The 72,089-nt window shown below is 38.2% G+C and overlaps 1 protein-coding gene and 2 pseudogenes across 1 annotated transcript; 2 read left to right on the top strand and 1 right to left on the bottom strand.

The window, feature by feature from the left end:
- Nucleotides 1-36,567: 36,567 nt before the first annotated feature.
- LOC149209166 (uncharacterized) lies at nucleotides 36,568-40,078 on the bottom strand (annotated as a pseudogene).
- Nucleotides 40,079-41,138: 1,060 nt separating this feature from the next.
- Nucleotides 41,139-41,681, top strand: LOC149209165 (uncharacterized). Its single transcript, XM_089398530.1, has one exon. It carries the CDS (start codon nucleotides 41,139-41,141, stop codon nucleotides 41,679-41,681), a length of 543 nt encoding a protein of 180 aa, XP_089254656.1.
- A 2,392-nt stretch (nucleotides 41,682-44,073) lies between these two features.
- LOC149209164 (uncharacterized) lies at nucleotides 44,074-44,511 on the top strand (annotated as a pseudogene).
- Nucleotides 44,512-72,089: the final 27,578 nt, after the last annotated feature.

The raw sequence follows: 72,089 nt of genomic DNA, 5'->3' as shown, positions 1-72,089 counted from the left end.
ATGGATAGATTTGAATATTTCCTTACCAAATCACTATGTCCAAAAATGAAGTTAAAGTTCAAACCTTGCTTAGAATACTTCGGTAATGGAGCTGCGCAATCACAAATAAACACAGTTGCCGTCACAAGTGACTGTCTGCCATCCTCTCATCAAACAACTCCACCCCCTAGAGTGATGTGGGAGAACATGCATACACTTTTTTTCAACTGCCACATCTTCCCACTGTCACCACTCTTAATTTTTGCACAGATTTGGTTGGGAAGCCCATGGGTTGTCACATGCACTTGTTACCTCAACCTCTGTCTTCACGTTCTGATAATTATCTAGATTGCATTATCTTGTGTTCTTCCGTTCCAGAGTCTACACCTGTTGTGAATGAGGATCAAGCCATCTACGGAGTTGATGTTTCACAACCAACCTGTGCTATCATTTACGATGAGTATGACTAGGAATCTAAACATTAACCTATAGTGAGGGATGTCCTCCTTTTGTCTGCACCTCCTCCGCTTTTTCCTGTCATCTTCAGTGATTCTGTTATCTCTGATTTTCCTTATGTAAATCCTTCCATAGATGCATCTACTGCCGATCATTTACAAAACACACCCGATGTTAGTCCATCATTTGACAACAAAGAGGACAAATTCTTCATTGAAAATCCACTTGATTTTCCATCTGCCTTTTCCAAAAATGCAGAGGGTGAGAATTCTTGCTTCTTATCTACCGCTGTATTTGATTATGTGATCATGAGGATGTTGATGAACTCATTGCTTTTTCTAATCGTAGTTTTCATGATATTTTTACTCTTGTATTCGATCATGATGTTTTTCCTATCATTGTTGATCTTCCAAAGCCACCTATTTATGATGATCTATCTGTCGATGAAGTTGAAACCCCGCAAGTTGTCAAGGCACTTCAACCCGAGTTGATGGTTATGTCAGGTCCTCGCTGTCTTGAGGTTGGTTTCACTTCCCTCCAGGAAATTGTTAAAACACCCAAGGATCCTCATCACTCATCTGTATTCATTGAAGATCAATCCAACACACATATTTCTCTTCATCCACTTGAATCACATGATCCCATCGCTCATGCATTGGAGGAATCTTACATAGCAAGCACACTTGCATGACATAAGTTGTTTATGTTTCTCACATTTTCTTGCATGTCACAGTCAAGAGAGTGCATATGCTTAACATCTGCACGCAGTGTATCATAGCACCATGGTAAGTCCATAGAGTGTTTAGCTTGCGCTTTCACTTTTTTCTTTTCCGTGGAGGCATTTAAACTTGGGGTGTGTTTGTCTTCATCATTTATTTTTCATGTTTGCTAGTTCGCTTAACTGTGATGTTCACGAACCATGCCTTCACCAACATCGGTCAACGAATGCACCAGTGGCTGCATTGGAAATATCACTTCACGTGAGTAGGCCTGCACCGTTAGCTTAGGAGTAGGAGTAGGGTTTGACACATGTTTCGTTTGCTTGCATGCATGTTTGTTATCTTACTTTGTTTTTTTGTTTACTCTCTTGCCTGCTTTTCTTACTTGATTTTCTTTCACATTTTTCTTCTGATCTTTTCTTGTTTGTTTGTTTGTTTATTTTCACATGAAGCCATGTGCAACTCTTGAAACAAGCAAGGTAAAGTACAAGAAGACTTGTACAACTATCAATACTTGGTTATTTGTTGTCCTCTCTCTGTACGCAAAGATTTTTGTCTTCAGTCGATGATACACCGATGGAAAATACGTTCTGTTCGAAGTGAATCTTGGAGAAAACACAACGCTTGCACTCTAACTAGTACCACCTACTCTAGTTGGTTGCTTTTGGGCTAACCCTTGTCAGCTTAGTCAAGTAGAGTAAGGTAAGGGGGAAACCTTAACAAGTATGTCAGAGGTATACATAAAATACTTCTATGAACGAAACACCTCTTCTACAGTCAATAACTCGGGATCCCTCTTCCACCTTTGAAATAAATAAGTGCTTATGTACAGTTCTTGAAGATGAAAATGAAAAAATGAAAATGTGAAAAATTTTGAATAAAAAATGAATAAGGTGAAAGAAGGGAAGGGCTTCCTACACAGAGAGGTAATGCAAGTAACTTCATCGGGGTACTGACTAGGTTCGCTGGTAGCAGAGCAATGCTTGTGTTCCTGCATGACTCCGTTAGGGTACTATCTAGGCCTGCTAGTAGTGGAGCAACACCAAAGATGACACTGAAACTCTAACAGTCATATTGCTTGTGTACCAATATACCCTTCATCCCCAATTTAAACAACTGTGCTGAATTTCCTTGGAATGTGTGCTAACCGATCAAGAGCATGATAGGTGCTACATCTTTCAATCAAGCTATTGTGTAAACCATGATGACCTAAGAATCGAACAATACTTCTGGAGGAGTTAAACTTGATTTTCGCGAAACAATATCAATTAAGAGAGCTAGAGTTCTACCATTGTGTCGCCAAGTGTTGTAGAGGCTACAGACACCCTCCAAAATTTTTCCTAAGCTTCGTTTTGGAGTCTCCCTACCAACCATCCTTAGCAACATGTCTTGCACTGACAAGTACTTATGATTTAGTCGAGTTTCAGTGGATTATTAGCTTATGTTTGCCAGCTTGTTTTTCTCCCACCCACAAGCTGACATTCAAGATCTTGGTCATTTTATGGTTGTTATGATCACTTGGAAAATTGCGCAAATCTGGAGGGGAACCAACCTTCCTCTCCATAATTGCGCAAAGCAACCAAACAACCTTCCCTCTGGAAATTGCATAGAGCAACCAGACAACCTTCCCTTTGGAAATTGCGCAGAGTGGCCCATCACAGGGCTTGCTCTAAAAAATTGCGAAGTTATGGCTAATAGCCAGAGTTTCAACTAAGAAATTGCACAAAGCTTGATGGACAACCAAACTAGCTCAGCCTAGAAACTGCGCAAAATTCACTATGAGGTTTGCACGTTATTGCATGTGCTCCCAAGTTGACCGGTTCCCTCCAAGACTGAGAAATATTAATTTGCATGCATGGGATGCTTTTCCTTAAAAAGAAAAAAGAAAAAAAGAAGCAAAAAGAATCCCTAGATTTTAGGGATCCATTTTTAGCAGTTGAAGGTTACATGAAAAATCCATTTTAGAAACCTCCTGCCAGGTATCGCTTTTTCCTAGATTTGTGGCATGTGCATCATAAGCCTCGATCTTATCAAAACTATTTATTCGATGCTTCATAGATCATTCCTCACATCGATCTTGGAGCTTTGACATTCCACAACGCATCTAGGAGCATTCAACACATTCAAATCAACTCTTTCTGGGTAAGTCTGCTTTTCATGTCTTTTGTTGCTTTTCCGTCTCTTTCTGTATTTCAATTTGTGTGAGTGTTGTTTGCTTGGTTTTGTTGAATGCCTACTGTCATTTTAATGCATGTTAGCTTGTAGATGTATTGTTTCATGTTTTTCATTGCATCTCACTAATGTCGCATAAATGACATTGTTTCTGCACTAACGGTCATTGTTGCAGTGACTCGCTTCACACACTTACTTGTTTTCCCGTTTTCTGAATCTTGCACTCACTGTTTACATACATGATCATTAACGCTTTTCTGCACTCAAATTCGCCATGCATTCAACCTTTACATGTTTTCAGTCACCTACAGGTCTGGGCTGCCTTAGCATGGACCTTGCCCATCTCGACTTGCATTGCGAATTTCTGAGAGTGAAGGCTCAACGTTCCTTCTATAAATTGCATAGAGCTTGCCCAACACTAGCCTCCAAGATTTCTCTGTGCAATTCTAAGACACAATTCCCGCTGGCCCTAGGAATTGCGTAGATGCAATCTTTCGGGTTGCAATCATTGCTGATTGAAACTGTGCATTGCATAGTTTTAGTGCTCAGCAGGCCAAGATGGACTGTGCTCTGTGCAATTTCATTAGTTAGTCAACCCACTAATAGTCCGTACTTTGTTCTGCCTAGTTCTGGTAGTCAGTCTCCCAGCCTCCTGGTGAAAATTGTGCAATCTTTCTAGTCAGTCACCCAGGTGTGTTGCAAGTGGTTTTCAATTGACATTGTGATTGCCATGAGTGTGGCTCTATCTCCAAGTATCACAGGTGTTTGTCCGTCTTGTAATAGTATAGGTACAATGGCTTCTAAGAGAGCATGGTCAAAGGACACGATTGAGACAGCAACTGGAGATGTAGTTGAGCAAGTGTATATGAGATTTCCCATCTATGAAGACACTAAGTTTTTCATAGACAAGGAGATCAAGATGAAATGGCAGGACATCAATGACACTTTTTTAGGCACATTTGAGGAAAACCTGGAAGACCGCAGGGCCTATGTCAACATACACAAGTTTGGCTTGTACTAGATTGCATGCATGTATCCCATGTTTCAATTCGCAGACATGATCCACTAGATTGTCTCACATACTGATCCAGAGACAATGGTGTTGAGCAGTGTTAGTGTAACACAACTATCTACCTTCAGGGAAAAGGAATTTCAAGAGATGTATCACTTTCTGCAGCCAGTGATCACCATGGATACACCCTTCAGCAGACCCAACAGCAGTGCGAACTTAAGAGACATCTTGAAGAGTTAGGTGAAAGAGCCATCCAAGTTCAGGACAACACCCAACCAGGTCTACAAGACAATGATACTGTGGAAGGAATATCAACTCTTGGTCATCTTCGCATGTTGCCTATATAGCCAAGAGAGCACTGAGACCTTCCCGCAGAGTTGGGTGATTTTGTTGGATCAACTGGCGAGCGAAGGAAGAATTTTCAACTGTTCCAACATCTTGGCTCTCAGGTTGAAGGAACAAGTGACAGAAGCTCGTGATCTGGATTTAAACAGGAATGCAAAAAATTATAGAGATAACCATAAACATAGAGATGCAGTGGAAATAATACTTCATTTCATTAATGTAATATACTGAAATATGCTTACAAACAACAATGGAAATAAACCAGCTAGGGTGATGGTAGCTTATCTCTAAGAAGAGATGTGGCAGCTACATGCCTCTGAACTATGTTACAATGAGGCTCGAAAGCCTATTTATTGTTGAGAAACAATGGAAAACCCTAAACATCCGAAAACCTAACCCTAGAAGATGAAACGCCACACTATGGGCCCCGTTTGGGTAAATTGGTACATCAACTTCCCGGGGTCGTAACTTGGGCATACGATCTTCGTTTGATGCGCACAATATCTCGTTAGAAATATCTATTTGAGAAATACAACTTTGGGAAGAGCAACATCGATCCATGGACCCATGTTGCTCCCAGGTTTCCCAAAAAACGTCGTTTAGGGCCTCAAAACGGCTTTGGAAGTTCAGGACCCAAAAAACTGCTAAAACTAGTAAATTATGCTATAATTAAGGAAACTAAAAAGCTAAAAGAAAAAATGGCGGGGGTCCAAGAAAACTTGGTAGGTGGCCACCAATATCCACCTCGATCATTCCTCCGCCCTTATGAAGAAATGGTCCCCATTGCGTTGAGTTCCTCCATGAGATGAGGAAATCTCTGTTGAACTTGGTCCCTGGTGAGCCACTTGCCCTGGTGAAGGAGTTGGCTTGCTTTGACAACTTGATACAATTGGATATTTTTTTGGTGAGTGTGCTTGATCTATGTATCCATGATCCAATCAGTTGCGGGTTATTCCATGCAATCTGGATTTAACTCTGTGGGTGTGAGCTATTCTGCAATGTCGGATGTGTCTAGTAATGGTGGAAAGTATGGCCGAAAGTGGTCCAAATTGAAAACTAGGTGCAGGCCAAGGAATGGGGGAATGCTGAGCTCAAATTCATTGTCTCCCATAGCCTTGGTAATGGTGTAAGGACCATATTGGAGTGGTTTGAGTTTCTGATAGGCTTCGGTAAGGTGTTCCTTTTGCAAATGCAACCAGACTTTGTTGCCCACCTGAAACTTGTGTGGCACCTCATGTCGATCATGTTGCTACTTTTACTTGGCATTTTATTTCTCTAGAATGTCATGGACCTGCTGGTGAATATGTTGGATGTGTTCAATGAATTTGTTTGCCTTATCTGTTTCAGACTGGACATGAGTCGAATTTGCATGAGTAGTTGCAAATGGCATGGCCACATCAATGGGACATAGTGGCTGGAATCCCAAGCCCACCTAAAAAGGGTTATGGCCAGTCAAGCTGTGGAGATCCTGGTTGTAGCTATGCTGAACATAGGGGAGGCTATCATCCCATGTGCATGAATGCTTTGAGTTGTACATGCGCAAAATGCGTACGATAATCCTATTGGAAACCTCTGTCTGGCCATCAGTTTGAGGGTGGAAGGCTAAGGACTTAGTGAGTTCGGTGTCCATCATCGACCAGAGACTGGACCAAAATGTACTAAGGAACCTGCTATCCCAATCTGAGACGATAGACTGTGGTATCCCAAAGTGTACCCACACTCGGTCAAAGAAGAGTTTAGTAGTGGCTTCTGCTGTGATATTCTTCTTTCCAAGCTGCCATAATGGCCATCTTCGAGAACCTGTCGACGACCACAAAAACACAGTCATTTCCATGCCTAGTGGAAGGAAGGCCTAACATGTAATCCATGGAGATGGATTCCCAAGATTAACTAGGGGTAGGTAGCGGGGTATAGAGGCCTTTCTTCTTGATGGTCAGTTTGGCAATGGCGCAAGCAGTGCATGATCTGATGTACTTACCGACATCCTGTTGAAGATTCAGCCAATAGAAATACTTCTGCAGTACAGCGACCATTTTTTTGACCCCAAAATACCCAGCAGCTCGACTGTAGTGTGCTTCCCAAATCATCTTGGCACACTCACTTGAAGGAACACAAAGGTGACCTAGGTGGCATAACAGGGCATCCTAGAGGTGAAAATCTAGACCATGCTAACCCTCCAAGAGTGTCTGGCATGTGTGGAAAAATTCTGGGTCTCTTTTGAAGAGAAGTGGCCAACCAGAAGTCTTGTTCCCACAAGAGTTGAGCACGGTGGTTAACGCCACGATCGGTGGTTGACTGAGGCAATCTGCAACATTATTGATGATGCCCTTCTTATAATTGATATTCAAATGGAACTGTTGTAGGTATGTGGACCGCTTCTGATGGCGATCGTTCTATCATTTCCCTTGGGTCTATATGAACTGCAAGGGTCGGTGGTCTATGTGGATGACCTTTTCCTTCCCAAAAATGTAATGCTTCCATTGTCGGCAGGCCTGCATAATGGCATACATCTCTTTGTCATAAGTGGGATACTTTCGGACTGTGTCTGAAAGTGTCTCACTGTGATATGCCACTGGATGCCTGTGTTGAGTAAGGACTACCCCAATAGCATAGTTAGAGGCATTTGTCTCGACCTCAAATGGTTGTTGCAAGTCTGGTAATGCGAGCACTGGTGCCATGCAGAGGTAATCTTTCAACTCTGTGAATGCCTTCTGTTGAGATTCAGACCAAAAGAATTTTGCTTTCACTCCTCCGTTGGAGACTTGACTCAAGGGCCAAGTATGAGAAAGTCCAAACATGAACCTGTGGTAGAAGTTGGAGGGACCTAGAAAGCTGCAAAGTTCTGTCAGAGTGGTTGGAGGTGGCCAATATCGAATGACCTGGATCTTGGCTGGATCCACATGCACCCCATGTTCATCAATAATGTATCCCAGATACTGAACCTGGGTCATGCCAAAAGTGCATTTCTCCAAATTAGCACATACCTTGTGTTGTTGCAGTGTTTGGAGAACCTATCGAATGTGGTAGAGGTGCTCTTCCCAACTCTTGCTGAAGATAAGGATGTCATCCAAGTATACCACTACGAACAAGTTGGTGAATGGCCGTAAGTTGTCATCCATTAGCCTCATGAATGTTGCAGGAGCATTCATCAATCCAAAAGGCATAACCAACCATTCAAGAAGGCCCTCCTTGGCTTTGAAGGCAGTCTTATAAACATCGGAGGGTTCAATTTGTACCTAGTGATATCCTGACTTCAAATCGATGTTGCTGAAATATTTTTCCCCCTTCAGTTGGTCCAGGAGATCATCAATCAGTGGGATCGGGTACCTATTACAGACAGTGATCTTTTTCAGCACTCGATAGTCAATACATAGTCTCCAAGTCCCATCCTTCTTCTATACCAACATGACTGGGCTCCCACAGGGTGATGAACTCGGACGGATGTGACCTTTCTGCAATAGCTCCTAAATCTGCCTCTTGATTTCATCGTTCTCCAGAATGGAGCGTCGATATATTAGTCCATTGGGCAGCGACGCACTTGAGGGAGGTGAAGATGTCCTCATACTCCTCCACGACTTTGTCCATCTATAGTTGTCATGTGGAGGGGCCCTGTCTGGAGGTTGTGGCCACTGTCTTCTTCTTTCCTTGAGGGTGTATCATTAGGAAAACAAATTTCTCGGTTTTGGAAATGAGCTTACTAAATTGTTTTGCAGTAACCAAAGAGATGGCGATAGGCGGTGCTACCTCTGTTATCCTGTACAACTTATTTCCCAAAGTAACAATAACAACACGGGGCCTTGATTCATACACAGCATGTTGCTTCCACAAGTATGGTCGTCATAATAATACATCACAAAATTCAAGGGTAGCAATGTCATACAATACCTCATTTGTGAAGGGCATGATGCTGTATGGAAGGCGACACTGCTGGCTCACGTGAAGATCACGTCCTTGGTGAAGCTATCCAATGGTGTACGATTGTGGCTGTGTTGTGGTCGGTAAGCCCAGCTGCTTCATGACCTCTTCTGAAATGAGGTTCTTTTAGCTCCCGCTATCAACAATGAACAGTAGTGGGGAGCCTTTTACCCACATTTGGGAGTGGAAGAGAAGCTCCTCCTCCTCTAGATCTTTGGGTTCCTCCTTCTGGATCTTCATGGTGGCAACAATGGCATTGGGCTTCACATCAATAATCTGCTTACCTTTGTCATTCCCCTTGTCAGGTTCTAACTTAGAGTCAAAACATGCATCTGATTCTGAAACCTTTAGCTCGGCCACTAGTGACTGCTTGGCCCGACACTCACTTTTGTTGTGAGTGGAGCTCTTATGGAACTCACACCACTTTCCCGTGTCCTTTTTTGGCTTCACGGCGCTATTCTTTGCTTGCAGCTTTGGCGAGTTGTCTTGGGCCGCCCTGCCTTGGCTTTGTCCTTTGTTCTGTGGTTTGGGGCACCTTTCCATTGCTTCGGATTCACAGATCCAAAGTCTCACTTATTCTATTTAAACTTTTGCTCGACCTTGACAGCATATCGATATGTAGTGCCGAGAGAGGGGATGTTTAGGAATTCTATTTCTTCTTGGATGTACTTGTGCATGTAACTGTGGTATTTGAGTACCAAATTTTGCTTTGAATCCTTGATACCCAACTTTGTGTGAAGGGTATGGAAAATATTGGTAAACTGTGGCACATCTTAGTCCCTTCCCTACCGCAGTGTGGTCCAATTTATGTATTGATCTTCATAGCTTCCAGCAGGGTAGTACTGCTCCTTGATGGCATCCAAGAATGAATCCCAAGTGGGTGCAGCTGAAAATAGTGAGCTTGTACTTTCATCCTTCTACTCGCAATAGGTTTCTCACCAGTCCTTGATGTGGGGGACTACTTTGAGAAGAGCGAAAATAATTTTTTCCCGACTGGAAAAATCATGAACATAAAAATAACCCTCTAGCATATTTAACCATTTATCAAAAACATCTGCGTCTATCTGACCCTTGAATATGGGGATTTCAAAATTAAATTGTACCTTAAATGGTGTGTCATTTCCAGAGTAGCTGTTGGAAGACGATGCATCGCCCCTGGGTAGCTGCTGAAGGATCTGGGCAAAGCTGTCCATCATCACATTCTTTTGTCATTTGAGGGCTTCTTCGAGCAAGATTTTGATAGGATCTCCTGCCCCCTCATCTTTCTTTTCATTCGCCATGGGAGACCGTCAGATTTGCGAGGCTGGTCTTGCAAAGGTTCGACCAGTTCAAGCCCTAACTCCTTATATCCCGACCTCGTTGGGGACATGCAAAGAAAAACAGAGAAAAAGCAGACCACTCTAATACCACTGATCCAGAATTAAACAAGAATGCAAAAAATTATAGAGATAACCATAAACATAGAGATGCAATGGAAATAATACTTCATTTCATTAATGTAAAATACTAAAATATGCTTACAAACAACAATGGAAATAAACCAGCTAGGGCGATGGTAGCTTATCTCTAAGAAGAGATGTGGCTACTACATGCCTATGAATTGTGTTACAATGAGGCTCAAAGGCCTATTTATTGTTGAGAAATAATGGAAAACCCTAAACATCCAAAAACCTAACTGTAGAAGATGAAACACCACAATGTGGGCCCCGTTTGGGTAAATTGGTACATCAACTTCCTGGGGTCGTAACTTTGGCATACGATCTCTGTTTGATGCGCATAATATATCCTTAGAAAGAGCTATCTGAGAACTACAGGTTTGGGAAGAGTAATGTTAGTACAAGGACCCATGTTGCTCCCAGTTTTCCCAAAAAACGTCGTTTAGGACCTCAAAACGGCTTTGGAAGTTCAGGACCTGAAAAACTGCTAAAAATAGTAAACTATGCTACAATTAAGGAAACTGAAAAGCTGAAAGAAACAATGGTGGGGGTCCAAGTGGACTTGGCAGGTGGCCACCAATATCCTCCCTCATTAGGAAGAAATGGTCCCCATTACATTGAGTTTCTCCATGAGATGAGGAAACTTCTGCTGAACTTGGTCCCTGGTGAGCTACTTTCCCTAGTGAAGGAGTTGGCCTGATTTGACAACTCGATACAGTTGGATATTATGTTGGTGAGTATGCTTGATTTGTGTTTCCATGATCTGATCAGTTGCAGCTTGTTCCATGCAATCTGGATTTAACTCTGTGGGTGTGATCTATTCTGTAATGTTGGATGTGTCTAGTAATATGGTGAAAAGTATGGCTGAAGGCGGTCCACATTGAACACTGGGTGCAGGCCAAGGAATGTGGGAATGCTGAGCTCAAATGCATTGTCTCCCACAACCTTGGTAATGGTGTAAGGACCATATCGAAGTGGTCTGAGTTTCTGATAGGCTCCGGTAAGGCGTTCCTTTTGCAAATGCAACCAGACTTTGTCGCCCACCTGAAACTTGTGTGGCACCCGATGTTGATCATGTCGCTGCTTATACTTGGCATTTGATTTCTCCAGAATATCATGGACCTACTGGAAAATATGTTGGATCTGCCCAATGAAGTTCTTTTCCTTATCTGTTTCAGACTGGACATGAGCCAAATCTGTGTGAGTAGCTGCAAACGACATGGCCACATCAATGGGACATAGTGGCCGGAATCCCAAGCCCACCTGAAAAGGGTTGTGGCCAGTCGAGCTATGGAGAGCCTGGTTGTAGCTGTGCTAAACATAGGGGAGGCTCTCATCCCATGTGCGTGGATGCTTTTAGTTGTACATGTGCAGAATGTGTACGATCATCCTATTGACAACCTCTATCTGGCCATCAGTTTGAAGATGGAAGGCTGTGGACTTAGTGAGTTTGGTGTCCAGCATCAACCAAAGACTGGAAAAAAATGTACTCAGGAACCTGCTGTCCTTATCTAAGAAGATAAACTGTGGGATCCCAAAGTGTACCCACACTCATTCAAAGAAGAGTTTAGCAATGGCTTCTGCTGTGATATTCTTCTTGCAGGCCGCGATAATGGCCATCTTCGAGAACCTGTCGATGACCACAAAAACACAGTTGTTTCCATGCTTAGTTGAAGGAAGGTCTTACATGTAATCCATGGAGATGGATTCCCAAGGTCAACTAGGGGTAGGCAGTGGGGTATAGAGGCCTTGCTTCTTGATGGTCGGTTTGGCAATGGCATAGGCAATGCATGATCTGTTGTACTTCCTGACATCCTATCGAAGATTCGGCCAATAGAAATACTTCTACAGTACTGCCACAATTTTCTCAACCCCAAAATGCCCAGTAGCCCGACTGCAGTGTGCTTCCCAAATCATCTTGGCATGCTCGCTTTAAGGAACACAAAGGTGACCTAGGTGGCATAACACGACATCCTAGAGGTGAAAATATGGAACATGCTGACCCTATAAGAGTGTCTCGCATGTGTGGCCAATTTCTGGGTCTCTTTTGTAGATAAGTGGCTAATCAGAAGTCTCGTGCCCACAAGAGTTGAGCACGGTGGTTAACACCATGATCGGTGGTTGACTGAGGAAATCTACAACATTATTGGTGTTGCCCTTCTTATACTTGATATTCAAATGGAACTATTGCAGTTATGTGGACCACTTCTGATGGAGATCATTATGCAATTTCCCTTGGGTCTGTATGAACTACAGGGGTCAGTGGTCTATGTGGCTGACCGTTTCCTTCCCCAAAATGTAATTCTTCCATTGCCGGCCGGCCTGCACAATGAAATACATCTCTTTGTCATAAGTGGGATACTTCCAGACTATGTCTGAAAGTGTCTCACTGTGATATGCCATTGGATGCTCATGTTGAGTAAGGACTGCCCCAATGCATAATCAGAGGCATCTGTCTCGACCTCAAATGGTTGTTGCAAGTCTGGTAATGCAAGCACTAGTGCCATGTGGAGGCGATATTTCAACTCTATGGATGCCTTTTGTTGAGATTCAGACCAAAAGAATTTTGCTTTCACTCCTCCCTTGGTGACTTGACTCAAGGGCCAAGTGATATGAGAAAATCCCAGCATGAACCTCGAGTAGAAGTTGGCAAGACCTAGAAAGCTGCGGAGTTCTGTTAGAGTGGTTAGAGATGGCCAATCCCGAATGACTTGGATCTTGGCTGGATCCACATGCACCCCCTGTTCATCAATAATGTATCCTAGATACTGAACCTGGGTCATGCCAAAAGTGCATTTCTCCAAATTGGCACATAACTTGTGTTGCCGCAATGTTTGGAGAACCTGTCGGATGTGGTAGTGGTGCTCTTCCCAACTCTGGCTAAAGATCAGGATGTCATCCAAGTATACCACTACAAATGAGTTGGTGAATGGTCATAAGATGTCATCCATTAGCCTCATGAAGGTTGCAGGAGCATTCTTCAATCCGAAAGCCATAACCAACCATTCAAAAAGGCCCTCCTTGGCTTTGAAGGTAGTCTTCCACACATCAGAGGGTTCGATTGGTACCTGGTGATATCCTGACTTCAAATCAATCTTGTTGAAATATTTTTCCCCCTTCAGTTGGTCCAAGAGGTCATCAATCCGTGGGATCAGGTACCTATTATGGACAGTGATCTTGTTCATCGCGTGATAGTCAATACAGAGTCTCCAAGTCCCATCCTTGTATACCAACACGACCGGGCTCCCACAGGGCGATAAACTTGGACGGATGTGACCTTTCTGCAACAACTCCTAAATCTGCCTCTTGATTTCATCGTTCTCCAGAATGCAGCACTGATAGATTGGTCCATTGGGTAGTAGCGCACCTGGGGTCAGATCGATGGAGTGCTTGACCTAACAGTGCAAAGGAACCCCTGCGAGGGAGGTGAAGACGTGCTCGTACTCCTCCATGACCTTGTCCATCTATAGTTGTCATGCGTAGGGGCCCTGTCTAGAGGTCGTGGCCACCATATTCTTCTTTCCTTGAGTGCGTATCATCAAGAAAACAAATTTCCTAGTTTTGGAAATGAGCTTACTGCATTGTTTTGTAGTAACCAAAGAGATGGCAGTAGGTGGTGCTACCTCTGGTATCTTGTACAACTTATTTCCCAAAGTAACAATAACAGCACGGGGCCTTGATTCATACACAACATGTCTCTTCCACAAGTATGGTTGTCCTAATAATACATCACAAACTTCAAGGGGAGAAATGTCACACAATACCTCATCTGTGAAGGGCTTGATGTTGTATGGAAGGTGACATTGCTGGCTCACGCGAAGATCCCTTCCTTGGTGAAGCCACCCGATGGTGTACGGTTGTGGATGTGTTGTGGTCGATAAGCCCAGCCGCTTCACAGCCTCTACCAAAATGATGTTCTTTTGGCTCCCGCTGTCGACAATGAACTGTAGTGGGGATCCCTTTACCCACATTTGGGAGTGGAAGAGACGTTCCTCCTCCTCTAGATCTTCAGGTTCCTCCTTCTGGATCTTCGTGGTGGCAATGGTGGCGTTGGGCACCGCATTGATAATCTGCTTCCCTTTGTCATTCCCCTTTTCGGGTTCTGACTCAGACTCGAAACATGCATCTGATTCTAAAACCTTTAGCTCTGCCACTAGTGACTGCTTGGCCCGACGCTCACTTTTGTTGTGAGTGGAGCTCTTATGGAACTCACACCACTTTCCCGTGTCCTTTTATAGCTTCACGACATTGTTCTTTTCTTGTGGCTTTGGCGGGTTGTCTTGGGTCGCCCACCTTGGCTTTTTCCTTTGTTCTGCAGTTTAGGGGCACCTTTCCCCTAGTTCGGATTCACAGATCCAAAGTCTCGCTTCTTCTATTTAAACTTTTGCTTGACCTTGACGGCATATCGGTATGTTGTGCTGAGCGAGGGGATGTGAGGGAATTCTATTTCTTCCTGGATGTACTTGTGCAGGTAGCCGCGGTATTTGAGTACCAAATGTTGCTCTGAATCCTTGATACCCAACTTTGTGCGAAGGGTATGGAAAATATTGGTAAACCCCGACACGTCTTGGTCCCTTCCCTGCCACAGCATGGTCCACTTTATGTATTGATCCTCATAACTTCCAACAGGGTAGTACTGCTCCTTGATGGCATCCTAGAATGAATCCCAAGTGGGTACGCCTAAAAATAGTGGGCATGTACTTTCACCCTTCTGCTCGCAATAGGTTTCCCACCAATCCTTGACATGGGGGACTGCTTTGAGAAGAGCGAAAATAATATTTTCCCGATTGGAAAAATCATGAACAGAAAAATAACCCTCTAGCAGATTTAACCATTTATCAACGACATCTGCATATATGTGACCCTCGAATATGGGGATTTCAAAATTAACTTGTACCTTAAATGGTGTGACATTTCCAGAGTAGTTGTTGGATGAAGATGCGTTGCCCCTGGGTAGCCGCTGAAAGATCTGGGCAAAGCTGTCCATCATCGCATTCCTTTGTCACTCGAGGGCTTCTTCGAGTAAAATTTTGATAGGATCTCCCACCATCTTGTCTTTCTTTTCATCCACCATGGGAGGCCGTCGGGATTTGCGAGGCTAGTCTTGCAAAGGTTCGACCAATTCAAGCCCTAACTCCTTATATCCCGACCTCATTGGGGACATGCAAAGAAAAACAGAGAAAAAGCAGACTGCTCTAATACCACTGATCCAGACTTAAATAGGAATGCAAAAAATTATAGAGATAACCATAAACACAGAGATGCAGCGGAAATAATACTTCATTTCATTAATGTAAAATATTGAAATATGCTTATAAACAACAATGGAAATAAACCAGCAAGGGCGATGGTATCTTATCTCCGAGAAGAGATGTGGCAGCTATATGCCTCTGAACTGTGTTACACTGAGGCTCAAAGGCCTATTGATTATTGAGAAATAATGGAAAACCCTAAACATCCAAAAGCCTAACCCTAGAAGATGAAATGCCACAATGTGGGCCCCGTTTGGGTAAATTGGTACATCATCTTCTCGGGGTCGTAACTTTGGCATACAATCTCTGTTTGATGTGCACAATATCTCGTTAGAAATATCTATCTGAGAACTACAACTTTAGGAAGAGCAACACCGTTCCATGGACCCATGTTGCTCCCTGTTTTCCTAAAAAACGTCATTTAGGGCCTCAAAATGGCTCTAGAAGTTCAGGACCCGAAAAACTGCTAAAAATATTAAATTGTGCTACAATTCAGGAAACTGAAATGTTGAAAGAACCAATGGTGGGGGTCCATGTGGACTTGGTAGCTGGCCACCGATATCCACCTGGATCAGCTCGACATCCACCGAAGGGATAACAAGTAAAGCTATTCATGTTCGCTTACACACTTGATGCAGTCTGTGCCCGTCAATAATTCCCAGGCTTGGGTTGGGCATGGGCACCTTCAGAAATGTTTGTGCACACTTATTGTAAGTTGTTCTCCAAATGCAACTTCTATGGAGTTATCATACAACTATCATACCACTTCATCACCCTAGTATACAAGATGATCTTTGAGAATAATCCACCTTGCGTGTCGCAAGCAGTGATGGAGGCATTGATCGACATAGCTGATTGGTATTCCTCAACCCTTGTCACCTTCATCTGGATGTACAATGTACAGAAGGCTCCGCATGTTTTCCAAAGTTTTCCATGGATAAGCTCATTATGAAAGAAGTGTCATATCACATCTCGACAGGGTTGTCAGTGATACTTCACAGGAAGAAGAAGGCACCTTGGCCTGCTCTTCCTTTATGGATCGGGTTGTATGAGATCCAGAATCTTAAGCATGCTGAGGTTGAGATGAAGGAATTCAAGAGGTTCACCTTTGGCACTAGAAGTTTCAATTCGGATTACCCGCATTGCTTAGTGAAGGACCACTATGCGAGAGTGCATCATCCTTGGATCCACGAGGCGTGTCATTGGCCCAAGGAAGACCCATGGAGATATTGCTATCACTTCTCCAGAGTCATTGAACTGGTTAACATGGCTATAGAGTGGTTAAAAAATCAGAAGGTAACAACATCCCAGAGAGCAACAGCATCAACAACAGCAGAGGGAAACAAACATGCACTTGACAAAGGAAAGAGGAAGGTTGTAGACATCACAGAGGTGAAGAAAAGCTGTAAGTTCAAAGAAGATCCACTTGTGTTGAGAGAAACTTTGGATATTGAGGTTAAGAGGCAAAAACATGACAGGAGGATCACACAAAGGCATCAGGAGAAACAAAAGATGGAGGAAGCAGAAAAGGAGTTGCAACAGTTGAAGCAACAACTTAGGGAAGAGCAAGAGCTGCACAGAAGAGAGAAGGAAGCGCAGTGAGAACATGAACAATAGGAGGCACAACATGCACATATTGATGAAACATGCCCATACAGGTTATTGACTCATCCGAGCAGCTATCACACAATAGACAAGGTGAGCAGTCGCATTCACAAGACTTTACTCAAGAGATTGAACAAATGCTAGAGCAAATGGACATGGATATGGTTCAACTTGAGTTAGATTAGGACATTGAACTCATGCCTCAGAACCAAGAGGTCACTCCACCAGCTTCACGAGATCCGGAAGTAGAGAAAGTCCCAAACAGTCAAGGAGACACTGAAATCCTTGAAGACAATTCGGAAACAGAAATGCACAACATATCTTTCGATGAGTCAACACAGAGTTGTGCAATTGCGTAGAGTGCCTACTTCGGATGTCCATGTATCCTCTGTGTATATGGAAGAACAAGTGATCGTGTCTGATGTGCATAGACATTCAGCTGCATTAGCCAATGCTACTAAAGCATATGGCGAAGCCACTAGCTTGAGTGCTAGATTTTGGATAGATGAGAACGAGCCCATGGCTAAGGAGTTACAAGAAGCCAAGCAGGGAGGAGAGCAGGTTATAGCATTCGCCAAGGTATAGTTGATAAGAGAGATACTAGATGAAGTATTTTCTCTTGAGATAGTCACACAGAAGCTGTACTTCAGATTCATCACTGTGCATAAGTCAGTTGTACATCTCAATTGTTGGCAGCAATGTTGTGCTAGGATAGCACACATCTTGTTAGATATACACATTGTTGTCGATCACATGAAAATATGGACAATGAGGTACAAGGGAACCCCACTGCACTTGCCAAATATGATGAAGCCAAAGGTAGTGGAGTTGAAGGCACACTTCCAAAGTTAGGTTTAGAACTATGAGGAAATCATGCAGCTCATCACCAGTTTGCAGGCTTCAGATGCACAAGTGTTCAAGAGCATGGATGTCATTGTGCATACGCATTCGATCTCATCCATTGGCACACTCACCAAGGCGAAGTCAAAGAATCAAGTCCGACTAGAGCTGGACATGTACTTCAATAAGTTAATGTGCGTAGCCATGAGCACAAACTTGCTGATGAGCAGAGACACTATGCACTAGTATGTTCTTGGTCTGGATGCATTTGTGACTATGATGCACATGTTATATGATGAGTTGGACATAGGTGCCAAATCAGTGTACCCGGATGCAATGGAGGCAAGAGTTTACTTTTAGAAGGATGTCACCACAGAACATGTGGACACCATAACAGACTACAAAGCTTGGCATTAGTTCACTACCATCGATCATCGAGAGGATGTCGAAAAGTTAGTCTTCCCACAATTTTCCGAGTCTTAGTGATGTCTTGCATGGCTTACTCAAGCCTATTTTTGTCTCACATGGGTAAATGTACAGATTGTAATGTAAACATGTTGTAAAATTGAAAGACCAAGTGTCAATAGTAGAATGTAACAGTCATGTAGTAGTTGAAGAGTCATGAGGGTAGGTGAAAAGTCACAAAGGGGAATGTCAAGGGTCACCCCACCCTTTTCTATTTTATAGAACCCCATAACTCTTTGTATAGGATTTTTGGGTGCCAAGCTTCCTATAGGATAACTTATAGAAAGCTTGGAGTGTATTGTAACGACCTTGGCTTCTCTTTGGAGGATGAGGCAGTGGTGACTGTAATGTTCCGCTATCGGGGCTAGTGGAAGTGATGGTTGTATGTATGATTGGATCTTTCACTCTTTAAATATAACAAAGCCAACATGTTTCATGCATATGTTTTTATTGTAGTTCAACTATCCTCATTACTTTAATGATGTATGTAGATGTAATTTATGCATGTATGTATGGACTATTCCGTATGTGTTTGTATGAATCTTATCGAAGTGTGTTGTTGGTATAACCCATCACTTTGGATCGTAGGATATCTTGCTTTCCATCTCGTGATGTATTTCTGCTTGTGTGTTCCCTTTCAAGCTACGTGCTATCACAGGTTTATAAGGGGCGCACTCATCCCCCTTTCCATGTGTTAGAGCCTTTAATGCACCTTCCTTGACTTGCTACAAGGTCACACCCTTGCTACCAACAAGGACATCTTACTTACCTCTACGTACAACCAGAGTCAAGGCAATACCGTACTACCCACTGCTCAGACTCCTACTATAGATAGTATAATGTCTAGTTGGGACTTCTTATCGGGGAGATCCTCTGACATGTTGGTGGGTCCAGCACTGTCAACACAAGGTTTCAGAAAGAAAATGCAATGGAGGGATGAAGTGAAACAAATTTCATGTCCAACTGAAACCCGCCCCATTTCACCCCAAGTAACAGGTGGCCAACCCTTTGACCTCCACCACCATGTTGCCATGGTCTTTACACTCCCTCTCATTACAACAGTAAACCCATGCCATTTCACCCCCAAATAACAGGTGGCCAACCCTTCAACCTCCACCTCCACATTAGACAAAAAATATTTGGAAAACAATCGATCTTGGCTCTGATAAAAAAATTGAAATTTGTGTGATAGAAATCCATCCTAAGTTAAAATATATATGCCTATGGACAAATTAAAAAATTTAATCCAAACTCCAAAATAAAAATATAAGCTATGAGCGTACGTTAGGCATTAGTAATGGAAGATACAATAGTAATGTGAAAGCTCTGTCGTGTTTCACAATTCTATTTATCAATGACCAAGGCCTTTACCAATTTTTTGTTTGCATCTCTACTTGGTGGTTAGTAGAGATAAAAATCATCAAAGTTTTTTCTATGTTCCAAGGCATCCACAACGATCTACAAAAACCTGTCCTCCTATTTTCTATGGAAGTTCAATATAAAATAAATTAACATGAATTATCGTATGCAATATCCACCTTTAGTTTTTTTAAAAGACAATTTAATATAATGTAAATGAAACATGATTTCTTGCACTGTTAGCCTGAGGGGAACTCTTTGATCTAGATATCACAAATTGGCTTTCGTTATGACTTCCCATTGTGACGTCGGAAGTGTGATTCCCTAGTCGGGCAATGGAATTCATTGGCACTCAATGTGATTTTGTGCAGAAAATGTGATCCGCATCGACTGCCATAACTTGTGCTTATAGTTTTCCGACACTCTACTTTACATTTCGGGTGTGGTAACATAGAAAGTTGATATGAGGAAACTCCATAAACGTTTTTTTAGCAATCACAAAATCTCATTAAAATAGAGAAAGCTTGCCATGATATTGACTTACTCTATGCGAGAATAAATATAATAAACATGCCTTTCCCATGGTGATCAAATTTGAACATGTCATAGCCCTTCAAAGTGCTTCCAGCATGTCACAAAAGTAGGGAGAAAATTTATAGTAAAAAAAAAAAAAAAATTGAATTTTTCCATTTAAAAAAAAAATGGAATAATATTATAATTTTTTTTTAAGAAAGGCTGTTAAGTTGTCAACCCGTCGATTTTTTTTTTTAATTTCATTTTTTCTGAAGTCCAGACTTTGGGAATTCCAATTTCCAACTATGAGTGCACTATGCGTATATCACAAATTACAATGGTTGAACTTGTGAACATGGTTGAACGTCAAACAATGAAGTTTGAAGTTTGAACCTTTGGGCCTTATGATTTATCCTCTACAAAGATTCAAACTCACGAAGGAAAATTCCCAAAAGAACCTCTGCTGAGACACAAATTGATGACTTGCAGGCTTAGAAAATGAGAATACACAGTGAGAAAGCTCACATATAAAAGTCACGGATCACTTGGCCTTCTCAATATGTCCCCAACAATCAACCACAACACTATTGTGTGCAACAGCTGAGAAGAACCTGTATCTCAGTCAATCCGTGCATGTGAAGACCTCTGCTCGGATCGAAACAACAACAGAACAAGGAATACAAAGTACGTGAGATTGCTCAATGGTTTTTTGAGGACGTATAGTGAAACTATTGAATAGTTTGACAGGATTGTCAATGAAAATGGACTGGAGACTTGAGAGATTTACAGGGTTTTCTAGGTATCGAGGATTAGCTATAGACCAGAAAACACCATATCCTTACAAAACAATTGTAGGGGTTTTCTATGAATCCAGTAGGGTAGAGGAATGGACAATGGACATGAATTTCTCTTAGAGAATGAATGATCAATCATCGGATATGAATTTTGTTGATAAAAAGAAAGAGACATATCACCGCCATGCAGAGCATATTCCAAAGCTTTTAACAGGTTGCAGAGACAGGGAGTCAGGGACTGTTTATGGAATTTTTTCTTTGACAAAGAATTATGATAGAGAGTCTCTGAGTCTCTGACTTGTCTCTACTCATCAAGTCACCACTGACCAGTCTACCACAGTGGTTAGTAGGTTACCCATTACCCCCTTTTATTTTTTTCATTCGCCCAGAAAGATCATTCTCTGAACTTCCAAGCTGCAGCCTGAAGCCTTCGACATCAGCATGGGAAGTGGAACTTGGGAAGTTGGAACAATGAGAACTTAGAAGGAAGCTAAGAACTATTGAGGAGGAGGCATTCAGTTATTAACACAACAACTTCACTTTTGCAGTCGGTAAGCAAAAGAATGAGGTGTGATTTTTGTTCTGAGTCATCAAGTTATCAAGTTACATAATGCACCAAGCATCAAGTTACATAATACATCGAGGTGTTAGCCTATCAGGTGGTATTGGTAGTGGTGACTAGTCTGTGGTCACTGCCAAGTGGTGGCTCTAGTGACTGGTAGTAGTGACTAGACAGGGGCTCTGGTGAGTGGTACTGGTGAGTCGGTGACTGGGTAAAGTTGTTTTCCGAGTAAGAGGTTATTGCAACATTGAAGAAGATTGATTAATGGTAAGGGAGATAGATCCCGTAAGTGGTTGAGTTGGAGCCAAAAATCATAATTCGCGGGCTTAATGACTGATATTTGTGTGAAGGATTTCTTTTTTTCATCAGGTTGGAGAAGAACTGCAGTTTTCCAAAAAACCATCTGGTGGGCTCCAGTATTGTAGCAATAATGCTACAACTCCTGGAGCTTCCTATCTCTAATTTTATCAACCCAGTAGTTCGTACAAACTTGGAAGCGATGGTGCTGTATGCACAAGTACTAGCTCTTGTCGCAGCTGTCACTTGGTCAGCTGGCACAAGTCCGCTAGGGCTCAAGCCAACTTCTATATGTTCTCAGAAGAAGCTTTCTAAATGATGGACGAAGGCTATTTCAAAGGAAATTAATCTACTTTGCAAAAATGAACTAAAAGCCAACCAAAACATGAAACCCTAGTAAACCCTAATTTGACTAGTTTAACCTCTATGATGCAATAGTGAGAGTGCAAATGTCTAAAAATGATGCCAGTACTTCTAGTGATGTGGAATGCATGAACTCAAACTACTTCCATTAAAAAGAACATTGTTTTTGTATTTTTGCTTAAGTGGATGGAGTGATTATGATTTTGTTTCTTATTAGGGTTTGGCTGTGCAGAGGTGGTGCGAAGGGAGAGAAAGCTTGGGAAAGGTCAGGAGGGCTAGGAGAGGTCCCAGAAGATCCCTAGCATCAGTCCACAGAAGTCCACAACGTTCAGGTGCTCGGAAACCAAGTTTGCAGGCTCCTACAGGATGTCTGCAGGGGATCCTACAGGAAACTCAGGGATTCTACAGGAAGTCTGCTAACTTCTACATGATGTTCTACCGTGGGAGTTTTGGGTGATGGTGAAGTGATGGAGCGGTATGGGTGGATAAGAAAGATGGATATGGAGCTTGTGATGGCTCAGGGGCAGAGAAATAAGATGGAGAAGGAGTGCATGAAGTCGGTTGGTGGATAGAAGGATGGAAGCAAGGAAAAGTTAAAAATATGGAGCTACGTGAGAAGTAGAAGGGTTGGAAGGCTAACGAGCTGAACAGAGGTCGAGAAAGTGGCTTCAGGCGTGGTTGAGAAGAAGAAGAACATGATAAAGTGATGCTATGCAGTGTAAAAGAAACAAATCCTCTATATCTTGCACAAAACCGAGAATTCCATCAACCTATTCTAATTGTGTTATTAAACTAATGAACAGCAATGTAAAGTGTGGAGAAAAATCGTGCATGGTGTTGGAACGAAGCAGTAGTGCTCAAGTGAAAAATGCATGGATGGATCTACAATTGCAATGACTGTGTGGCAGCTTGCATGAAAGCATAAGACTGCGTTTTTGGTGGTTGGTACAGCCCACACCCCCAATCTCTAAACAGAGATGGCAGCGAGTGCACTATCAACCTTTTTTGGAGCTCTAATGAATTACAATCCTCCTACTCTAATCTAAGCAACTGAAAGCACTTGAACTGTAAACTAATCCTACTCAATCACATAAAAGAAATCAAATCAGCAGACTGTAAATTCTAAATGAATGTCAAAACAGAGGAAATAAAGTGCTGCAAGGAAACAAGTAACAATACAAGGAAGAGGAGGTCTATTGCTCTCAGGTTGGGCCCTAACCTGAGAGCTATAGCTCCCTTAAAAACTCAGAATTGAATCCAAAGCTGCCTGCCTTTATTAAATAATCATGAGTCTAACATCATGCCAAAACTGGCTTACAAAGAGCAAAAACCCAAATTGACAAACTACTAGCTACAAAAATGACTAACCACTAGCTAACCAAAATGAGGCCCTAAGCCTTCTTATTTATACAATTTGAGGACCCGACAGTCCTCCTAAAATTTAGGGACTTGGCTGCCCAAGACTTGTAGTTAACAGCAGTCCTACTTGACTTGCTTGGCTGCCCTTGTGCTCATTGATTTGGTGGCCTTTGAACTCCGAGCTGATGGTGGAGAATTCGAGGTAAGGGCCCATAAATGAGGGGGACACCTTCCTACAAATCCTCTAGCTTGTTCTCCCACGAATTTGGCTGCCAAGTGCTCATTAAGACCTTCATTTTTGTCTCCAAGTTGACCAAAAAGGCTACACAAAGCACCCATTAGACTTGTTGGCATAATTACTAACCAAATTCACTCTATTAACATAAATATAATAAAAACATGCAATAAACTAATGAGAATGGTGGATTAAGTCAACTTAGGAGGTTGAATGAGCCCAAATAATTGTCCATTTTTGGGGCTCATCACCATCTTTGTAGTGAAAGTGAAAGAGCCTCTATTACACATTCGTACTTAGTTCAAGAGTTAGCGTCTTCTTCAATCGAATGCCGGAAAACAAGAACCAGGTATGCTGCAGCCTCAACCTCAATCATTTTTATAGAGAAGAAATCATATAGGTCTAATAGGAACTGAATAAATTGAACAAATTTCATTGATAGGAACTGAGTAAATGGCACAAATTTCATGTTAGGAACAGGGGTACTATTGGGTGAAACACTGGCTTTAAAATGGGCTATACATTTTAAGGTGTTGTGAGTTTGTGACCACCTTAGCTGCTTACTTTGCTGCTACTAATTATGCGCTAGTACTTACTGTGCATAGACTCCACCGGTGCCCAATATGAGCCATTTCTCTCTCTTCAAGAACCTGATCCTCCACAGATGCCCAATATGACCCACTTCCCTCTGCAGAATAATGACCCTCCACGGACCACAGGTGGCCAAATTTCTTCGTTGAAAAGTTCATTTTGTATATGATCTAGTTTTGCATCGTTCAACTCCTAGTGGTTGTCAATACATCCTTCTCTATGGGAGATGAAAATCCTTCTCCGTGGCCTGACACTGTGATGTATCTCTTGCACTCTGTCAAGTTGAGGACTAGAAGGGCTGAAGAATTAAACTATGCTACCAAAGCTGACTGATTCAGTGTTAGTGGAGTTGGACTTTTCCATTTTATCAACGTTTGTTGAGTGCTCTTCTCACTAAATCTGTAATCAAAGAAGCATATAAGAGTCTGTAAACTAACTAAGCATTCTTTCTATAATATGAAATAAACCCACCCTGAATTTTCTGCATACCACTGTACTTTCCAACAACCCAACTGGCGAAAATCACAGAACATAAAAATATGTTTCAGAAAAGATGAACAGTAAAATATTAGAGAGTTGAATGGCTATATATCATGGGGTTTTCCATGTTATAAATTATGAAAATGTACATGGTGACTCCCATTGTCACACAGTTTGTCATTCACTATGTTTTAGGCACTAACCCACTTAACAAGTCCTACAAACTAGAAAGGCCAAGTACTTCAACAAGTCTTCCAAACGAGCTCCAAATTATATTAGTATGTTATTAGATCCAAATTCTTCAATATGGATACCAAAGTATTCATTATTTACTATTATTAACACACACCTAGTCAAAATGTCCCAACAAAGGGGGAAGACCAACCAAGCACGGAGATTCATCTTCAACCAATGAATTACCACACTATTCATTTTCTAATATATCAAAGACTTCCTGTGTAGGTTAATATTAACTAGGTTGATTATAAAAAACAATCCTCTAACGGTCAAGATACAATGGTGAATCACAAAGCACATTTGTACTTTTTAATAAACCTCGGTCTTCCCTACAGATAAGGAGTCAGGACTCACTGAGTCACCATTGAAAGTGTGACTATTTTTGTTTTAGACTAGTAGGAACCATTATGCATGTGTCTAGATTCAATGTACTTACCATTCTCCTAGTCTATGTATGAGGTAGAGAGGGGACCATTGAAAGTGTGACTACTATTGTTTTTGAGTGTAGTAGCTTACTATTTTCCATGTTGCAGAGTTGAAATCCATATTTATCAGTGTGTTTACTATGTGTTCTTGTTAGTTTTTTCCAGCAATATATGTAGCAGGATTTGTATCTATGTTAAGATTTTGATTTTGATTTTCTAGGGTTAGGATTTGTATTTATGTGCAGATACAATCACCATGGTCTAGATATTTAGCACTATCAAGGTTCAAGATTAACTGAAGAAGGTGAGCTTCATAAAACTTCTGCTTGAAAATTTGGAGTCAAAAATGAAAAGTTCTGCCAATGGGGTTGTGGTTGAAAAATTGAAGATGACAGAATGTCAGACACCCACAAACTTTCAGTTTCCCTTAAGACATGAGTAAGGGATTGGGGCCATGTTAAAATCCTAGATAATTTTGATGATAGTATATCCCGGTCATGATAACTAAGCCACAGAAAACAACTTATGCTCTGCATTTCGCCCTTTGAGGGCCACTTTTCTTGTGATGCTGGACCTATTCAGGTCAATTGCAATACTTTTCTTTAAGTTAAAGAATCCATCCTTGGATAAAATAAAATAAAATAACCCTAAAGAATTCCTTGCAAAGTCTGAATCATTACATTCAAGGAAACAAGGCCCAATTATACCCTTAGTGTTATACTCACATTTTAAGATATTTGGTATAGACCATTGGCTGATTTTGTTTATAATTAGTGTGTAGACTAGAAATGTAATAGGGAATTCTGTATAGAGCTCTCGTTGTTGTGCAAATGTATGGGACAAGGACTTACATAAATCCAAAAATAGAAAGTGAGTATGTGAATTTTTTATTGTATTGATAATAACTAGTATACTAAAGGAATCATTATATTCAAGGAAATAAGGCCCTGTTATACGTTGTACTCACATTTATAGAGATTTGGTATTAGACCTGTTACCCACCAATGTGTAGAATAACTTTGGAAAAGGATGAGGGATGTACAGAGCAAAGTTGTTCAGCTTTGGTAGAAAATGGGAAGACAAATTGTCAGAGTTAGAAGCTACAAGCATTGCACCTCATATCATGGTAGTTCAATGAGGGCATGGGTCAAGGTAAAAGTGTGTATTTTAGTTTACACATAATCCTCATTCATTTCCCAAGCTGTAAAACATTGACATATTACTTCTCTCTGTGCAAAAACTCTAAGCTACCCAGCTGGTAGGTAATTCTAAGTATGCACTGCAAAATTCTTGGGCATTGAACATTCATACACATTTCACATTCTAACATACAAAACTTATGACCATAACTTTCAAAACTGATTACAACTTAGGAGTCAGGACACTGGACAGTGGACATCATCTTTCGTCATTTGAACACTACAACCCTACTTGCTCCATTGTGCGAGATAATAAGTGGTCTTCCTATAATGGATGATAAATTTCTCTTACTATGGGCAATGTGAATCTGTTTGATAAATGGATTTAAAAAGTGAGAGTGATGTTTGGATGTCTTCTGGATACAGTTTAGAGTTTGTAGTACAAGAATCAATGCGAAGTTTCTCTTTGGCTTTCGACATTTTTTGGTGAGTACAAATACTTAGGGCATCTGTTTGGAAATTTTTGGTTTTTTCTATACATTTTAAATATGATCTTTTGTGAAATTTGGGTCTATCCATTTCACGAGCCTTGGACAACATTTGAAATCAATGGGCATGAGAATTAGTAAAAAATATAAACAGAAAAATGATGGATCTGACTGGGCATAACAAGTTATTACCTCTGATGTCGTTACAAATAAATGTGTTTCCACATTATCTACTAAAATATCAGTGTTGTCTAGGGATTTTAAATATTGTATGATTGAATCATAGTTAAAATTGTAACTCATAGCATATTCATCTTTGGAAAAATAATAAGAATAAACTTCCAACCTTTCTTTATGAGCATTAAGAAGCCAAATGCAATAAAATATTTGGAATTCTAGTCTGACGTTCTTTAGGAAATACATATATGGAAAAGAGATATAGTGCAAGATAATAATATCATTCACACACCCCCATTTAATAAGTCCCACAAAGGAGGAAGACTAACCAACCACACATGTTCATCTTCAACCAATTTAGCATTTTGTTAGTTTACTATTCACTGTTATTCACACACACCCAGTCAAAATGTCCCACAAGGAGGAAGACAAGCAAGCACACAAATTCATCTTCAACCCATGACCATTCTGTTAGATCAATGAGCATGTCCATGAATGAGCATTTTGTTAGCAGGAGAGCCATATTCATCAAACCAATCCACACTATGTCAGGAAGAAGGTCACAACATCATGTTAGTTGGATGGTCACTGCCTCTGTGTACACCACCATTATAGAAACATTGACAGAATATGTACTGCAAACAGAAACAATGGCATAATGTATGCTGCTTGTTGGAAATAATACTGAGAGGGGGGGTGAATCAGTATTATCAAATTCTTTCAATATGCCTTCCAGATTTATACTTTAATTTATTCTTCAGATATTGATCATTAATTTGTATGTCAGTGCCATATAATAATGAACAAGAGCAAGAAAAATAGATAAGCACACCAAAGAACACCAGATATAAGGTGGAAACCCAATGTGGGTGAAAACCACCTGCTGCAATATGTCTCTATCTTCTTTCAATTAGAAACTTCTTTTACAAGGATTTTGTACTGGTGTAGTCCTTTACCAGTATGTAGGCTACAACCTGCAGAGAGCTACAACTCTCTCTCGTTTTCCAGTCTCTCCTGGAAGGGAGCTACAACCCCCTTTGCTCTTCTACTTCTTTAAGGACCACGTTTCATTAATTTTCAGACTGGATCCAAGAAGATCAAATAATCATCAAGTACATGCAAATCACCCAATCTCCTTATACAATCAACCAATGAATCACCCAACTTCTCAGAATGTTGTAAACAGAAAAGTAATACCAGAAATCTAAACCCAGAACTCTGCAGCAATAGATAAAAGACAGTCAACAAATGTTTTAAGACAGGTCCGCAACTTCACCGATATAAACCTGCGGATATCCGCAGCCTTTCTGTGCCTGAACTGCGCAGATCCGCACCGTATCCTTCTATTGCTCTGCGTACCACCACACTTTCTCCTTCTGTTGAACTGCGTACCTCAACTCAGATATGCATTGTACTCTCTGTCTGACCACGTACCTCCGCACTGTTCCTTCTGTGCCTCTGCGTATCTCCGCACCTTGTTTTCTTCTACGCCGTGTACCTCGCACTGCGCCTTCTGTTGCACTGCGTACCCCCGCACTGCGTCTTCTCTTGAACTGCGTACCCCCACAATTACACCGTGGATCACCAGCGAACCTCTGATTAGGGCCAAATTAACAGTCCTCCAATGTGCCACAGTCAGTCAGATCCACAGATCTGATCATGCGCCCGAGAGATCACGACTTATCAATAGATTCGCCTTAAATTTTGTCCTTGATTTAGATATAGCTTTTAAAACCAATCACCCAAACATTCAGATCTTAAGATATTCAAATTTTACCAGTGTCTAGCCAAGTGATCTCCTTCCCCTTTTTATAGTCAAACCCTTATCCACACCATGGAACAAAACCATCAAAAACCAATACAAGGGATCCAAACCGAGGTTCAATAAATTAGATCCTTTACCACGGGCCAAAACCATAGGATCGTAAAAGACGGGCTAAAAACCAAGGGCCAAACATAGGATACCCCACGTGAGCGCACTTCTCTGCATTGGAGTGAGTGAACTGAGGGACCGCACCTTATGAACGGTGAACCTGCGGGTATGTCCACACTCCCTGGATGGCTAACCTACGGGTCCGCACCTTTTGAACGATGCACCTGCGAACCTCTTATTTTCCATTATTTTAAGAGCCTAAATAGAGTTTTTCCACTTGAGTGAGTTTCCATCAAGTACAACACCTGTACCATAGAGCCAAACCAGAATCATAATGCCAACGATCTCCCCCTTTGGACTTGATGGCAACCTCAAGATCCTCATCGTCATTCTCCCCCTTTGACATCAAGGGCAAAGGTTTATGTTCCCCCTAAGACCATTCTTCAATCTTTAATCATGCTCCCCCTAACGGTAAACCAGATCTACAAACCATAATCCACCATACACCATAAGAGAAAGAGATAGAGACATATTGCAGCAATATTTAGATCAGCATCCATGATCTCCTTCTGTGCTACCATAATGCCAACAATGCATTATATGTGCTCCCCCTGAACCTGTGCCATTCGATCTTTGACCAATCCATAAGCCAGCAAATGTACGCGTATACCCCATATGAACCTCGCGTACAACCAACAATCTCTGAAACAGATGATTAACAACAAGATGATACATCAACAACCCCCAGCTTTTGCCTGAGGTATTCAAAGGTCTCCCTGGGCAATGGTTTGGTGAGTATATCAGCAACTTGTTCCTTAGAAGGAACATACTCCAACTTGACCTTTTGTTCAAGCACTTGTTCCCTGAGAAAGTGATACTTGATCAGTATGTGCTTGGTCTTTGAATGCATGACTGGGTTCTTTGAAATGCTGATTGCACTTGTATTATCACATAAGATGGAGATAGGTGGAGTAAAAGTGATTTGAAAATCCTGCAAGGTCTGCATCATCCAAAGGAGTTGAGTGCAACAAGATGCAGTAGCCACATATTCCGCTTTAGCTGTAGATAAAGCAATCGAACTCTGTTTCTTGATGAACCAAGATACTAATCTGGAACCCATAAAGAATGCACCACCACTTGTGCTCTTCCTGTCATCCACGCTTCCGGCCCAATCTGCATCTGTATAAGCATGAAGTGTGAGATTTGTATCTCTAGGATACCATAAGCCATAGTTTTGAGTTCCTTGAAGGCACTTAAAAATTCTCTTCACTGCCTGAAGATGAGTTTCCTTTGGATTTGCCTGAAATCTTCCAACTATTCCTACTGCATGCATGATGTCTGGTCGGGTACCTGTTAAATAAAGTAGACTTCCAATCATAGATCTGTAGGTTGGTTGGTGCACTGTTGCTGATTCATCATTTGCACTGAGGCTACATCCTGTGACCATGGGGGTACATACTGGTTTTGCATCTTCCATGCCATATTTCTTCAAAATCTGCTTGAGATACTTGGTTTGAGACAAGAAAATCCCGTCTTCATTTTGTTGGATTTGCAATCCAAGAAAATATGTCAGTTCTCCAAGCAAAGACATTTCGAATTCTTTCTGCATCACCAAGGCAAAGCTTTGACTCATAGCTTCTTCATTGCTGCCAAAGATAATATCATCTACATACACAACAAGTATTAGTAATTTGTCATTTTCAATTTTTATGTAAAGATTGCTATCTGCTGATCCCTTTGAAAAACCTTGTTGATGAAGATATTTGTCCAAACGGTAGTACCAAGCCCTTGGAGCCTGTTTAAGACCATAGAGAGCCTTCTTTAGTCTGCATACGAGATTTGGATCATTCCCAAGGATGAACCCATCTGGTTGCTCAATGTACACTTCTTCTTCTAAGTCCCCATTCAGAAAGGCTGATTTCACGTCCATTTGAAAAACTTTGAACTTCTGAAAGCTTGAGAGAGCAAGGAACATTCGGATGGCCTCAAGTCTAGCAATGGGAGCAAAAGTTTCTTCGAAGTCTATTCCTTCTTGTTGAGCATACCCTTTACACACAAGTCTGGCCTTGTTTCTAATTACTTCTCCATTTTCATTCAACTTATTTTTGAAGATCCAATTTATCCCTATGACATTCTTATCTTTTGGTCTAGGAACCAATTCCCAAGTGTTGTTCTTTTCGATCTGCTCAAGTTCTTCATCCATCGCCTTGACCCAACATTCATCTTTGCATGCCTCTCTTACATTTTGTTGTTCAGTGGAGGAGAGCAATGCCAAATAGCTTGAGGCTTCTGCAATTGTTCTTCTTGTTTGTACACCTGCTTCTTTCTGCCCCAAAATCTGAGATTCTAGATGATTCTTTTGAACGTACTTGGATGGAGTCTTCTCTTCTATCCTTATTTGCTCCTCAGGTGCCTCTTGAGGTTCTTCTTCATCATTTGTCTGATTTGGAGAGTAGTATTCATCCTCTTCGATATTTTCATGATTTACTTGCCTAGGGATGTATCCTTTTTCATCAACCACTACATCAATGCTGTCAACAATTCTTCCAAGTCTTTTATTGTAACACTTATATGCTTTGTTGTGGGGAGAATAACCAAGGAGAATGCCTTCATCTACTCTAGGTTCAAGTTTGCCGAGCTGTTCATCAGTGTTTTTGATATAGCATTTGCTCCCAAAATTTTTGAAATGCTTTACCGAAGGAGTCTCACCATACCAGAGCTCATGAGGAGTTTGAGTGTTGTTCACTCGGACATTTGTTTTGTTGAGGATAACAACCGTAGCAAATGCCGCTTCACCCCAGAAGGTTGCGGGAGTCCTAGACTCATCAAGCATAGCACGAGCCATTTGTTGGACTGTTTTGTTCATCCTTTCTACCACTCCATTTTGCTGAGGAGTCCTAGATGTATAGAATTCCCTTCTTATTCCATGTTCTTCACAAAAATCAAAAAATTCATTTGAGGTAAACTCCCCAGCTCTGTCGGACCTGAGGCACTTAATTTTGTGATCTGATTCGTTTTCAGCCAAGGCTTTGAAAGATTTGAAATTTTCGAATGCTTCGTCCTTGTGTTTCATAAGTCCCAACCAAACCATCCCGGAGAATTCATCAATGAATAATATAAAGTATTCTTCTCCTCGAGGTGACCTTGTCCTAAATGGATCGCATACATCTGTATGGACTAGTTCAAGAGGCCTGCTGGCTGATCCTTCCTTCTCAGGGAAGTTAGTTCTGGTTTGCTTACCAAACTGACATGATTTACATATGGTGTTGTCTGGAATTTTGATATCTGGAAGACCATGAATAACCTGGTATTTGCATGCTTTCCTTATTTGTGAAAAGCTTAGATGCCCCAACCTCCAGTGCCATAACCAATGTTCATCATCCTTACTCAAATAGCATTGTTGTTGTCCTTCTTCAAATATGTATATATTATTTGGAGTTCTTCTGCCTTTGATCACTATTTTTCCTGTATCAAGATCACGAACGCTACATCCATTTGATTGAAATATTACCTCGGTTCCTTGATCACACATCTGACTAACACTCAGTAGATTATACTTCAAGCCATCAACATACAAAACATTTCCAGCTTTGACCTTTTCTTTCAAATGAGCAACGCCTTTTCCTTTTATGGCTGCAGGGGTATCATTTCCAAAAGAAACTTTCTTACACTTTTCTAAAGCAGTATATGATTCAAGTTTTTCTTTATCACCTGTCATATGCTTCGAACATCCACTGTCGATGTACCATAGATTTTCCTGTCCTTCTGCATAAAAGGCTATCCCACATCTTTCTGGTTGTGGTTCCTTTATTCTCCATGTTCGGGTGCTTGAGGCTTGTTCCTTTGTCTGCCGAAACCTGCTCCTGCATTCAGAATCTTCATGACCGAAGTTATTACAAATAGAACATTCAATTTCATTTTCAAGGGCCAAAAAGTTGTTATAGGTCCTTTTCGTAATCCTGGTCATACTTCTTTGTTTTTGAGCTTCTCTAGTCATGATTGTCTTATAGGCAACACATTGAGCTGCTTTGTGACCAAATTTATGGCAAGAGAAACATTGACCATTGAAGAAACTTCTGCGATTATCAAATCTACCAGCCAAATGATTGTAATTTCTATTGTCATCCATTCTTGAAGCAAATTGAGAAGTTTTTACCTGTGGCTGGTTGTAGCTGTTGTTCACCCTTAGGATGGATTGCCCCTGTTTTACCTGGTAGTCTCTGTTTGTTCTTGATGTAATTCCTCCTTGCTTTACCTGATGATATCCATTGGGCTTTTGCTCATTCCTCCTTGCTGCATCAAGATAACTCTTTGAGGTGGATGCTTGAGATGTTTCTCCATTATAACCCAGACCTGTCTTAATTAGTGGAGAACGTTGTACATTGATAATCTCATCCACAATTTCATATCCTTTAACAAACTTAAGATTAAGAACCTTTGTTTTCTCAATTTATTTTCTAAGGCCAACAATTTCACATTCTAACTTCTCAAGAGATTTTCCTTTTTCATCAAGTTGAAATTGCAGAGTATCAATGATCACATTCTTTTCTTCTAAACATGTCTTGAGTCTAGAAATCTCTTCATAAAAGTCATCCACATCTATAACATCCATGTAATCATCATCTTCAAAAGCCATTAAAAGTTTATAATCATTACCTCGTTCATCTTCGTCACTATTTGATAGGCCATCACTGTCTTCATGAGTGTAGTAACTTTTCTTAGTTGCATTCTGTTTCTTGTTCCATCTAACAGGTTCCTTCCCTTTGTCAATATTATCCTTGTGAGGACATTTGGCAGCATAGTGACCGACTCTTCCACAAGCAAAGCATTTGAAAGGTAACTTACCTCGGAACCGTCCAATACCCCGTTGAAGATTTCTGACAAAATTTTATTCTTCTTCTTCTTCTGACACGTGTCCTGACTCGTAGTACTCGCCTTTCCCTGAAGCCTTGAAGGCAGTTTCTCTCCTATTTGATGGACCTCCTTTCCTCATTTCATAATCAGTTAGAATTCCGTGCAGCTGTGACATTTTAAGGCTTTGTAGATTCTCTTTTTCTTCTATAGCAGAAACTTTAGATTCAAACCTAGGGGACAAAGATCTTAGAACTTTTTCAACCACAATAGCCTCTTTTATTTCTTCACCCAAATTTTTCATACAATTAACAATCTCATCTACACGAAGAAAATAGTTAGCCACACTTTCATCATTATAAATCCTGAGATTTTCATACTGAATCCTGAGGGTTTGAAGTTTTGCTCGTTTTACCTTATCATCCCCTTCATAGCTCAGAACAATCTTGTCCCATATCTCTTTTGCAGATTTAAACTGCATTACCTTGACAAATTCTAATTGAGATAGACATCCTAATAGAGTATTGTCTGCCTTTGCATTTGTTTCATATTTCTTCTTCTCAGCTGGATCTGTAGGAGTTGCTGATGGAAAAGTATAACCTGTATCTATGATATCCCAGACTTCAGTACCAAGAGATTGAAGATAGGCAGTAACTCTTACCTTCCAATAAACAAAGTTTGTCCCATCAAAAATCGGTGGCCTGATTGATGCTTCCCTCTCGTAGTTACTCATGATGCAAGATCTTTCTTCAAACGATCAAGATTCTTCTGAAGAACTTGGCTTCGATACCAATTGTTGGAAATAATACTGAGAGGGGGGGTGAATCAGTATTATCAAATTCTTTTCAATATGCCTTCCAGATTTATACTTTAATTTATTCTTCAGATATTGATCATTAATTTGTATGTCAGTGCCATATAATAATGAACAAGAGAAAGAAAAATAGATAAGCACAACACCAGATATAAGGTGGAAACCCAATGTGGGTGAAAACCACCTGCTGCAATATGTCTCAATCTTATTTCAATTAGAAACTTCTTTTACAAGGATTTTGTACTGGTGCAGTCCTTTACCAGTACGCAGGCTACAACCTACAGAGAGCTACAACTCTCTCTCATTTTCCAGTCTCTCCTGGAAGGGAGCTACAACCCTCTTTGCTCTTCTACTTCTTTAAGGACCACGTTTCATTAATTTTCAGACTGGATCCAAGAAGATCAAATAATCATCAAGTACATGCAAATCACCCAATCTCCTTATACAATCAACCAATGAATCACCCAACTTCTCAGAATGCTGTAAACAGAAAAGTAATACCAGAAATATAAACCCAGAACTCTATAGCAATAGATAAAAGACAGTCGACAAATTTTTTAAGACAGGTCTGCAACTTCACCGATATAAACCTGTGGATATCCGCAGCCTTTCTGTGCCTGAACTGCGCAGATCTGCACCGTATCCTTCTGCTGCTCTACGTACCACTGCACTTTATCCTTTTGCTGAACTGCGTACCTCAACTCAGATACGCACTGTACTGTTTTTCTGACTGCGTACCTCCGCACTGTTCCTTCTGTGCCTCTGCGTATCTCCGCACCTTGTTTTCTTCTACGCTGCGTACCTCGCATTGTGCCTTCTGTTGCCTGCGTACCCCCGCATTGCATCTTCTCCTGAACTGCGTACCCCCACAATTACACCGTGGATCGCCTGAGAACCTCTGATTAGGGCCAAATTAACAGTCCTCCAATGTGCCACAGTCAGTCAGATCCACAGATCTGATCATGCGCCCGAGAGATCACGACTTATCAATAGATTCGCCTTAAATTTTCTCCTTGCTTTAGATCTAGATTTTAAAACCAATCACCCAAACATTCAGATCTTAGGATATTCAAATTTCACCAGTGTCTAGCCAAGTGATCTCCTTCCCCTTTTTATAGTCAAACCCTTATCCACACCATGGGACAAAACCATCAAAAACTAATACAAGGGATCCAAACTGCGGTTCAATAAATTAGATCCTATACCATGGGCCAAAACCATAGGATCGTAAAAGACAGGCTAACAACCAAGGGCCAAACATAGGATACCCCACGTGAGCGCACTTCTCTGCATTGGAGTGAGTGAACTGGGGGACCGCACCTTATGAACGGTGAACCTGCGGGTATGTCCGCACTCCCTGGACGGCTAACCTGCGGGTCTGCACCTTTTGAACGATGCACCTGCGAACCTCTTATTTTCCATTATTTTAAGAGCCTGAATAGAGTTTTGCCACTTGAGTGAGTTGCCATCAAGTACAACACCTGTACCATAGAGCCAAACCAGAATCATAATGCCAACACTGCTTACACCACCATTGAAATAATATTACAGAAACATTGGAATATATGTGTTGTTTACAACACCATTGACATAATAATACAATAACATTGGCATAATGTATGTTGTTTACACCAACATTCACATAATTATTAATATGTGCTTCTGGGACCTAAAAAACTTTATTCTCTCAACACAACAGCAAAAAATACCCCCACCAAGGTGTTTGCAAAAACTTTCTTCTCTTGACTCAATAACAAAAGTAAGTAAATGTATGTCTATAAACATGCATACCATTAATAGTGAAGAAAGAAATCTCAGAGGACCACAATATAAAATCTCCATGAAACCACGTCTCTAAACCTAATATGTGGCCACCATATTGCAAATATGAAAGAGGAGTCACTACCTTCATATTCCATTTCAGTGCACTTAGTAAAAGAATCTCCCTCTTTGGACCTCATTGTAGCATACCTCTGCAAGGTCTCTGGATCAAAGGACATAACATAAGCCCTCAACTTACATGGTTTAGGCCTATCTGACCAAAAACTATAGGATTGAAATCTTGACCTTTAGGAGCTGCTGCACCAACCATTGTAGCAATAGCTGCCGCAATTGTCGCACCACCTTGTATAGCTGAATTATCTTGCCAATTTCCACCTAATTTTGGGTGGGTGTAATTCAGTTTCTCAACATTTGTTTCTTCATTTGAGACAAAAGGAAGCATATTCGTGCTCTTCTATGGTTTGAAGTGTTTGTCAACTCTTCTCAAGAAGTATCCATACATGACAGATGCTGCATAGACTTGCCCCACTCGCAACTTACTAATTTCAGCAATAGTATTTGAGTCTGACACTACATTGCGATTTCCCAGAACAAGAGACAGATGCTCCTTTATCATCTCAATAGCCTCTATAGAATGGACAACTTTAAGTTTTGTGTCAAGATATAAAGGATCATTGGATATAATGGTAAAGAGAAGGAAAATCTGCTTCGAACTTAGCATTCTAAAGTTGAAATTATGGTTGCAACCCGTATAATACAAGATTTGTGTTGCTTGTTGAAGGTTTCTCCTGCTGGGCCTCAGCATCCCAATCAGCAACAAGCCTCTCATGCTGCTGACCAATTGCAGTAGGGAGAAGATGAGGATGACTCTTTAGAATCTGAGACAAAAATTGACCAGTTGGAGATTCCAACTCAAGGGGAGCAATAGGACTAGAGATTTTTTCTTGGTTTGCATCAGCTCTAGCACACAAATTTCTTTTCCCAGTGTTAAAAACTGCTCCATATATTGGCCTTCCTCTGTGATTTAAAACCAAAGGACAACCCTGAAAACATAGGGCTAACATAAGCATGCTGCACAGTGAATTTAAACGATAAAATTGAAACAACATTAGAAACCAAACGAAGATATTTGCAGAAATATTGGTAGTAATGAAAACATTACCCAGGGCCTGCAATAAATGAGAAAGTAGCAAAGAAAGTGATACTAGGAGAATTAGGCAAGGCAAACCAAAGAACACATGCAACACAAAATAATTTCTTTCAAATAAGGAGATTTTATTTCTAAAATAAAAGAAACCCTACCTGCAACAAGAAGATACAAGCAACCAACTTTATGTTTCAGTTTTCATTCCCTTTACACTTGTTCAATATTAGCAATATTAAATATATTTGTAGTTACAAATGGAGAACATGTATAGGCATCAACTCTAATGCATACACTCCTCTCAGTATCCATTGGATAACCTTCTTCTATTTTTCCATTTATTTCTTTTCCTCTATGTATGATTATTTCCAATAGTGTTCCTTTATTGTCAATGGAAATAATGAGAATCTTTCTAGAAATTAACCTTCTTCTGTGACACATTTATATGCTTCTTCTGTGATATCATCTGCCTTTAGAACTTCTGTCAACTTACATTTTAAAACATCCTGCTGCAATTTGGATCCTACTGACTTCAACCCCTTCAGGGAGGTGATTTGAATGAAGAGGTTGATTACTGGAAATTTTGATAAAGGAGGCATCTTCTGCTAAGGAAGTAGCTTATGGAAGTCCTCTCGCAGGAGGGGCACTTCAAAATCTTCCTTCTTTTGAGTCACGACATTATCTACTATAGCAATGTGAGCTCTTGGCTCCATGTGATTTGTTGAGAAGCTTCTCTAGTCAGGAAAATTGGGATACAGTGTTACATACCCTCGTAAATACATGACATCAATTAAGAATTTCTTCCAAGATGCTTCCCATCCATTGGTTCTAGAACGAGGTATCTACATAAGATTCTTCTTTGCATCCTCTATAAATATCATGGTCATATACTTGTAAAACTCCCTCCACTTTCATGGGAAAAATAGAGAGCCCCAGCTACATGGAAGCTGATGTAAATATGGTGTGTTTGGATGCACTGCCTTGAAGACTTGGGTTGCATTCCACTTGGGTCTTTCCTTAACTACTTCAATTACCCTTGGAGTGTATAGGGCAATGGCATTGAGCTCACGGAAAGAAACTTGTGGATCATAGTGGTAAGCCAATAGGGCATATTTGAGCCACATATAGTAGAACAGAGAAACCTCAATATCATCTACAATGAGTAGACCAAAATCATCATCAAAAGATGGATACCAACTTTCACTAACTACCCTTATGAGACCCCCTTGAATAATCCTACGTCTCAAAATTTTCTCACCATGGGGCCAAATGAAACTGTCCACTGTCTTCAGGGTCTCTGCATCCATAGCACTGTCCATATTGAATGTCAAAACAACATCATCTCCAACATAATAGGCTTCAATTAATGAATCCAAAAGCCTCTTCAGTGATGTAGGTTTATTCTGGATGACTATATTCACTGATATTCTCATCCTGTTCCATTCTGCACAACCTCAAAAATAGAGAAAGAAATTAGTATTGGTTTTAACCAAAAATAACAAAATAATATTCAATTATCTAGACTTTAGAATAATGTTTCAACTATTTCAATATGAAAATATTTCATAGCTTCAAAGTTCTTCATCATGTATACTTGATAATTTTATATCAATTTGATAGTCTTTGTAAACTTGAATTAACATTAAGAATAATTTCTGGCCATCATGAGAAACTATCCATTTCAACAAGGTTGGAAACATTCATGGTATAATGTGTGATAAGCTGATCTATGTTTCAAAGTTATATTTTTTCTGATAAACATTTCTCAATTCTGCTAGTTAGGTTCTAACTATAGTCAGAATGTCACACAAATATATTCCAATGCTTCAATGGAAAACATATTTGATAAAAAAACAGAGGTCAATATATGAAAAGCTACTTTTTCATCCATTTCCAAGGCCTAAAATACTTGCACAATCAAAGCAAGGGGGCATTCCTATAAACAATTGAACATATCAAAGTGCCGAAAATTAATAAAGGAATAACAAACTGAATTCACTGCGAGGAAGAATGAGCTACTCAATGTTACCAAGACAACCAAGAGATATTGGAACCTGACCTCCTATGTGATTAATGCTCACATCCAACACATTGAGTTGTTCCAACATCCCTGTTTCCTCTGGCAAGCATCCAAACATTACATTATTGAGAAAAACCACCTCGTTCAACTTCTGGGTGCCAACACTGCTAGGAATGCTTCCAGTCAGCTTGTTATTGGAAAATCTCACTATAGACATTGGACAGTTCCCCATGTTGTTTGGAATCTTATCTTCAAAATAGTTTTTGTTCACAAAGATAACATCCATCTCCTTCTTTTTGAAGAGCTCTGTAGGAATAGGATCTATAAAGAAATTGAATCTCAGATCCAAATACACCAGACTCTGCAGTTCCATAACCATGGTAGGGAAATTCCCTGAGATTTGGTTGTTACTCACATTCAACTCTGCTAAAAGTGTGATACTCTTGAAGCTAAGAGGAATGACACCACTGAAACGATTTGTATTGAGATGGAAGAGAGAAATATCAATGAGCATGCCCAATTCCTCAACCAAGGAGCCCTTAAGCAATCCATCATTCAAGTCAATCCAACAACAAATTTGTCACATGATTTGTCTAAGACAAGTGCACAAAAGACCCTTGTGTAATTGCAAACTATTCCCAAAATTCACTCGAACTGCCAACTGCTAGTGTGCTTTATGCATCCCCTTTTTTGTGATTGTTGTCCTTGTGAATCGTGATGCCTTCTACATTACAGTTACTAAAAAACAATTTGATATATTCCTTGTTATAGAATAAATTCCATTTTGGTGATGGAAATGTGCATAACCTTCCATAAAGTTGAATGTTAGTTTTAATTTTCAATGATCAACAGACCTATGTGTGTGAGATCTATTTGTTTCTTTTCATTAGTTTTCATATGAATTTTGTTGTATATTTTCTTATTTTCAAAGAATATTGTGTATTTTTATATTAATATATTTTTATATTTCTTTTTTTGTTAATTATAGGTATAAAATGCCACCTCTTGGTCGCCCCAAAAAGGATCTGAAACAAATTTGACTTTCCGATTCATTTGGTATCTCTCAATGCTCTAATCAATTGCATATTTATGAAAATGAAGTATATGATCATGTGGATGAGGACCATGAATCAAATAGTGAAAAACTTCTTGAAGAGGAACCAACATCCAAGAGGTACAAAAGAACATTCAAGTCCAAATGGAGGATGAGATTTCCATGGGTTTATGCTGTAAAATATTTTAATGGTGTTGAAAGGATAAAATGTTCATGGTGTGTAGAATTTAAAAGGGAAACTCCATTTGCTAAAGATGGAAGCATAACCCTTTAAGTTAGTGCCTTAAACATCCATGCAATGTCAGAGGCTCATAATTTTTTTTTGCAACTTGTAGAGGGAGAAAGTAAACGGAGTACTCTTCCAATTACAAAACATGTAGAGCTAATGGTTGATACTCAGAAAGAGAGAATTATATCAATTATTGAGAACATGTATTTTGTTGCAATACATGATTTACCTTTGGAAGTATATAAGTCAATTTGTGACATGAATAGGTATAAAAACACTCCTCACATGCCTCTAACAGATGAATACTTAACATATACAAATACAACATCTGGAAAAGACATTCTAGAAGCTGCTAAGGAGGTATATTGGAAAAAATTAAAAGATGAGATTTTCCGAAGTCCATATTACTCACTTTTAGTTGATGAAAGTGTTGATCGGACTATGGTGCAACATTTCACTGTTTATATTACATATTTGACAAATGAAGGAAGAGGTCCATGTGCTACAAAATTCATAAAATTGCTACAAATTATGGATGGAACATCACAGTCTATATATGATGATGTGACATCTCTTTTAGCAGACATGAGTCTATCCATGACAAAATTAGTTGGATTTGGATCTGATGGAGCAACATCCATGAGGGGTATTCGTGAATTTTTATCTACTAAGCTTTATCGACATGCCCCTCATTTATAAGATATCTACTGTATATATCATCAAGAAGTATTAGTAGCAAACGATGCTTCATCTTATTTTGAAGAGTTGCAGGCTATTGATAAGTTTGCAAACAAGATCTATTCATGGTTATACTAAAAGAAATGGAGAAATGAAAGAGATAATGGAGTGATTTCAAATGACAAGGCTAGAAGTGTTACAAATTCATCATATTAGATGGCTTTCTAGAGGAAAATTCATGGAAAGACTCGTTAAGCTCATGCCTACTTTGTTAAGAGACTGGGAGTTAGTGGAGAAAAAAATGTATGAGATGGCTACAATATTTCAAGTTCAATTTTGCATCCACTTACTTGCATATGTGCTTATTGAGTTAAATAAGTTGAATAAAAAGTTTCAAGAGGATCATGTTGACATTACATCTATTGGAACAACTTTGGATATCACTATTAGCTTGCTTCATAAGCGATTTATAAGAGGCACATTTGGGGTAGGTGCAATGCACACATCATCCTTTTTAAGTAAAACACAACAAGGAACTCTTGAGTTTGTAGATTGCACAGGTATAGTACATGTACATGAATTGAGGTTTGAGAGTTTTCCAAAGTCACAAAGATCAGGGACACTAGATGACTGCATTATGTTGGGAAAGGGTTTTGTAATGAAGGTGATTGATTATCTAAATGCAAGGTTCACAAATTTACCAATTTTTAATGTATATAAGTTTTTTAGTCCTTGTAATTTTTATGAAGATATGGATGATAGAGACTCTCAAACAAGAAGATGGTTGACATGTTTATGTGAAAAATTTAGTGTTGGAGGCTTGCTTGTTGTGGACAACATTAAATGTATGGGTGAAATGGATAAATTTATATGTACTATGTATAAATCTTACCCCAAAAAGAATATGTTTGGAGCATGGAATCTATGTGAAGGTGAAATTGAATGGTTTGAAGGATTTCCATGCTTAATGTAGCTTTGGCAAGCAATTCTTATTATTCCGGCTAATACAACAATTTGTGAAAGAGGTTTTTCAAAATTAAATCGGATAAAAAATCACGATAGATCAAGAATTTCTTTAAAAACATTGGATATGTTAATGTTTATCTCTCTCATTGCACCTCATGCTCTAAATGTGGTAGATTTGAATGCTATTTATGATGAATGGAAAGAGATGAAAACTTTAAAACCTCTTTCACTATGAAAATAGATTGAAAGAACTAGTAAGTTTTAGTATTTATTACCATCATTGTCTTACCCTATCGAGCACTTGAACGAACCATTTTGGTAAGTGAAATTTTTTAGTTTTATACCATTTGGCTTTTGTAAATGAAATCATAACCATATTTTTCAAGTTTGTATGTGAATTTTTCTGAAACATATTGAATGTAATCATTGCAGGATATTGCACAAGATATGTTAAGCTGGAGGACCAAAACTGTCAATAACTGAAAGAAGAAGCTACCTTGGATCAATTTTGCGGCCAAGTCTAGGGACTGTAGTTCCAATCATTTGAGATGTGCAATTATTAGAAGTCTCAGCTTTCCAAAAGAGTTTTAATAGACAATAGAACAATGATTTGGTCAAATATGAAGTTTATAAGCTAGAATTCCACTCATACCTCCTATACAAGCTAGAATTTATTTTTAATTTTATAAATGAGACCTTCCATATACTTTTAATATAAGTATTTCTGTTTCTTCATAATTTTTATTCTTATTTCAATTTCATTAAGATGTAATGATTTCTATATGTTTATTTTTTGTTCTTAGTTTAGACTTATATGCAGTTTCCCAACTATGATTTTGTCCCTATAGTTGGTTCAATTGTGGCTAAGTTCAAGGCTTGTGCAATATTATCTTATGTGGTTACATTTCTCAATCACACGTGTAAGAATAATGCATTTACTAATGCAACCTTTGATGTAGTAGTATCCTTCTATTTGTGAAAAGAATAATTTAGTATTTTTGTGTTGATTTTCATACAGTCTTGCTTGTTTTGAACTAGAGACAACATCAAAATGTGCTAGTTTGCCTCTTAAGTTTCCTTTTCTTCATTTTATATGTTTAGAGCTTTGGTCTCTCCATATTTTAAACATATTAAATTGTGTTATTTAATATTTCTCATGCCTGGCCTAATATGGTCTCCCTGAGTATTATAGATGGATTATATGTATTTCGTAACTTTGCAATATTATGTTTGCTCTTTTTGAATGTATCTTATAAGTTTTAAGAATATGAACTTCGTATTTCCTAAAAAACTAGTCTCCATACCCTTGAAGAACTATAGATTGGTGTTGTATTGAATGGCAGTGGGTGGGTATTTTTTTGTCTCTTTCATTAGTAGTAAGTTGTAGATATTTTCATGTTCTTACGTTATGAGAAATGACATTTGTCTTTATGCATGCAACAAGACTATGACCATTCAAAAGGTTTTGAGTACAGAAATAAAACCAGGATGGAAGAAAGGGACTAAGATAACATTTCCAGAGAAGGGGAATGTACAGTTAGGAGTTGTGGTTGCTGATCTGGTATTTGTGATTGATGGGAGGCCACATGATTTGTTCAGACGAGAAGGCAATGACTTGGTGCTTGTACAGAAGATAAGCTTGGATGAAGCTCTCATAGGATTTTCTATCGCAATTCCAGCATTGAGTGGGAAGACACTAAATATTACTTTAAATGACATTATATACCCTGGGTATGAAAATATTATTCCCAAGGAGGGAATGCCCATTGCAAAGGAGCATGGCAGGAAAGGAAATTTCAGAATCAAGCCTGAAATTAGATTTCCCTCCAAACTCAGTCTTGAGCAGAAGGCTGGAATCAAGAAAATTGTGGGAGGCCATGCTTGACATTGGTGTTTCAAGTTGTGCCTCTTTTATTGTAGATACTTAAGAAGACTAAAATAGATAACAAAAATAACAGATTGTAGTTGCGAGTTCCTCCACCAAATTGTAAAAGTTACCTTTTGTATATCTTCTCAGTGAGCTGAAATAAGTGACCAGAGTTATATATGCCTTTTTGATTGAGTCCTACCATCTATAAAATGCATTCCTTTTCTATGTTGATTTTGTACAACTTGTTGTATTCCAAAGTTTTTTTGCCAATTTTTGGCCTTGGATTTCTTAGCATGTCCATATACTAGATCATAACTACCACTATAGTGCAATGACATTACTTATACCTGCATATTATGCCAGTTCTTATGAAACTTCCTTATTATTTAACTTCACTGGTGTACCAATGATGTAAGGAGTTCCAAGATGATGATATGATTTACTTTCTATACACTTAACACCAAGACAATACAACCATCTAAAGCCTTTGTTATGATTTTGAATCTAGCTAACCAGGTCTCAACAAAAGTTCTTTAGACATGAAGGCAAAACGAATGGAAATTTTTCAACTGTCTTAGTGATGGCATTTCTTTTTTCAGCTATCTTAGTGTTGGCATTGCTTTGGAAAAATGTGTATTGAATCTTCAAATGCCACATCTATTTTACTCATCATTTGAAACTACCAAAAGCACTCTTTTAGTCCAATGTATCATGTTTGTAATTACAATCCCATTAACCATAGTTTGATCATGCATCGACATCATTTCCTTTTACTATTTGGATAACATTGTATTTCTTACATATATGTTCTTCACTACTCGTATCAATTTAATAGAAATTTCCCATACCACATCAAATGACTCTTGGCATAGTGGCATTTGTACTGTGAAATCATCTTATTGAGGCTCTTCTGCCCCATGTTTTCAGAGTGTAATCTTCAACTGCATGTTGAGATGTAATGTTTTTCTTTCATCTCAAACTAATTATTTTTTGCATGTTCTTACACCAAGCTCTGCTTAATATAACAGTAATTCAAGGAAAAAGACAGAAAACATAACATTTGGAGAACATAAATGTTATGGACATAGTTGGCCTACCACTTGTTAGTTACAATGCGTATGAATTGTATGATGAATACTGGACTTGCAACTATGTTGGAAGGGGCTATTGTTCTTGATAAATTGAGGAATATCTTGCAGCTTGCAACATTGTAAAGACATCAGCAACCAATAGTATGTTGTCTTGGAACTCACAACATTAGTTCCAAACAATACCGATTCACCATGTGTTAAAAAAAAAAAGAAATTTGAAGATAATTCACCGTTGTCAATTGAATTGCTTTTTTTTTAATGCTTTTCATTATGGAAGGGCGACCTGAATGTGTGCCCTTATAAATGAAATTAAGACATGCCCTTCAAATATGATCATTGCTTCCCCATGTTCTAAAATTACTAATAAAAAAGTGGAAATACCTTGGCATCTAATGATAAATATGATTAATAAAGATGACTTCATTGTTATAAAGATCTTTACTTTCTTTTGTATATTTTTAACTTGAAATGATTTTCCACTACTAGATTAGGATTTAATATTATTTTCATTAACTAATAATTATTTTCTTGTATAGGAAGAAAATATATGAATAGTATAAGACTTGAATTCTTTTACAAATTATAAATTATAAACTGGTAAAGTAGACATGGTGGATAGATTACACACAAAAATAATTCGTATATTACCATCAAAGCCAAATTATAAGCCGCATAAATAGTGCTCATGCAATCCAACAAATTCCAAGTAAGGAATTGCTTGTTGAGAAAATATCTCAACAAATTCCAACAACCAATCAACTTAATATATCAATTTACTAATGTAATCATTATTTCCAAGTGCCCCCTTTAATGCTTACATTACACCATTACAAAGATTAATAGAAAAAACAAAAATTATAGTTTACATACAGTCACATCTCTCTCTCACTGGTTTTCCTCGACACTTATATCCACTTTGAAGTCTCTCGACATCACTCTTTTCACCACCACAACCTTCGAGCTTCCCATACCTCTAACCATATTTGAAGAATTATGTATAATTGACACTTCTCTATATTCCAAAGAAAAATCTTGATACTGCACCACCCTATGGAAAAACTCCCATCTATCTAAATGTAACTAACTACACTTTTTGATAGTTATATAGGTGAGTATTGTGCATATTCAGTAGTCAATTATGCAACTAACCTTTCTACACATATGGTTCTCATATCATAACTTCTAACTACACTCTTGAAGCCTGAAGCACAATAAGATCCATCAGTATATAATAGACTCATACAATCAAATTAGCGATACTTTCTCTCAACACCTAAGAACATTGAGAACCACTAATTTAATTATATTTTTCTATTCATTAATTGGTTCTACACTTTTATAATTACAAACAAACTTACAAAATGCAGAAACAAACTATTTAACAAAGAAAACAACATAACCCATGGAAACGAGACCAATAACTACTCTCCACAACAAAAATACAACTAAGTTTCTCATTCTAAACAATACACGTAGAACACTGCCTTTGCAATTCATTCTGGACATCGTGTTTGAACTATGGATGAAATTCCAAGCAACAATGTAGATTTCTAGTGGATTTGAGTAGCAACATGGAGGAAGAATGAAGCACGTGTTATGCAACTATCAATAAAAATGTATATTTATGCCAAGCTGCAGAGTCCAAGTGGTATTTTTGTAGCGAATGAAGAGCATGCTCCGCTAATTCTTGAATTCATTTAATAGAAGAATCTTTGGTACTTCCCAGACACTGAAGTAATCTGCTTACTAAAACTTAACATGCACCAGGAGCTAGATGCTCTAAATCCATCAATGAATCTGCTGCATCTGCAAGAAGGGTTAGTCCTTTAGAATCTTCTACAACTTGATATAGAAAATTCTCACATGTTTTCAAAATTAAGCGTAATGGCTCGTGTTCCATAAACCACAAAACCTACGACAAGCATTATGGCTCATCGACAGAAGAATCCTTACTGACTCATTGCGAAAATTGAATAGCGTACCCAACGAACTTAATCTTGCTTCAGTGAGAAGCCGTTAAAGGAAAAAATAAAGATGATCTAGTGGAGGGCTAGATGGAGGCCGAATTCGACAGTCTGCTAATTAGCACAGTCCATGTCTGCAACTAGTGATATTGCAAACCACATTTTGTTCTCTTACCCTCATCATAGCAACTGCAGACTCTGGTGGGATTAACATAGCCCCAGTACGCTTTAGTTCAAACCTCCGATTACCAAAATAATGCAAAACATTCTCCTTCCAGCACAACGACAATCCCCTGATCCTCCAACGAGATACATGATATAACAATGCTTTTACAAAGTGCTCAATCACACTGAAAAAAAATAACAGTGAGCGCTCAATCACACAACGCTTAATCACTTAGAGAGCGCCTCCAAACGCAGAAAATATAAAACAATTTTCACATACTCATTAATTTATATACCGGGAACAGAACCTTAGATCTCTTTCATCTTTCTGGGCTCTCTGAGAGGGATTCAACCCATAAAACAATTTTCACATACTCATTAATTTATATACAGGGAACAGAACCTTAGATCTCTTTCATCTTTCTGGGCTCTCTGAGAGGGATTCAACCCATATAGGCTCTAATACTAACAAATAAATTGGTAGAGGTAGACATGGTGCACAAATTACACACAAAAGTAATTTTTATATTGCCATCAGAGTGAAATTACAAGCCACATAAATAAGGCTCTTCAACAGATTCCAAACAAAGAATTTCTTGTTGAAAAACTATCTCAACAAATTCCAACAACCAACCAACTTAATCTATCAATTTACTAATGTAGGCATTATTTCCAAATATTTAGATAGAAGAAAAAAAAAGACAAATACACTTTATCACCCTAAAAAGAACATATATTTTATGGGATATAGGAACTTTTAAATAATGGAAAACCAAACTCATGTATCAATTTGGAATACATTGTGCACGGAAGTTGGATTAAGAGTGAGGTTAAGTATTAAAGATATTAATTTCACATTCAATTTACTAATAGGTTAATAATGAGTGAAATAGGGATATAAGTTTCATTTGATAAATCTGCTCTTTTTTTAATTGATATTGATAAGATTAACGTTTTTAAAATTTAAGGTGAAAAAAATGTCACATACATATATGGTTAATAAATTAATATTACTAAAAAGAAGCAAATTTTTCTTACAATTTAAGGAAAAAAAATTATGTAAGGTTATTTATGTAACAATAATAATGCAAAAATCATTAACGACATATATCAACATATATCTATGCATACATCTCTCTTAGTCTCAAATCATTCAAGTTGTAAAAGTTTGGGTTGAGATTAACCTAGGTTGTTATGGTGTCAAATCTTTCATGGATATATAACAAAGAGAACAAAATTATGTAAAATAAATATTTAATTACCTCTAAAACGATATAATATAATGAGCAATAATGTTAGACTAATTTTATAATTATTATTTTATTGTACTAAGAAACACATCAATAACTTAGTATGAGGGTGATATTTGATTTTGTCAATGTTCAATTTGGAGTTACACATGTACCTCTTAAAATAAAAATAATTTTTTTCTAATTAAAAAAATGTAAGCTATAATAAAAAAAATAGTTGTTTTCTAATTAAAAAAAAATGTAAGCTATAATAAAAAAAATAGATATACATATTTAGTTAGTTTTAATTAAAATTGTTAATATTACAATGGAGTCTAAAATATATTTTCCACGTAATATAGTTTTATATTAATTTTAAAAGAAGATAAAGTTATTAAATATAAATAAAAACAATTTATATTTTCATATTTAAAGATGTATAATTTTTTATATATTTTTAAAAGTGTTCAATACACCATTTATAATTTATAATATATATATATATATATAAAGAAGTGGTTATGAGATCTATTATAATAATAAAAAAAATATTTCTTAATAAAAGAGATATGTACCATTAATTTAATTCTTAATATAAAATTAATATGTAGCATTTAAAAATATTAATAATAATAATTTCAATGTGGGTTATAAGCTCTCTCTCTCTATATATATATATGTAACATTCTACATTTTGGTCATTTTTCATCTCTGTATAACACCAGTATAAATCCATTTTAATCACATATCTAGCAAGGGTGGATAGGGGTCAAATCTCTCTAGGTCTAAACCTTTTTTCAATTTTTTCACTTGAAAAGGGATTTGTGCTTGAACATATTTGATCCCTCTCGTCACTTGCTAGATTCACAGTTAAGATGGATCTATATTGGTAATTGCCAATATTTGAATTACTACAAACTAACATTTTTACATGTATCTTGATTTTTGTTATAGTGGAGTTATTAGGCACACACAATTTTTTTTCACTATTATAAATTTAGTACATTACAACCACAAACAACAGTAAGATAAAATAAGAGAGAGTGCCATAAATGTACATCTACTAACAATGTTTGTATCTTGGCACATTAGGTAGGGAGAATGCACCTCTAGGAATTGATGAAATCATTATCAGAGTGGAGGAGTGAGGACCTGAGCTAGCAACGTGAAGGATGCAAATTGATGGACGAGGTTACTACATCAAGATAATTGATTGAAAGGTGGACACTATCACTTCAACATGCATAAGTGAATACCAACACAAAAAAAAGGGAGAAGAAATTAGGTAAACGTGACTTGGTCATATAGTAAAATTTGTTAGGACTATAATACATGAGTTTTTTTGAAAATGCTATTAGTGATCGATGGTGAATGTGAGTACCAAGGCTCACTTAACTGATAGCTTGGCCAAATTTGGTCAAATGGTAATCAAAGCTTCATGGATGATTTTTCCCTGGTTGGGGTTTGCAAGATAAATCTTATGTGTGATTTATCTTTTTTTTGCTATGATATGGTTTATTATATTTTCTCTCTCATATTTTAGTTGTAATAAGTAGTATTAAATCAACGATTGTAGGCAATTGCATGAGACTATCTTGATGAAAGTTAGGTGGAATGAACTGAGTATGGAAAGATCCATTGGAATGATAGATCAACTTGAGAAGTGAAGGATGGTAAAATATGTTATCAAATCCATGGAGGATGAAAAATTGCATGGATGTGGTAATGTGGTTATGTATTATGGTTAAAGAAATGGAAAATAAATAAGATGGTGGCATTTGTAAGTGCCCAAATAGCTAATAAAAATAATTCTTCGGAGATGCATTTTCTTTTAAAAACTACATGTAAATGAGCATATGACTATACAATCTAATAAGACATACATACCCCTAGTAAATTCTACAATGATGTGAGGTGGGGGCGTTGGCATTTGGGTTTCTCAAATTGGATTTGAGGAATTTTCCAAATCAATTTTAAAGTAGGGATTATTTGGTAAACTTGACTTAGACATAGAGTCAATTTTGTTAGGTCTATATGGTATATGGTTTTGGTAACCCATGATTTTGACCACATGGGTTACAATTAAGCTTATAAATAGGCTTTTTATACTCCAGAGTAATGTGTCAGAAGTCAACAGATGTCTGACTCACTTGAAACATAAGTTAGTCAGGTTTTGCCAAATGATAATCAAAGTTTGATGGCTTTCTTTTCCCTGATTGGTGTTTTTCAAGACAAATATTATGTGACATTTATATGTGTTTGTCTATGTTATGGTTAATTGTATTTTCTCTTTCACATTTTAATCCTAACAAGAGATATTGTAATTAAAAATGTTAATACACATAATTACCAACTTTCCAAGATTACTACATAGTTCTCATTTTTTTAGAGGTTGTATTTAATGCTTGTTTTGAATAAAAAAAATGGTTCTCCAAAATAACTCTTTATTTTTTTTTTATATTAAACTTGCAAGTTGATTTAAACCATCATGACCTTAAAAACTAGTAGAATTGCAGCTAAAACCTTAAAATTTATCTCTTTTTTGAATGGTGATACTCATGGTCACAATTTTTCTAAATGATAAATTTACAATTTGTTTGACACTATGTTGATAAGAACCATTACGATTCCATTGAAAAACCTCTAAATTGAAATGTGGTGCTCCTATAGTCATGAATATTTTTCAAGCCTAAAATTATAATGATTTTGAAACCATAGCCCTAACCATTAATGTTGTTGCAACCAAAACCTTAAAATTAACCTTGAAATTGAAAGAGAGTGCTACTATAATCATCCCATCTTTTTGGAAATTAAAATTAAAATTTGTTTAAAAGTATAACCTTAACCACGAATATAATTACATTCAAAACCATCCCCTGCATTGAAAATAAAGGTTATTAATAGAAACTCATTTTTATGATTAATACCCCTTTTTCTATACTTAAACTTACCACAAGTTTGAAAAGTTTGAAATGACATTTTAAGATTTAATAATGTTATTATCAAAATAAATTAAAGTCAACCCTTAAATTTTAAGAAAAAATGTCATTGGAAATATTCATTTTTCATATTTAAATAATAACATTTTTGAAGCCATAATTTCAAAAACCTTTGGTGTGATAAACAAATCTTAATCATAATCCTAAAAATTGGAAGGAAAGGGAAAAAAATTCTTAAAAATAAAGTACAATAAAAACAGAAAATTGAATTAAAATATATATTTAAAAGTAAATAAAAATAAATAAAAATATATATTTAAAAGTAAATAAAAACTAAATCAAGGTGAGGCATGTGAATTTTTTAGATTGGAGTTAAGGAATTTCCTTGATCGAGTTTAAAGAAAGATTTATTAGGTAAATTTGACTTGGACATAGAGTCCACGTTTTTAGGTATATGGTACATAGTTTTTGGGCACATGGTATTAGTAATTTATGGATTATAAATAATTGAATAGGTTTGGTACCCTCCATTGTAATGTGTCAAAAGTCAGCAAATGTGTAACTCACTTGACTCATAGTTCAGTTAGCCAAATGATAATCAAAGTTTCATGGATATTTTTTTCCCAAGTTGGAGTTTTTTTAAGACAAATATCGTGTGCAATTTATGTGTGTTTTTCTGTGTTATGGTTAGTTATATTTTCTCTCTCACACTTTTGTCTTAATAAGAGAAATTTTGATTAGCAATGTTAATAAACGTAGTTATGACCATGATGAGAACCCTCCACAATTCTCATTTGTTTTTAATGAAAAGGTGGTTTTGCAATTTGTGTTTAATAAATGTTAAAATTACAAGTAGTTTAAAACCATCATGTTTTTATCAATTAGTATTATTGAAACCAAAACCTAAAAATGAATCTTGATTTGGATAGTGGTATCTAGAGAATCATAAACTTTCTTTTATAGGTTAAAACTAAAAACATTTTGACACTATGTGGATAACAATTTGTACGGTTCCAACAAAAAATTAAAATTAACTTTAAATTTAAATGTGGTGCTCATAGAATCACCAAGCTTTTTTAAGCATAAAATTACAGGCCATAACCCTAACCATTTGTTTTGATGCAACCAAAACCTTAAAATCAACCCTCACATTGAAATATGGTGACACTGTAGTCATCCCATCTTTTGAGATGTTAAAATTAAAATTTATTTAAAAATGTAGTCTTAATAATGAGTATAATTACTATCAAAATATTAAAATCAACTTTTATATTGAAAAGGGATGCTACTGATATTAACTCAATTTTTTTAGGATGAACATATATTTTTTTCAATGATTAAAGTTATTACCTGTTTGAAATGACATTCTTAATAATCAATAATATTGTAACCAAATATTAAAATCAACACCTAAAATTTAAAAATGACAACAAAAACAACAACAACAATAATATTTTTTTACTAGGTAATGTGAGTTTGAGATGAGAAATGACATTCTTAATAATCAATAATATTGTAACCAAAATATTAAAATCAACTCTTAAAATTTAAAAATAACAACAACAACAATAATAATAATATGTTTTTTACTATGTAATGTGAGTTTTGAGATGATTAGAATGCATAACTTATGGCTTGAGTAGCCATGAATTAAGGGCATCTAAGCTCTCAAAAAACACCGAGGGATCACACCTAGCCTAGGCCACACCAACCCTTAGCATGGTTGTATTTTTTCCCACGAATTTTCAAACTAGTGACCTTTTGACCATGGAGTACCTTAATAAAACACCATGTCACCATCCACTCTGTGCCCTGTGGGAAATAATAATAATAATAATAATAGTAGTAGTAATAATAATAGTAATAATCTAATTTAATTGTAAATTAATTGAAATTTTTGAATGGTAAAAGTAAATATTAAAAAATATAAAAAATATTAAAGTGTTTGAAAATATTGCATATTAGAAATATTAGGATAATTTTTTAAAACAACTTCAAAGTTAAATTTGAAATTATATCTCATTTATGGATAAAGTAAATAAATTTGGAATTATATTTTAATTGATTTATAAATTGAAAATTTAAATTCAACTAATTAATAAATTAATTGAAAATTTTGTATTATAATGTAAAATGCTAATAATTTTTAATTAATAAATTATAAAAAAATAGATTTTTGTTTCAAAAAATAAAATTCTCAAATTGTATAAAAGACCTAAAACTTATTAACTTAAGAAAGATGGTAATATTTGGCACAAGAACTATAAGAGATGCTAAAATTTAAACAAAATATGGAAACCCTTAAACACATAAAGGCATGTTAGTTGTTAGCTTCCTGTGAACTCTTATACTCATGGAAGTCTTAGTCCATAAGCAACATTTTTTTTCCTCGAGGAGAAATCATAATTTTCATTATGATCAAATAAGAAAATTACATGATGTATGGTTCATATGACGTCATACAGAAAAAAAAACTTATTCGTATCATCCAAATCAATCATCCTAGTATATAATCAAAAAAATATATGCATTATGTCATCAAAGTCTAGTAAGTATAATCCAGTATGTGGATGCTGCTATGATATCAAAAAGGAAGATCCTGGCTATGTCAAAGTGTTCATAAGTGACAAAAAACTCCATAATATATGTTCAATTATGTATATCTGCATCTACCTGTTGCATGTCCATGAATGGTCGATGATAATATTGGTATCATTTGTTGTTGTTGTTCTTTGTCACATGAAAAGTACCAAATGTCTGTTGCGTGCCTTCTTTGGAAAGTTGGTCTGCAGTATGATTATGTTCCCTATAATTATGATGACAAGAGAGGAAGTCAAAATGGGTCATGAGGGGCATCATTTCATCCATTATACTTTTGAGAGTGTGTGTGTGTGATAGGTGGATTTGGATGTGAACCAATCGATCACCAATTTTGAGTCGCCAAAAATTTGAAGCTTTATGCATTATTTCTCAAGTGCAAAGAGAAGTAGGAGCTTGAGACTGTATAATTCCGTGTAATTGTTGGTGCCTTGACCCATACCAGATTTTACCTAAAAATAATGATGATCAAATAGGTATAGAACAACCACTTTGCCACAAGATCCCTGCTGTGAGGATTCGTTGAAATAAGCCCAGGGGAATGTTTGATCGATGATTTCCATTGATATAATGCAAGGGACAAAGGTGTTATCATCTTTGAGGAGCATGGAATATATGGCTAAAACCTATGCCACAATTCTCTCTAAACAAAAAGGTTGGTCTAAAAAGATTTCCGGTTGCATCCAATCCATATACCCCAGCACACCAGCAAAGGAATGTTTTTTGTTTGTTTGTTGATGATTCATTCCACCAGCTAACCCATGCTTGTGATATGGAGTTTCCTTGTCATTTAATCGATGAAGAGAGGTCATGATAAATGAAGTTCCATATTGTGGACACCACCTAACAGTGTAGAAATAAATTCTTTGTGGATTCTTCAGTGAGTTAACATAACGAACACTGTGAGGGGCCATAATAAGCATGTTTTATCATATTTTGTCCGATTGGTATTTGTTTTTCCATAATCCACAAAAATAACAATCATGCTTTTGTCAACCCCTTGAGCTTCCATAAGTGCTTCCACCACTAGCTGGGTGCATCAGGTTCTCTTGTGCCAATGGTTATGAGGTAACCTTCCTTGGGAGTGTAGGCATCATGTTTTGAGAGAACCCACATTAGTTCATCTTCTTGGTCAGTTAGTCTGGTGTGTGATGAGGACAAAACCTTGATATAATTTTCCCATACATCATGCCATTGTGTAGGGATATTTAGTTCATCAGATGTGAGCCAGTACTTCCCCCATATGTCTGATCTAATTGGGTCACCAATCTGATTTAGGAATTTTATCCAATGTTCATTAAGGAAAGTGATTAAGTCATGAGGGAGAATATGTTTATTAGCGCATCTAGACCATAGGTCGAATCTAATATAAACATGATTTCCATAGCCAATGTGCCAAGCTAATCTCGCAACAGTGAGGGGAAAAGACTTAAGGACAAATTTCCAAATGGTGGAGATGTTTGCTATCGATTTATTGGGGAGTCGAATCCACTCTTCAATAGATAGAGGGGCGATATATTTTTGTTGTGCCACTTCTGTCCAGAGGCTATTTATAGTGATTAATCTCCATCCAACCTTTGCAACCAACGCTTGCGAAAAACAATGTATGTCCTTTAGACCCCATCCTACCCATGCCTTTGGGAGGGAAATTTTGTCCCATGTGACCCACACAAAGGTGTGTCCCTCCTTTGTGCCACGCCAGAGGAAGCCACAACAAATCCTTTGTATGATGTTTATAATGCCTTTTGGAATCTAATATAGGGACATATAGAACACCAACGTGGCTTCAATGACCTATTTAACGATAATAAGTATGCCCACTCTAGAGAGACACGTGTGGCCTTCTGGTAGTTATTAGGCTTGACCTTAAAACTGAGACATTTGATTCCTTCTTCAAGGTGTAGGAAAGTGAATGGATAGATGTTGCGAGCATTAGTGAGTTCAATATTAGTGCATTCACAGTAGGTGATAGTAGACTTTTATTGATCTGGAGACATACCTATAGCATTGCAAAATGTGTTCAAGATGTCTTTGAAAGAATTTATATCACTGAGTGAACCATCCAGGAAGATAAGTACATCATCAACAAATAGTAGATGTGAGAGGAGTGTACCGCCAATACGAATAACATTGAGAGTATCCCATCTTTTGGCTCTGTGCATGAGTCTGCTTAATCCATCCATAATAAGTAGGAAAATTAATGGGGAAAGCAAGAATCCTTGCCTGAATCCACGCTCCAGCGAGGCCGAAGCAAGATGTCGAGACGTCAATGCACCTTTATCCTTATCGCAAATAGTTGTCTAAAGAGGGATCTCCCTGGCATCTCGACGAACATTTGCAGAAAATTCTTGAGTAGATGATGCTGACAGACCCTGGGAACATCCCACAGTGAGAGTTTGGTCGGCTAACCCCCAAAAACCCGTGAGTTTGTGGACTTGGATTTGTTGTAGAAGAGGGAAATATTTATATACATGCCACACTTGATGGCACCTGCGGCACCTAAAGGTATTCTTGCATAATCCAAAATATGATTTTGAGTATGTTCTCAGTGATATAAGATGAGGTTCTCCACCAATCCCTCATGCAAATCCATAGAAACCAATATCTTGGAAAAGTTCATTCTACCAGTCTCAAGATAGGAATTGTCCTATTCTAGATATTGACCCATGTCATTCCCAATGAGTCGGAAGATGTCCTTGGACCAGAGTTGCATTGGTAGTCCCAGAAGTTGAACCCACACCCAACCCTTGCCTAGGTGGCTATGTTAAGGGTCAAATAATGGAGTCCATTGCTTCAAAAGAACCGGGGCCATCTCAATGTGACAGAAACAAGTGAGAACCCAAGTAATGTGATCTTCATGAGAGAATCTCAGGGAAAGCCAACCCTTTTGAAGGCAACAAATTACAAGAAGGGTTTCCAATGCCTGTCCCCAAATATCCTGTGCCCATTTTCATAGCCGAGAGACTGAGTAATTTCTTCCCCTAATTCCTCCAACTAAAACCCTTGTAGCAGTATCCATTATGTCATCAAGTTGGATGTCTTTACCTACAATCAGAGCTCGATCTTTTTCCTTAACCTTAGGGCACTTAGTTTTCTTTGATTTATTTTGAGGAATATTATTAGTATCCTTTGTTGATGTTCCCTCCTGCAAGGTTGGCTCATCTACGTGTTGATTGAGATAGGATTGAGTAACCAGGATATTTCCAATATCCACCCCAGGTGGAGCCCGAGTAACGGAAGGAGATGGAGACGAATCAAAGAGGGCGAGGGAGATCGTGGGGACATTTCCGATAAATCGATTGGGAGGTACCAGCTCAAGAGCAGAGCGACCAAAGTGAGGGATGGGACTATAAGGGTTTAGACATGATTTAGTGAAATGGATGGTGGCAAGGGATGATACATATTGAGAGAGGGTATTTAAATCAAGAGACTAAGCGACTGGATCAATTTCTGGCGAAGATGCTAAAACCGAATAACTGCACCAAGTTGAGTAAAAGGATGGATCATGGGGGATGGAAGGGGTAAAGGAACTGGTAACTAGCAACTAGCAGGGTCGACAGGGGGGAAATATTCTAAGCTGGGGATCACCAGATGTCATGATATTCTCCATCCCGAGAGGCTGATATGGAGGGCTAGACCAGATGGAAGATTCCGAGATGGGATCTTCCAAGTAATAAAAAATATCCTCATCCATCTTGATATCCACCCTATTAATACCAAAATACCATAAGAAATTCTGTAAAAAAACCCTACCTCCCCTTAACTGACGACAGTAGGTCGCTACAAGTTATTCAGAGGTGGTCAAGGGAAGGTAGTGCAGTGAGGTAGGAAGGTACACTGAGAGAAGGTGGTAGACAAAGGTTGGCGTATGTGCGATAGACGGATGGAGAGGCAAAAAAGAATCCTGAAACATATGCGGTCAAGTAGGTGCAGAAAGTGACCGGGTAGGAAAATGACAATGGAGCCCTAAACATCGGTTCATAGAGAAAACTCTATTCTCCTCCAGTCGAAAAAAACAGGCCCTCATGGTTAGTTTTATTGTATTATGAGAACACAACATTTCACTTATCCATAAGCAACATTTATACATTATAATTTTGTTGATTTTTTTTATTTTGTTTCCACAACTATTCCAATAAATAATCTCACATTTGAGATAGAAAATTGGGACTTTTTACTAGATTTACAACCATTTGAAAAAAAGCAATACATCTAGCTTAAAGAGATTCTATTTTCCTCTTCCAACCATGCATATTTTCCCATGATGAATGTATATTCATTATCTCTAATTTTTTCATGAGATTTCATCCTACCATTCACATATAAAATTGAATTCCTACTCTCTCTAATGAGACTTTCATCTCTTCTAACAACTCTATGGATATTAGTGGTTTGACATAGTCTCAGAATGTGAATGATGTTCTATTCTAAAATCACTACATGACACCTACAAATTCCCTCTTCCAATTCCCATGTGCTTAACTAGTAAACTACCATAGCTAATTACTAGACCCTTTTCCAACATCCCTTCAAACAAATGACAATTGAGTGGAAGACCTTCAAAATAATGCTTTGTCCACATAAATTTGGACACTAACTTTATGATTTCCATGTGAAGAGAGAGGTGTTTAATAAGGTATTCAAAAGAAACAATCGAGTAATTAGCTTGTATAATCATGTCCAATAAGAAAACAACACAAGGTTCAACAAGCCACAAATGAGTCACCCACATGAATTGAGATCCCATAAACATAGCCTTGTTGATACTTCAATGCCATAGGAAAAAAATCCCAATTCAAATGGGTTTGAAATAGAGCAATCCACCACAATGCAAGAAACCATAGAGCCTCCTCTACAAGAATTCTAGGATAATCCTCAAAAACCATTATGCCAAGTGTGGGAGAACTCAATTCACTTCTTAATTAATTACTCCACTTCAATATCAAACCATAAGTGTGTGAAGCTATTGTGGGGGTAATCCTCATTGAAATTTGAATTCCCTTGTTCATTGCCACTTAAATTGTCACTACGGTTTTCATGCAAAGCATACTCATAACTATGACTTGAAAATTTAAGGAATAGAAAAAAATAAAATCCTTGTAATTCATACAACTTTACCATTATTCAAAGAGGAGGAACTAATCACCCATGCCACTTGGTTTTTATGAAAGTGTACTAACTATCATTTGAATAGTTAAGTAGAGAAAAATGTAGCTACAGAACCTCATCTTGGCTATAAAGGCCCATTTAAAAGTTATTTTTTTATTTCCCTTAAGATCAAAAACCCCTTTCAACTTACCACAAGTGAAAATGATATATAATTAAAAAAAAAAATTATCTAAAAATTGATAAAAAAAAAAATCATATTGTAATTTAAAATATTCTATAGTTTTCAATTTAATTCAAAATTAAATACAAATTCAACTCACATACATAATATGTATAATCCAAAATTAAATATAAAATAAAACTACTTTCAATCGTATCCAAAATTTAATGTAAATGAATTCTCAAATATAATATAATATAGATATGTTAATCTATAAAGAAATTAGAAATTATTTTTATAATATTTACGAATTAGAATAATATTTATATTCATAATCAATTATATAAGTGAATGATGTAAATTGATAAATATTTTATTGAAACTATCATTTTATCATATTTATAAATGATAATATATTCATAGTCAAATATAAAAGTTATCTCTCTCTCGTTATATATATATATATATATATATATATATATATATATATATATCAATCATTTTATAATATTTATTAAATGGAATAACGTTTTCACATTCATGATCAAATATATAAGTGAATGTTGAAAATTGATATATTTTTAATTTAGTTTAATAAAAATTGTAAATTGAATTGATATGAGTGATTCATATGACATAATATTTGCTAAGGTTTTGTAAATGGGGTAGGAAGTTGAGTGGGTTTGATTGTGGAAAAAATCAATAGTTAAGAGCTCTTGAGCTAGAAGAATCTAGGAGATGGGTAAGCGAGTGAAGGGGTATCTAATTAAATAATTTATATGATTGTTTTCCTTAAGATACATTCACATTGTAAAATATTAAAAAAAATCATAAAAAATAACTAAATTATAACTTTATTTCAAATAATAATAATTATTAATAATATAAAAAAATTACTATATGGCTTATATATATATATATATATATATATATATATATATATATATAGATACACACACATTAAAAAAAAACATGTAACAAGATTTTTAATCATGGAGATTCACCTTCACTTTACTATGGAGATTCCTAATTTGGAAATAGGTTTTGTTACAATACCACGGTTTACTAATACCATATTATTAAAAAACCATAACTCATATTTGTATGACACATGCTCATATGTAATTTTTTTAATTATTCAATTTAATTGAAAAGATAGAAAGGACATCATTTTTTTGAGATAAATCTCGACCTTTGCTATTTGTGACTATTATTAAGAATATTCTAGACTATTTTGTGGGGGTAAATTCTTACCATCAATCTAGTAATTATTGATAATTAAATTAAAATTCTAAAAGCCTTATTCTAAAATAAATATATCTATCCATATAATTATACAATATTTACAATCTACCATTGTTCATACTCCAGAACAACTGATAAAAAATAAACAATTCATATAAACAACAGAAAAATGTGTCCAATTTTATTGTAAAAATAATTCTAAATGAAATGAAGATTTTTTTTCTTTTATTTACCTTCATCTCGTAAATGAAACATATGAAACATGCATACAAAATTCTGAAATGAAACATACATATCTGGTCTTTGTATCTTTCTAAAATGAAACATATAAATATTTATGCACTAAAAGTAAACTTACATATAATTTGTTACTTCAAACCCAGTTTTTTTATATTTGTGCAATACAAACATGAAACATAAATTGATGGAATAAAAATATGAAACATAAATTGATGGCATTGAATATGGATAAAAAATCATAAAAATAATTTATTCTTATTTAAATTGTTAGCTACATTTACTTCTATTTAAATGGTTACTCAACCATCCTTGCCTTTGGTTACTTTTTTAAGTATGAAGATGAAAACATTGCTCATAATAAATAGATAGCATGCTATACCCAAGCTTATCATGCTATTAGGGAATTGATTATAAAAATATTCTTGCAATCTTTTTAGAGTAAATAACTATGTTATTTCAAAGATGGAAAATTATGGAATTAACAATAGAAGATAAATTCTAGCGCTATTAAATAAGCCATTTGCTTTTGCTTAATGTATTATCTTCTTTACATGTATTATATTCTTTTTAGTTAGAGAGCATAGTGCTATTAAATAAGCTAGTTTATTTTTCTTATGTATTATCTTCTTTACATGTATTATCCTCTTTTCAGTTAGAGAGCATTCAACATGCGTAGAAAAATAAATAACATGCCAATCACAAGCATTTAGATAAGTTATTCCTTGTTCCTTTCATGTTATTCTTATGCCTAGTTGTACAAGGGAACGTTCATATATATTTTATAAGAACAAACCCACAAAGAGGGGAAAGGGTCACCTAGAAATGTAAGGGCTGAGAGAGAAGCCTCCAAGACCCAATAACGATCATATAAGCTTACGAGAACAAACCCACAAAGAGGGGAAAGGGCCCCCTGGAAATGTAAGGGTCGAGAGAAGCCTCCAAGACCTAGTAATGTGAACCCAAGGGTTCTATCCAAGTTGCTACCTTGTTTTATGAACAAATATGTATTATATGTTCTACAACCATTTTTTCAGTACAAAAAAAGCATTATATTATATAATATGTTCAATATAGAAGGTATGATCATCATCTTCCAAGCCATTTACAACATTCAGGACATCTGGGTGAGCATATCATGCTTCCCATCCAAAAATATCAAAGCTTGCATATTACAAAATTGTACAGTCCATCAGCCCAGTGCTGTTCCAAGAAAAATAAATAGTAGACATAGATATTATCAACAGTGCAAGGTCCAAAAACACCCATACCATCTATCCATGCAAGTGGGCAAGAAGCTTGTCCATCCATCCACCCAAGTGAGAAAAAATTGGTAAATATTACACTAGTACATCATGCAAAATTATACAAAAAAAGAGGGCAAAAAAGAAGTTATCTAGGAAATGAAAATTATCCAACTTCAAAAACATTGTGACCCCATGTAATTTCCATGTGCATATGACCAAAATTACCGTGAAGACCCTTCTTTGATAGTTCATCAGCTTCCTTGTTCTGTTCTCTACCAATGTGATATATTGTAGAATTGTTGTGTTGTTTCCATAAAAGATCAATTCTCCCCAGTCAGCCGAGTAGCAAGGGATTGTTGATATTTTCACTTCCTTTTAACTGATCGATGATAATCTTGGAATCTCCGTAAATATGAATGTCAGGGATACCAAGGAAATTATTGAACCATAACAAGCCCCATAAGGCCATCGGTTCTGCCTTGGTATTGGTGCCCCAACCCCCATTCTGGTGAACCCTGTAAGACATATCATTTGAAATGGCGATCCAAAAACCACAACCACATGTGTTCCTTTGTGCAGCACCATAAAAAATGCCCATTGGATATTCCATCTATAGTTCTTATGTTACGAGATTTTTGGAGCATGTGTCTTGTGTGGTGATCATGGAAAGATTAGTGATAGTTATTTAAAAAACCATAGAAAAATATTATGTGGAATTCTGGAAAATGTACTTGTTTCTCCATTTCCATATTTCCCATAAAAGGAAAAGTGGAATGGTTCTCCATATAGTATTCTATGTGCTCCACCATTTCATACATTCCATAATGTAATTATGTTGTATATAAGGGAACCCAATAAGAGATGATAGTTTTTTCCATGCTTGAACTGTATGCTGACATTCGAGAAATATGTGGTTGTTGTTCTCTTCGTCCCTTTTTCATATGGAATAGATGCCAGGGCCATGCCATTGCCTCTTCTACAAATTTCCCCATATGAGATTTTTGTTGTGGAAAGCCAGCCATGCGAAGAGGATGTTTTTGTTTTGGATTTTGGTCCTCCAAAAGGCATATAAAACATGATGTTCCCCCTATCGAGGTTCCTTGTGGCATAGATATAAATATGTATCTGCAACGATGATGCTATCGGATTCCATCTTCCTAGTCCATGTAAATTTTTCGTGTAACCCCACACGGCAAATGCCAAGATATTTCGTGAAAGCGATGATCTGGTTCCATTCCAGGTCCATCTGCCCAAACATACCAATCTCCTGAGCACTTTTCCATATGAGGCATGGGCCTTACCGATGAGCAATGACTTGGCTTCAGAAGTATATGCCTTAGACATTTAAGGAGTGTATAAGCCCCACAGAAATATTACAGTCAATGCCAGGACCCAAAATCTGATTGACACCGATAAGGATTGTGTTTCCCGATCCCATATTCCATGCAAGATGTTGAAGGAACATTTTAGCAATCTTATGCAAGCTAAGCCAGATTGTCGATCCATGGCTGGATCCAATGGTACCTTTACTATACCAGAACAAAAAATCATGATCCTTAAGGTATTTATGTCAGATGACCCTACTCCAAGTACCAAACCCAAATATACCCCTCCATAGAGATTTGATCAATAAAGACCATCCAAACCGACGAAGGTCTATGATCCCCCAACCACCCATGCCCTTCGGATAAGTGATGTTGGACAACTTAACCAAATGGTATTTTTTTTGCCCATGACTCCCCCCTAGATGAAATTAGCCATGATATGGTTTAGACTGTTAATGATAGAGACAAGTATATGAAAAAGATGTGCCCATTAAACCCCCAATTGTGTGAGGACAGCTTGGGTAAGGATGACCTGACCCCCCAAAGACAGGCACCTAAATTCCCACCCAGAAATCCTTTTGAAAAAATGATCCACAAGCCATTGCCAATCAGCAATCCTGTAACTACATGGTTTAATATGATACCCAAGGTATTTCATACCATTTTTCATCATCTTCGCCTCTATACCAAACATTTTTTTAATATATGAAATAATATCCATGTCACAACATCCTTGAAAGATAATAGATTTGTGAACATTCATATGCAGGCTAGAGGCATTGGCAAATTTCCTAGAAATATGAAAAATACATAACCATGCAAGTCGACATAGCATACCCATGATGAGGACATCATCGACAAAGAAACTATGTGATATGTTGATGTTGTTTCCCATCTGCAGAGCTTGGAATTGTTCTTGTGCAACCACATTTTTTATATGCACGCTCAGCCCATCCATCGCCAAAATGAATAAAAGAGGTGAGAAGGATCATCCCTGACGAAGTCCCTGGCAAACCTGGAAAAATTGTGTTGGGTATCCATTTATAATTATAGCAGAATTGACATTAATAACACACGCCATAATCCATTCAATACATCTAGGTTGTAAGCCAATTTTGAGTAGAACCAATCTGAGATATCCCAATCTAGACCATCATAAGCCTTTTGTAAGTCCACTTACATAATGGCAGCATTGAGTTGTTTGGTATGTATCGTATGCATACGTTCCTGGGAATTGGCAACAACATCATGTATTTGTTTGTCCTGTAGGAACCCATGTTGTTCTAGAGAAATGTAGCATGATAAAGTACTCCCCATATGACCAACAATGGTTTTTTAAATGACTTTGTAGATGAGATTACACAGTGATATGGGCCTGAAGTCCGCAAAACATGTTGATGGTCAACACTTCAGGATAAGTGCAATATATGTGGAGATGATGAGGTGGTGTATATGTCCAGTGATCCTCGACTTCTCCACCATGTCCAGTAAGTCATTTTTGAACAGATCGAAGAAGTCTGTGAATAGTTCCACCATCCATTCATCTAGCCCCAGACCTTTATCACCTTTGAAGGATTTAAGAACCCCATGTAATTCCTCTTCAATGACCTCCTTGAACAATGCATCATTTGAACCCTTATCATACATATTCGGATATGGATCAATGCCCCATATGATATCTTTAGCAACAATACCCTCATTACGGCCATAAGCCAGCTGAAAATGGGCAACCACGGCTTTATTAATCTCCTCCTACGACTGGATGAAATGAAATTCAACATTTTTTATCTCCCATATAGAGTTTACGTTGTGTTTGTGATTTGAAAAGCGGTGAAAGAATCTAGTGTTACAGTCCCCTTCCTTGACCCATAGAGCCTGACTTTTCAAATGCCGTGTGGTTTCCTCCATTGACAGGAGTTGTTTCTTCTTTAGCTCAAGTGCATGGATGCGTGACCGCGTTTATTCTAGAAGACAATAGGTGGCCATCATAGGAAGTAAAGCATCTAGTTCACACTGTATATCGATAAGATCCTTTTGCAAGGCCTTATACTTCTGCTTCTGCCAAGATTTGACCTCCCCACGGAGGATATCCAGTTTGACTAGTATGTTATCCATATGGGGTCAATTATCATATACATGGCTCCAAGTATCCTTCACAATTTTATTAAAATCTGGATCATCTAACCAGGTCCTATTAAATTTGAAAGGCATGCCCATGCAGATGTCCACCCTCCTCCATTGCAATGTAATAGGAAACCAAATGGACACCATCCTTTATATAAGTTTACACCATTTCAAAGATGAAGCAAGAAAACCAAATGGACATGTTGGCTTGGAGGGGCCTAACCCAGGTTCGGAGTTAATTAGCCAAATAAATCCATGTACTACTGGCCCTTTCAGCAACATCCTGCGAAGCACAAACTGAGGTCTCACCCGAAGTAGTATGGGGGGATGCCAAAACCAAGTTTCCACACCCTTGAGATGTCTGAAGGGTCAGTTTAGTCCAACTGTGAATACCTTCACACAGGCACTTCATGCACTTTCATGACCTGTGAGGCCTTCGCGCTTTGTTATACTTGCCTTCGCACAACCCTAGTCAAGGGCTGAGGTGATTTCGTACTGCTAAGGCAGTGATATGTGCTCTTTCCCTAAGTTACACTATATATCTTACTTATCTTCTTATAACTGTTAGTTAACTTTGTGTCAGCAGATACTTATCTTATATTTTCTTATTCAACATATTCATATAAGTTCGCACATCAAATAAATAGTAAACTTGCAATTCATACCCAATATACTTCAATGCATAAAACAGGAAAAGACACACAAAATGATAAGAAACTTCTCTTTATTAATTTATCCAACAGTTACAAACTCGACTCACCCTGCGCACTCAGCTGTGGACTACTAGGCCTCTGTGCACTCAGCTACAAAGTCGTCTCCTACTCTACGACCCCAGAGACGACTTTACACTTCCACCAAGACTCAATGCTTTATCTTCTCTTAGGTTCTTCGTTCTACTTAGTTATCTATAGAACTTAGAGCCTCGCTCTATTTATACAATCCCATGGTCCATGGACCATGGGTGGATCTCTAAAGCTGGCATTAAATTTACAAAAGTAAGGGCAGACAACCCTGTGACTCAATTACAACTTCGCGTTCCGCACCCACACTTTGCAGAATCTTTACATCGGACATAGTCAATACTTGGGCTTTAAGCCCCAAACCTTGCCTTGGAGGATCCCGCACCCAACAAGCCCCCAACACAAACATCGTGACTCACCCTCGAGTAACTCAATCGATGTGAAGATCTTCGTACTGAGACCTCCCAACTCTGCTTGGACCATTGCAAGGTCGACAACACACTGAGCGGCTACATGTTGTATCTCTTGGACATGTTGTTTAGAGAACACGGTATCTAAACTGTTTCCCTCTTCTCCTACGTCCCCTGCATCTGCGTGAGCTTGCCTTCATCCATGGTTGGACACATGCCTTCAACACTGCTTCTTTGTGTCGCGCACGTTTACCTACTCCTTAAGTGCCTTGGCCATTTTCATCCATGCAAGCCCCTGTGTAAGGGCCACCGTCTGCATGGTCCCTTTTATGTCACCATATTGTTTATGTATCTCACACGTCTCTATCTCCAAGCATTGTATGTTCAGGTCCTCCTGCAAAGTGGTGAAAACCTCGAACGATTCTTCAAACATTTTGGTGCAGTCCCTCACTGCACTGCTAATCTCTTCTATGCCCATGGTGATGGCGCTGGTGTAATGTTCCCTCACCTTTGGAGGATTTGAAGGCTGCATCTTCAACCACATCTCTATTATCTGAAGGTTCAGCTCCAAAAAAACCTTGGCCATCTCTTCTTGCGCCTTGCGCATTCCTACTACTAACCTCTAGATGCACGCCTCTGCTAGGATGGCCAGCTCAGGGACCATATCGCAAGCTTCTTACACTATTTTCCTATTCTGGGACACGACCTCATCACGCTGCAAGCTCAATTGCTCCACGTTGATTCTTTGTTTGCTCAATACTTGCAGCACATGACCCTCCCTGGCCCGCAGTTCTGCAATCACTCCATCCTGCAGGATATAGAGTGTCTCCCAAGGGAGAGCATCCATGTTGATCCCTACTCCCTTCAATGCATTGATTGTAGGCCTGTCAGCCTCATTTTCTATAACCAGTTCCCCCTCTGGTAGAACTATTGTGTTGGTCATGTGAGCGCACAACATTTCTTCAGCCGTGGCCGTTCCTACTACGAGACTGGTTGAGAGAGTACTAGCCTGAGGAGTGTGCACCTGTAACTCCTGAATCTGTGCCCGGAGGGCCCCCAATGCAATCTGATTCTCCTCCACCAACTACTGGAGGGCCTCCGCGGTGACGTCTTGCACCATCTCGCCTATATCGTGTAGATCTCCCTCAGTGAGGGTGATCAGGTTGAAAGAAGTCTTAGACACTTTCGACTTCTTTTGTGGCCCCACCTACTCTCTCAGGTACTAGTGCTTTAACTGTGTTGACGTTGTTTGTAGGTCCGTGCCACTGTCCTTTGTCTCTATCTCCATTTCTTATTCCTGCTCAGGGGAAGGTGACTTCCGGACCTCGTGCTCCTTCTCAGCTACTTTCTGTGCTTTTTCTACAGCCTTCGTAACATCCCACGCTTCCTGTGCCTTTGTTGCTTCGACCTCTTTTTGTCTCTTCTTTGCCAACTGTGCTACCTATAGTTTTGCCTCCTTCTTCTTTCTCTGTGCAACATACTTGCCTACTTCCACCCCGGAGATGGCTGGAGCACGCCACTCTGGTGGCCATGCATCAAGTACATCGAAGATAACATCATCCGTGGCCATGTATGGTAGTTCATTAAACTTCTTTATGGGGTCCTTGCATGTCATGATGTAGATGTGATGGAAGTCCGCATTAAACTCTGTGAAGCTTTGTAAGCTATTATAGACAGTGGGCGATAATCATGGCTTGCAATTAATCCCCATTCTGATGTTCATCTCCATGAACACCCAGAATATTTTACTGTCTCGAATCCTGCGCGCATCTTTAGTGGCCCACAGCAAAGCGTACTTCGCGGCCTCTGATAGATCCCTCGTAATTGTGGGGAACTGGTTGTCTTCAGGCAATTCCCCAGCTACCAGTACTATGGATAGTAGAAGCCATGCATAATGGAAGGTTTTCCCTTGTTCCTATTCCTCGTTGCAATTCTCTCGGAACTCCTGGCACAAGTATTCGGACCAGTTAAAATGGACCCCCTCTGCACACTGCTCGACAAGTGCAACCATTGGCATGGGCACCTCATCTGCATGACACTTTCTCATGACCTTACCTACCAATATTTGAGTCGCGACTTTGAATGCCTTGTCGTTGATACTAGAGATCGCGTAGCCCCTCTTTTTATTCTCTAGCTTATATTTCTTTTTCATGGCCTCCGCGATGGCCAAATCACTGCTTTTTCCCTCCGAAATGTCTGCTGGGTCTTCCCCTTTACTAGGGAGTCGGGTAATTTGATGGATCAGGTGGTCTGTGATGGGGATGGGCTCCTCCAACCACAAACACCCATCATGCACCAGGCAGATCAGTTGCATGATGATGAAGAAAGTCACTGGGGTGTGATGATAATTCAACACCTAGAGCAGGTTCAACAACCCTGCCTTTTTGATGTCGCGTAACCACTTGTGTGGCTCCAACTCTATGACTCTCGCCGCAGTGTTTTTCTTTGACTTCATGAGCTACATGATCGCCAAGTGATGGAATTTCTTGTGGTTAGCGAGATCCCAATCTTCAAACTTCAAACTTGACACCCATCCCAGTTGCGCTCCTTCGAAAATGATATCGTTGTGTACCTGCGGAGTTTGTAGAGAGCTCTTACTCTCATCGATATCCTTGGGCACCTTCGCCTTCCCCTTCCATGGAGGAACATATGCGAGCAACCTGGTTAGAGGGTCTGTGCCCTTGGTTTCTTTATCCATGTCTTCATTCTCTTCCTCTTATATCAGGATGTCCTCAAGGTCTTCCTCCTCCTCATCGGTTTCCAGATTAACCGCTTTCCCATTTTCTTCCATTGTTAACTTGGTTCACAGAGGGTTTCGAGGATACACTCACACTGGAATCATGGGAAGCTTATCTTTCTTGGTTCTCGGACTGCGAGTGATTTGGGGATTTCCACAACTATCCTGGAGCTCTCAGGGGCATATTCTACTATCATGGCCTGCGCGGCCTCTTCGGTGGTCATTTCTATGATTTCCCTGGCTTCTTCAGATGTTGCCATTTTGTTTGTTTAGAAATCTCTCAACTGCTCAACTGGGTGCTCAAAAAATGCTCTCAACAGGTTAAACAGGTCTCAGTTCAGAATACTCTGGGTGTATGACAACTCAATTCTCAAATGACCAAGTGTTATTTGCTAGGCAGCCCTTTGTAATTTATAGTGCCTTTTGAATTCAAATTTGACCATTCCACCCAAATCCAATCCATTAATGCTCCCTTGGCGGCATATTTTCCCAAATCTTGCCCATAAAACTTGCCTTAAATTCCTGCCGCCTACTCCATTTGATCTCAAACCAAGCATCACATTGTGAATAGTGACTATAACGGTCACTTTCTAGCGAACCCGCACGATAGCGCAACTATCCTTGCGTTGTCGTGGACCCTGTGACGCTTCGTTCCTACGCACTACCTTGACATCACATAGCTCTCAGGCAAAGTAATTTATAGTCCCACGCTTCCTTTCAACTGCGTAGAGCACTACGACTGTGCTTCCCACGGGTAGTCAGGTGGTCACGCCACCTATATACGGCTTCACCCAATCATCATTTACTTCTTCTTGGAATAGTTCACCTTTTAACCTTACAACTTGCATCGCGCATTTTACCATTTGCATCACGCCACCATCTATGATCCTTTTAGTAATACGCGATCCAATCCAAGGCCTCATACTAATCAACTCTTGGTGATAGTCTTCAAATTTATCAATTCAATCGTGCGCATCCCATTTTATCACCACAATTCTTTTATCAAGAAAATCCCTTTTAATTCCTCCCTCCAGCTTCTTGACTTCTTCTTCCGCCATGGCACTTTTCTCCCTCAAACGAGCTTTTTCATTCAAAAGTTCTTGGAGCCTAAGATTACCTCACTAGATCTCTTCATCAGGTCCCAAGCATTCTTCTTCTTCCAGCTGTGTGATCCCTTCTTTCGAGGCTCCGCAATCCATCATTTCCGCGAGTGCTGCTATGCGTGGATTAGGCATGACATATTTCATCGGTATTTCAGTGTTTGCTTCATAAACTAGCCTAGATGGCATCTGTCCCATCAGTTTCTTGTATGTCGCCTTATAAGCCCATAGGATTGCTAGTACCCATAGGTCCCAATCACTTCGTTGCACATTACATACCTTGTTTAGTGCTTCGCACACTTTATTAAAGGCTTCCACGTGGATAACCTTTTGCGTGCTTGTTCTTTCCACATTCTATCGTTCCAATTTGAGGAGTTGGTCATTTCCCCCCCCCAACACATGCTTATTGATCGTACTTCCCATCACGAAGTTCATGTGCATCCGCACAGGTTGTTTATCATATGCCTGTACCCACCTAGACAAATGCGTGCATGGACTATCCCGACCATTGTATCTACCCACTGATCGCCCTATAGTTTTCCCAAACCATGTGCGCATCATTCTCCTACAGCCGTGCTAGTCATCAAAGTTTCCTTTATGCGTACCCACCACCTCGTGGGCGTAGCGCGCAGTACCCAATTCAAGGCTTCGAATTGTTGTTTTTCTGGCAACTCCCTCTCAAATTGGTCCAGGAAAGCATTTAACCCTCCTAATCCATCGTAAGTAGGTAAATCTCTCATTTCCATTGATACGTAGCGTAGTGATCTTGTCATCATGTTACAATTCAACATGGTTACCTCGTGTGACCGGTTCTACCATTGCTTTATTTCCTCATTCGAATTTGAAGTACAGGAGATTTCGCACTCCCATAAAATTCGTCCATCTGCATTGGGATTTACCCAATCTTGCTCTGGCATGGTTTTCTTGTAGATGCAGTCCAAATCGTCGTCACTTTCATAGTTGCACACTGGCTAAGTGTAGCACGATCCCTCAGTAGGGTCCGACAGTATTACTACGCACAAAGATTTCTTTCCAAAAATCATCTTGTGCATTTTTAGATTGATCACCCCATTCATGTCAATGGCCCAATCAATTCCTAAGAGTGCGGGGTAGGGATTGTTGTCATCAACAATCTATATCACTTCAAATTCCGCTAGCACGCTCGCTCCCACA

This window comes from Pinus tabuliformis, chromosome 1_2 (assembly GCF_031772625.1).
Source record: "Pinus tabuliformis cultivar Carrire ecotype Pingquan chromosome 1_2, CPIR1, whole genome shotgun sequence".
Taxonomy (NCBI): domain Eukaryota; kingdom Viridiplantae; phylum Streptophyta; class Pinopsida; order Pinales; family Pinaceae; genus Pinus; species Pinus tabuliformis.
This window is presented reverse-complemented; position numbering and strand designations above follow the sequence as displayed.

What these genes read in the sequence shown, in the direction of transcription:
- LOC149209165 (XM_089398530.1), top strand. Translation starts at nt 41,139, where the DNA reads ATGGTTGATACTCAGAAAGAGAGAATTATATCAATTATTGAGAACATG.